Consider the following 72,089-nt stretch of genomic DNA (forward strand, 5'->3'; position numbering starts at 1 on the left):
CTTACATGTGCACAATGGTACTAGTGATCAGGTGTTTCCCTCAGGTGCAAAAAAAAAAAAAAAAAAAAAAAAAAAAAAAAATTATTTTTTAAAATCCCTAACGTTTAGGGTGGACTATCCTGATCTATTTATTAATGTATAATGCTGTATAATTTATATTCTATTATATATCCCAATTGACAATTAGTATTTTATCAACATATATTTCAATCATAACTAAAACATTCCGGTGATGGTTCATTACCAGTTTATAAGTATAAATATAAATAAAATTATGGGGGGGGGGGGGAAGAGGAAAAAAAAAAAAAAAAGAAGAACCACAATAAAGGTGCATACAGTTCATACAGTCAGTCCATATTTCCCTTTCTCCTCGTATCCCCCTATATAAATTGCTTCTGGGGAATGTTTAAAGTGTGGTGGTGGAGGGGGGACTTCCACATTAAAGGGAAACAACAAAAGAAAAGGGGGCAGGGGGATGGCCTAGAAGATAGGCATATAAAAGAAAAAAAAAAGAAGAAAGGCCAACCATCTAGTCAATTTAGTACCGGGGGGAGCCATAATAGTCCTGTATATTCATCTATTTTGTCTTGGAGAAGGATAAAAGAGAAAAGAAAGAAAAAAAAAAAAAAAAAAAAAAAGATTCACAGTTTTCAGTATCCCCTGCCCAGTCCCTATGATTTATTCCGATTTTCTTCTGTTCCTCTGCGTTGTGATTCTCGATCCTTTGTTGTTTGTAGGCCACCTTTCCGACGTGGTCTGTCCATTGGCCGTAGCCAATCTGGGACCTCCAACTTTTCTATTCCCAAAAATTTGAACATCTCTGGAAGCTCTAACGGTTCAGATAGTAAAAATGAAAGTGGCCCTTTCTTAACAAATAATGCGATCGGGTATCCCCAGCTATAGGTCCCACCTACTGATTTAATTTTTTCCAGGAGTGGGCGTAATTGTGCTCGCCGTTGTAACGTGGCCCATGAAAGGTCTGGAAGAATCTTTATTGCCATTTCTTCAAACTTTATTATCTTTGCCTCCCATGCCTTGCGACTAATTATTTCTTTATGTGCATAATGATGGAAACGACCTATCACATCTCTGGGTCTTGCCGGATCGCTGGGCCGTGGCCCCAGGGCCCTATGTAGTCGATCAAATTCAATCTGTTTCTGTTCCTTTATTAATTCAGCCCCTAGCTGCTGGCATATTGTTTGAACAACTCTATGTAGAGATTCTCCCTCAATTTCTTCCGGTATCCCTCTAAACCGAAGATTTAATCTCCGACTTCTGTCTTCGATCTCTTCGAATTTCAAATGTATAGCCGAGCTCTGTGGTCTATAAGGGGGTTCTTTTTTCCTTATCTCCTCTAGCTCAGTTACCCGATCTTCCAACTTCACCACCCGTATCCCTTCTTCTGAAATTTTATCTGAGAGTGCTTGCATCTCAGATCTAATTAATTGCAATTCTTTCCGATGTCCCTCCTCAAGTCGGGTCACCAATGTTTCCATCTCATCCCTTGTCGGGAGGGCCTGAAGGATCGCCATCTCATCCCTGGTTGGTAATGCCTGTAAAATCGCCATTAAATCTATTCCACCTATATTATTTTCCGCCATGTTCTTATGTTCCCAGCTATTTATCTCCTCCTGCTCTTGCCCCCCTTCCGTGGCCTGTGGTGTAGTAAGGCTCATCCGGGGTGCTGCTCTCGAGATCTCCGGATATTCTGTCCCCCTTGTCTCTAGCACTGAGGCTCTTGCTGTGGCAGTTGCTGCTCTTGTACGTAAGAAATAGTCTTTGATCTCTGGCTGTGTCAGAGGGGTCAGTATTGTTTTTGTTGAATTTTGTTGCTGCTTTTGCTGTGGGATTGCTTCCTTTTTTTTTCTTTGCTACATTCATCCCGCTGCTGCCAGCAAGATAAATACTGCTTAGTCCCACCGGTTTTTAAGTCTCTTTTTTAAACTTTATTTAGTCAGTAAAAAAAAAAGTCCTGATGTGATCACCCGTATATTCCAGAACATATACCAGCCCGTATACCAGCCTCTTACTGGCAGCTTAGGAATGTACAGCTTAGGAATGAATTCCCACCTCCAGCCCTTTCAAGCCCGTCTTCTTTTACTTAGATTTATAAGTTCAAAAGTTCAAAGGTTCATAGACTCCTCTACTCCTCTTCACATTTCACATTTCCTTGTAACTTCTTTTTTTTTTTTTTTACCTGGCCTCTTACTGGCAGCTTAGGAATGTACAGCCACTTTGTACTCACCGCACTCTTCCCGTCTCTCTCCCAAGCCTCGAGGTCCCTTGTTCAACCCTGTGGTGCTAACTCACAGCCACAGTCACATCAATAGTCTTGGGGGGGTCCGCTTCCCCCCCCCCGCTTCTCACACGCAGCACACAGCTGACTTCTCCCTCTCCTCACAGCGCAGCGGTGTGTGTGTATCGGCTCCCTGTCTTCTGTTCTCAGGTTCACTCCCACCTTCTCACACACATCACACGCTGGACGCCGCACGCTCAGCTGTTGAACTGTCTCTACTCACCGGTTGTGAGGAACCAACCAAAACGAGTCAGAAAAAAAAATGATAACCAGGTGAAATTATCTCAGGGCTTCTCAGGACTTTTCAGGGCTTTCAGGCTGCCAGAGATTTCCAATAGTTTTCCGGGCTTCCAGGGCTAAGAAAAGCCTACGAATTTCACTGCTTCAGGTTCAAGTTCTCATTACAGCTCTGCATTAGATCAAGTAAAAAACTTCCAGGTTTGTATAACATTCAATCTATTTAGTATTTAGTGAGGAGAGGTGAGGTATAGCTCAGCTCAGCGTGTGTCTCCTCACTCCACCATTGTTAGGCCACTCCTCCTCAAACATTCCACTGTGATGGACTTTTTACCTATATGCTTCAGTTTAATCCTCCCTGCTTGTTTAAGGCTGTTAATTGTATTTACTCTTCTGCAGCTAGCCCTGTTTCAAATGTTAATTGTTCTAGCCCTGTGTTTACTGGTTACTGTGATTAGATAAGTGGCTCATGTTAATTATGCTGATTGCTTCCTTGTGATAATTATCTCTCTATATGCGGTGCCGAACCGGCTAGATACTGAGTAGTTCAAAGAAATATCTTTATTTCAAAGGAGCTGTATTGAAGACCCCCCACTGTGTGAGGGGGGGCGGAGATTTGTCATTGTAACAGTTGTAACCACATATAAGCTCTGGTTTCTTACGATTAAAACTCTGTGTTGTTCAAGCAGTAAGCTGGTCTCATGTGTGGCTTTCTGGGCGATTCCAGGGATATCCCTCCTCGTGGAATATTGGGGTGATTTTCGTTATGGGAAGAAGGGAACGTTGACGGGGATATCATACCGATACCGTCACAAATTGGTTGGCAGCAGCGGGATCTTCCCTTCTACTCTCCTTTACACCCGGATTCCAAGCAGACACTGGGAACAGTGAATGGAAGGCTGCTACACCCTGCTTAAAAGAAATACACTGAAAGAACTACTGGAAGTTCGTGGAAGGATTGCTAGCAACAAAACCAAGCGGGTCATCATAGCAGAATTAATGGAGCTAGACCAGGAGAACGGGATTGCAGCAACGCCAGCAGTACAAGAGATGGAGACACCAGGGATTCAGGAGGAGGAATCGCCAGCCAACAAGCTAATGAGAGAGAAGCTAGCGTGGTTCGGCCCGAACCCAACGCCGGATGTGGTGCTGAAAGTGATGGACCTGTTAGCGGAGGAGGCCAAACAAATAAGAGACGCAGAGCTACAGGAGGCTAAAGAAATAAGGGACGCAGAACTACAGGAGGCTAAAGAAATAAGAGACGCAGGGCTACAGGAGGCTAAAGAAATAAGGGACGCAGAACTACAGAAGGATAAACAAATAAGGGACGCAGAGCTACAGTTAAAACTGGCAGCAGTCCAACAAGCAGCCGCACCTTCTACGAACAGTGAGTACAGCACAGCAGACGCAAGGAAGATTCCGTCTAGCGCTTTTAAAGCTTTTGATGAAAAGGACTGTGAGATTGATAACTACCTGGCGGATTTTGAGCGACAATGTAACCTGCACCGAATAGCTAGAAGAGAGTGGGTTGCAATATTGTCAGGCAAACTGTCAGGCAAAGCTTCTGATGCTTTCCGGACCGTGCCAGATCAGGATATCCATAGCTACGCCAGGGTTAAAGAAGCGCTCCTGGCTCGTTATGCAGTAACCCCAGAGTCCCACCGACAGAAGTTCAGGGACTCACGCAAAACCACGAAAGACTCTTACGCAGAATGGGCATGCCAGTTGTCCCGGTCGGCCTCTAACTGGGTTAACAGCAGCCAGGCCACCACCGCAGAGGACATTTTGCAACTAATGCTCCTGGAGCAATTTTACAATCACATCCAGACGGATGTCAAAGATTGGGTGAGAGATCGCAGGCCCATGACTCTACCAGAGGCCGCGAAGTTGGCGGATGAATATGCGGATACTCGCAAGACAAACCAGGTCACACCACGGGTACAACCTCCACAACCAACGGCGCCCTCACACCCACCAGCCGCTAGATACCAACCGCCTAACAGACCGAGGACATCGAGCCCTCGCTATCCACGCCAGGAGGACAACGAACAACGCTGCTTCCGGTGCAAACAGTTGGGTCACTTCAAGCAGAATTGCCCCATGAATGACAACACCAGGTCAAATTGGTCTCAACCTGGGTACCGCCCACCAGCAGCAGCCCATTGTGTAGACTCGGCTTGGGATCCCCAGGAGCTGGGTCAGGAAGAACCATTGGGCACCCCTTACGAAGCCCTCATGGTACAATCTGTTATTACGGACAACAGGGAACACCATTGTCAGCTGGTCATGGGCGACCGCCATGAGCCGGAGGGGCCTTGGAGGGAGCTGGGCAGAAAGAGGCACCGCCAGCTACCCTCCAAGAAGAAGAGGTCCTGGAAGTCATATAACCAGCGGACCTGGGAGGAGAAGAAGCGACTGGAGGAGATGGAATCGCAGCGGGCGCCCCAGATGCGGGCCGAGATGTTCGCCAAGGGCCCACCGGTGGCCCCTTACACCACCACCCAGTTCCTGATGATGAAGGACCACGTGGAGAGCCTGCAGGACATGAGCAAGCAGGATCTGATCCGTGAGTACATAGAGCTGGAGGAGTGCATAAGCCGCATGGAGGAGGAGAACAACCACCTGAGGTCACAGCGGGCTGACCCCCCCAGGCTCCATGAACTGGAGATGGAGCTGGAGAAGCTCAAAGAGGAGAACCGGCGGCTGCGGAGGGAGCAGGGGGTGGCTGACCTTATGGGGCTCTGAGTCCCCCTCTCCCCCCCCCCCCGGACTCTGAGCACCAGTGCTACAGCATTTCAACAAATATAACTTTTTCTTTTTATGAATCTCCTGTGACTGTCACTTCAGAGCCATAACCTGCCCCTCCCATAGCGGGACACCTAGATGGCGGCGCACAGACCCATTCGCCGTCTTCACACTGACTGCTGGTGACTCTGCAGATCGCACAAAGACTTGGGGACTGACCGGCGTGTGATCTGACGACCCGGTGGCATACCTGAGTCGGGAGCAGTTGTCAAGGGAGGTCAGTCATGCCAAACGGAGTTAACCTCGGACTAAAAGCTCTGAACCCGTCAACCCTACTGGACCAGGAAAGGTCCAACCGGCTTTCCGGAGCAGGGAGAAAAAGGGGGGCCATTGTGATGGACTTTTTACCTATATGCTTCAGTTTAATCCTCCCTGCTTGTTTAAGGCTGTTAATTGTATTTACTCTTCTGCAGCTAGCCCTGTTTCAAATGTTAATTGTTCTAGCCCTGTGTTTACTGGTTACTGTGATTAGATAAGTGGCTCATGTTAATTATGCTGATTGCTTCCTTGTGATAATTATCTCTCTATATGCGGTGCCGAACCGGCTAGATACTGAGTAGTTCAAAGAAATATCTTTATTTCAAAGGAGCTGTATTGAAGACCCACTGTGTGAGGGGGGGCGGAGATTTGTCATTGTAACAGTTGTAACCACATATAAGCTCTGGTTTCTTACGATTAAAACACTAGAGGTGACCCACTATGTGTGTATATAGAGGTGAGCCCACTATGTGTATATATAGAGGTGACCCCACTATGTGTGTATATAGAGGTGACCCCACTATGTGTGTATATAGAGGTGAGCCCACTATGTGTATATAGAGGTGACCCCACTATGTGTATATAGAGGTGACCCCACTATGTGTGTATATAGAGGTGAGCCCACTATGTGTATATATAGAGGTGACCCCACTATGTGTATATAGAGGTGAGCCCACTATGTGTGTATATAGAGGTGACCCCACTATGTGTATATAGAGGTGATCCCACTATGTGTATATAGAGGTGACCCCACTATGTGTATATAGAGGTGAGCCCACTATGTGTATATATAGAGGTGACCCCACTATGTGTGTATATAGAGGTGAGCCCACTATGTGTATATATAGACGTGACCCCACTATGTGTATATAGAGGTGACCCCACTATGTGTGTATATAGAGGTGACCCCACTATGTGTATATAGAGGTGATCCCACTATGTGTATATAGAGGTGACCCCACTATGTGTATATAGAGGTGATCCCACTATGTGTATATAGAGGTGACCCCACTATGTGTGTATATAGAGGTGACCCCACTATGTGTGTTTATAGAGGTGACCCCACTATGTGTGTATATAGAGGTGACCCCACTATGTGTGTATATAGAGGTGATCCCACTATGTGTATATAGAGGTGACCCCACTATGTGTATATAGAGGTGATCCCACTATGTGTATATAGAGGTGACCCCACTATGTGTATATAGAGGTGACCCCACTATGTGTATATAGAGGTGACCCCACTATGTGTATATAGAGGTGACCCCACTATGTGTGTATATAGAGGTGAGCCCACTATGTGTATATATAGAGGTGACCCCACTATGTGTATATAGAGGTGAGCCCACTATGTGTGTATATAGAGGTGACCCCACTATGTGTATATAGAGGTGATCCCACTATGTGTATATAGAGGTGACCCCACTATGTGTATATAGAGGTGAGCCCACTATGTGTATATATAGAGGTGACCCCACTATGTGTGTATATAGAGGTGAGCCCACTATGTGTATATATAGACGTGACCCCACTATGTGTATATAGAGGTGACCCCACTATGTGTGTATATAGAGGTGACCCCACTATGTGTATATAGAGGTGATCCCACTATGTGTATATAGAGGTGACCCCACTATGTGTATATAGAGGTGATCCCACTATGTGTATATAGAGGTGACCCCACTATGTGTGTATATAGAGGTGACCCCACTATGTGTGTTTATAGAGGTGACCCCACTATGTGTGTATATAGAGGTGACCCCACTATGTGTGTATATAGAGGTGATCCCACTATGTGTATATAGAGGTGACCCCACTATGTGTATATAGAGGTGATCCCACTATGTGTATATAGAGGTGACCCCACTATGTGTATATAGAGGTGACCCCACTATGTGTATATAGAGGTGATCCCACTATGTGTATATAGAGGTGACCCCACTATGTGTATATAGAGGTGAGCCCACTATGTGTATATATAGAGGTGATCCCACTATGTGTATATAGAGGTGAGCCCACTATGTGTATATAGAGGTGAGCCCACTATGTGTGTATATAGAGGTGAGCCCACTATGTGTATATAGAGGTGACCCCACTATGTGTATATATAGAGGTGAGCCCACTATGTGTGTATATAGAGGTGACCCCACTATGTGTATATATAGAGGTGAGCCCACTATGTGTATATATAGAGATGACCCCACTATGTGTATATATAGAGGTGAGCCCACTATGTGTGTATATAGAGGTGACCCCACTATGTGTATATAGAGGTGATCCCACTATGTGTATATATAGGTGACCCCACTATGTGTATATAGAGGTGACCCCACTATGTGTATATAGAGGTGACCCCACTATGTGTATATAGAGGTGACCCCACTATGTGTATATAGAGGTGAGCCCACTATGTGTATATATAGAGGTGAGCCCACTATGTGTATATAGAGGTGATCCCACTATGTGTGTATATAGAGGTGACCCCACTATGTGTATATAGAGGTGATCCCACTATGTGTGTATATAGAGGTGACCCCACTATGTGTATATAGAGGTGACCCCACTATGTGTATATAGAGGTGACCCCACTATGTGTGTATATAGAGGTGACCCCACTATGTGTATATAGAGGTGAGCCCACTATGTGTGTATATAGAGGTGACCCCACTATGTGTATATAGAGGTGATCCCACTATGTGTATATAGAGGTGACCCCACTATGTGTATATAGAGGTGAGCCCACTATGTGTATATATAGAGGTGACCCCACTATGTGTGTATATAGAGGTGAGCCCACTATGTGTATATATAGACGTGACCCCACTATGTGTATATAGAGGTGACCCCACTATGTGTGTATATAGAGGTGACCCCACTATGTGTATATAGAGGTGAGCCCACTATGTGTATATAGAGGTGACCCCACTATGTGTGTATATAGAGGTGAGCCCACTATGTGTATATATAGAGGTGACCCCACTATGTGTATATATAGAGGTGACCCCACTATGTGTATATAGAGGTGACCCCACTATGTGTATATAGAGGTGAGCCCACTATGTGTATATATAGAGGTGAGCCCACTATATGTATATATAGAGGTGACCCCACTATGTGTGTATATAGAGGTGACCCCACTATGTGTATATAGAGGTGACCCCACTATGTGTATATAGAGGTGACCCCACTATGTGTGTATATAGAGGTGACCCCACTATGTGTATATAGAGGTGAGCCCACTATGTGTATATATAGAGGTGACCCCACTATGTGTATATAGAGGTGAGCCCACTATGTGTATATATAGAGGTGACCCCACTATGTGTATATAGAGGTGATCCCACTATGTGTATATAGAGGTGACCCCACTATGTGTGTATATAGAGGTGAGCCCACTATGTGTATATATAGAGGTGACCCCACTATGTGTATATAGAGGTGATCCCACTATGTGTATATAGAGGTGACCCCACTATGTGTATATAGAGGTGACCCCACTATGTGTATATATAGAGGTGACCCCACTATGTGTATATAGAGGTGACCCCACTATGTGTATATATAGAGGTGACCCCACTATGTGTATATATAGAGGTGATCCCACTATGTGTGTATATAGAGGTGACCCCACTATGTGTATATAGAGGTGAGCCCACTATGTGTATATATAGAGGTGACCCCACTATGTGTGTATATAGAGGTGAGCCCACTATGTGTATATATAGAGGTCACCCCACTATGTGTATATAGAGATGATCCCACTATGTGTATATAGAGGTGAGCCCACTATGTGTGTATATAGAGGTGACCCCACTATGTGTATATAGAGGTGATCCCACTATGTGTATATAGAGGTGAGCCCACTATGTGTGTATATAGAGGTGACCCCACTATGTGTATATAGAGGTGAGCCCACTATGTGTATATATAGAGGTGAGCCCACTATGTGTATATATAGAGGTGACCCCACTATGTGTGTATATAGAGGTGAGCCCACTATGTGTATATATAGAGGTGACCCCACTATGTGTATATAGAGGTGAGCCCACTATGTGTATATATAGAGGTGACCCCACTATGTGTATATAGAGGTGACCCCACTATGTGTATATATAGAGGTGACCCCACTATGTGTGTATATAGAGGTGAGCCCACTATGTGTGTATATAGAGGTGACCCCACTATGTGTATATAGAGGTGACCCCACTATGTGTGTATATAGAGGTGAGCCCACTATGTGTATATATAGAGGTGAGCCCACTATGTGTATATATAGAGGTGAGCCCACTATGTGTATATAGAGGTGACCCCACTATGTGTATATAGAGGTGACCCCACTATGTGTATATATAGAGGTGATCCCACTATGTGTATATAGAGGTGACCCCACTATGTGTATATAGAGGTGATCCCACTATGTGTATATAGAGGTGACCCCACTATGTGTATATAGAGGTGATCCCACTATGTGTATATAGAGGTGATCCCACTATGTGTATATAGAGGTGACCCCACTATGTGTATATAGAGGTGACCCCACTATGTGTGTATATAGAGGTGAGCCCACTATGTGTATATAGAGGTGAGCCCACTATGTGTATATATAGAGGTGACCCCACTATGTGTATATAGAGGTGACCCCACTATGTGTATATATAGAGGTGACCCCACTATGTGTGTATATAGAGGTGAGCCCACTATGTGTATATATAGAGGTGACCCCACTATGTGTATATATAGAGGTGACCCCACTATGTGTATATATAGAGGTGACCCCACTATGTGTATATAGAGGTGACCCCACTATGTGTATATAGAGGTGACCCCACTATGTGTATATATAGAGGTGACCCCACTATGTGTATATATAGAGGTGACCCCACTATGTGTATATAGAGCTGACCCCACTATGTGTATATAGAGGTGAGCCCACTGTAACGGACACATGCATGCTGCCGAGACAGTTATAATCTTCATGCAGGGAGGACTACAAGGAACTGCATGGCTTGTCACAAGTGATGTACCACAGTGTATTCTGAGCTCAAAGGGTTAATTGGACAAGTTTCTTTTCATTGTTGAATGCTAATGTTCCCTTCGCATAGATAATGAACTCTTCTTTTGTGTGCAGGTTAACAGCCCCCTGTGAGGTGTATGCTGATGGGGATTATGTGTGAGTGATAATTGTTTTAAAGGTTAATTGAATTCTATGTGCCTGGCCAGGAAATGTTAAGTGGGGTGAGGTGCCGAAGCGTCTAGAAACTGGCCAAGTGATTAATTCAAGGAGATGTCATTGTTTCAGGGGGTCTGTGTTGAAGCCCCCTACTGGGAAAAGGGGAGGGCGGAAACTGTCATTGTTCTTGTAACAGTTGTAACCAGATATAAGCAGGTGAAATATGCCAAATAAAGTCAGTCTGCTTGACCCTCCAAACGTAGCACGTCTCGTTTCTTGGAAGGGCGTTCGATGGGATATACCGGCGGTACCTGCATATCATAACTTGTCAGCAAAAAGGACGTCTCCAACGGCCGATACCCCTCACTACCAGTGGGTAGCCGTTACATTGGTTGGCAGTAGTGGGATGGTCCTTTTATCCAAAGAGCAAGTTCTGAATGGAGTCGCAGTACGCCAGGCTGAAAAGATCCACACTGAAAGATCTATTGGAGATTCGTGGTAGGAGCGCCAGCAACAGACCACGGAGGGAGCTGATAGCTGACCTGCTGGAGCTGGACGAAATGGATGGATCCATGGAAGGAACGGAGCCCCTTGCACCGGTCAGCGAGGAAGATGTAATTACTGGGATTGTACAGCGGAGATTATCCTTGTATCCAGAAACGTCCGTGGAACTAATCAACCAGCTGTTCCGGGAAGCAAGGGAAGAAATACAAACGAAGAGGGGACAAGAACTGGAACTGGTAAGAGCGAGACAGCCCATTACACCTGCAGTTCCTACCCCCCCACCCGCTGCTACAGGAAAGAAAATACCGTTCACTGCATTTAAAGCTTTTGTAGAAAGTGAGGAGGAAATCGATGGATATTTGGCGGACTTTGAGAGGCAGTGCTCACTACACCAGGTACCACCAGAACAATGGGTCACTATTTTGTCGGGGAAATTGTCGGGCAAAGCCAATGAAGCTTTTCGGGCTCTCGCCCCAGAGGATATTTTACAATACCAGCAAGTTAAAAAGGCGCTGCTAACCCGATACGCCGTAACGCCAGAAGCCTACCGCCGGCGCTTCCGGGAGTCCAAGAAGATGGCTGTGGACTCCCACATGGAATGGGCAAACCAGTTACAAAGGGTGGCATCCCTTTGGGTCCAAGGGTGCAAGGCCAACACCGGGGAGGAAGTATTACAGCTGTTCCTAATGGAACATTTCTTCCAAGACCTGGCCGCAGACATACAAGACTGGGTACGAGATCGCCGTCCCGCTAACTTAAACGAGGCGGCTCGGCTAGCAGATGAGTACGCGGAGACAAGGAAAGTAAGCCAGGGTACTATGCGGCTGGCTCAGAAGGTGGTACCGCGTACTCCAACCGTCACCCCACGCCCAGAGTTTCGGGCTCCAGTCCCACCAGGACCACCACGTCCTCAGGGGCCTAACAACTACCCCCGGGATTCGTCTAGGGTGACGTGCCATCACTGCAGCAACACGGGACATATTGCTTGTTATTGCCCTCTAAGAGCTACAAATAACAATTGGAGACGCACAACACCCAACACAGAGGTCACTCCATCACGTCCCTCTGCGGCCCACTGCCTGGAGACCGAGGGGGGCCCGGAGGAATGTCTGGGGATTTTGTATGAGGCAGACCCAATACAAGCTGCCTCCCCAGATAACCGTCAGCATCACCGTCAGGAGGTACGGGTGAATGGACAAGTAGCACAAGGCTTAAGAGATACCGGGGCCACTGTCACTCTGGTTCAAAAACATCTGGTAAAGCCAGAGAACCTCTCCACTCGTACAATTGCCGTCCGGGTCGCAGGGGGCACTGTATTCCGCTTACCCACCGCCCGGGTGCACTTAGACTGGGGAGTAGGGTCAGGAAAGACCACCGTTGGTATCATGGACAACCTACCGGCCGAGGTTGTGCTGGGCAACGACATTGGCCCTCTGACTTCGGCGTATCTACCTACACCTGATGCAGCTTGCCCCGTGACCACCTGCTCACAGACCCGTATCACAGATGATCCTACAACAGGCCAGGAGACCCAGGTAAGCCAAGAACCGACATGTAACCCCACTACGGTAGAGAGACCCATAGCTTGGGACACCCCAGAGGAATTTGGGAGGGAAACTAGGGAGGACTCCACCCTTCAAAAGTATCGAGAATTAGCAGACAGTAGAGGGGATGAGCGGGAACGTTTTATATGGGAGGGTGACAGGTTATACAGATTGACTGAAGGCAGAAAGAGAGGCGGTGTCCCTTCGCAAAAGCGCCAACTAGTGGTACCCAGAAAGTACCGGTTGGAACTTCTCCGAATCGGCCACGACATTCCGTTGGCAGGGCACCTAGGGGGTAACCGCACCACCTACAGGATCACCCAGACTTTCTTTTGGCCAGGGATCTCGAAGGATGTGCGACGTTACTGCAGCACCTGTGACGTATGCCAACGGGTAGGAAAAAGAGGGGACCACCCTAAGGCTCGACTGTCACCTATGCCCGTGATCGAGGAACCGTTTAGCAGGGTAGCAGTCGACCTAGTGGGACCTCTACCTAACCCCAGTCCCTCAGGTAAGAAATACATTCTTACCGTAGTAGACTATGCTACCCGCTACCCGGAGGCCGTCGCTCTGACGAATATTCAGGCGGACACTGTTGCCAGTGCGCTCGTCGGGATATTCACCCGAGTGGGGTTCCCTCAGGAAATCCTGTCCGACCGAGGGACCCAGTTTACTGCAGATCTAACCCAACAGTTATGGAAGGTCTGCGGTATTAAGACCCTGCTTAGTTCACCGTACCACCCTCAGACCAACGGTCTCTGTGAACGCTTTAATGGTACCCTCAAGCAATTGCTGCGGACCTTTACGGCGGAATACAGAGACTGGGAGCGATTTTTGCCGCACCTCTTGTTTGCCTATCGAGAGGTACCGCAGGAATCCACAGGGTTCTCTCCCTTCGAGCTGCTCTATGGACGGAGAGTGCGAGGCCCCCTCGACCTCATCCGGGAGCACTGGGAGGGCGAGACAGAACATGAAGGTGTCCCCATTGTGCCATATGTGCTGGAAATGCGGGACCGCATGGAACATTTAGCTCGGATGGCACGGGACCATCTCCAAACGGCCCAGGGACGACAGAAACACTGGTACGACCGGGGCGCCCGTCAGAGAACGTTTCAAGTGGGCCAGAAGGTGCTGGTGCTTAGGCCTGTCAAAGGGAATAAGCTCCAGACTTCATGGCAGGGCCCTTACAAAGTGGTAGCGCAAGTCTGCGATACTACATATGTAATCGCCAGCAGCCAAGATGAAAGGGTCCAGAAATCCTTTCATGTAAACTTATTAAAAGAGTATCAGGAAAGACCAGAGGATGTAGCAGCCATATGTATCCCAGCCACTGAAGACCCCGACAGCTTACCCATCCCAGATCTATTAGCAGATTCGGAACCTAAGACTCTGCTCAATACGATACAGCTAGGGGAGCGGTTACCTCCCGCAGAAAAGGGACAGATGCGACAATTGATAACTGAGAAAGGACTGACATTTTCCCAGGAGCCCGGGTACACTCTCTTAGCGACTCACTACGTAGAGACCCCAGGACAAAACCCGCTCAGACAGACTCCCTACAGAATCCCTGAGGCAGTAAAAGAGGAGATGAGGAAGGAAATACAAGAAATGTTAAGACTGGGGATCATAGAACCATCTGACAGCCCCTGGGCCTCGCCCGTTGTCCTAGTACCCAAAAAGGACGGAACAACCCGATTCTGTGTCGATTACCGACGCCTCAATGACAAAACCGTGACAGATGCCTACCCCATGCCCCGAGTAGACGAGCTATTAGATCGTATTGCCAGGGGACGTTATCTGACCACAATCGATCTGTGCAAAGGGTATTGGCAGATTCCCCTGTCCAAAGAGGCTATCCCTAAGTCGGCATTTGTCACCCCATTTGGCTTATTCCAGTTCAAGGTCATGCCATTTGGGATGAAGAACGCCCCAGCCACATTTCAGCGCTTAGTGGACCGCCTCCTTGATGGCTTCCAGGATTTTGCTTGCGCATACCTGGATGACATTGCGATCTATAGTGAGACTTGGGGGGAACACTTGAGGCATGTTGAGGCTGTACTGGATCAGATTAGGGCCGCCGGCCTAACCCTGAAGCCAGAAAAATGTAATTTCGGGATGGCAGAAGTCCAGTACTTGGGACACAGAGTGGGGTGTGGGAAACAACGACCAGAACCCGCTAAGGTTGAGGCTGTAGCCAATTGGCCAACTCCCCACACTAAGACCCAGGTACTGGCATTTCTAGGGACAGCGGGGTATTACAGAAAATTTGTCCCTGACTATAGTACCATTGCCAAACCCCTGACGGATTTGACCAAAAAGAATTTGCCTAGAGTAGTCCTGTGGTCTCCCGCCTGTGAAACAGCATTCCAAACCTTGAAACAAGCATTGATCAACGCACCTGTTCCATCTGCCCCCGTCCCTAACAAAAGATTTGTCGTTCATACAGATGCATCCATGTATGGACTGGGGGCAGTTCTAAGCCAGATCGGGGAGGATGGAGGAGAACACCCTGTCGCGTACCTGAGTAGAAAACTATTACCCAGGGAAGTGAGCTACGCGGCCGTGGAAAAGGAATGTTTAGCCCTGGTTTGGGCCTTAAAGAAGCTCACACCCTACCTGTATGGTCAGGAATTCACCCTGATCACGGACCATAACCCACTAGTATGGCTGAACCGAGTAGCCGGAGATAATGGGCGCTTGCTAAGATGGAGCTTGGCCCTACAACCCTACAATTTTTCTATCCAATACCGCCCTGGCAGATTCAATGGGAATGCCGACGGACTGTCCAGGCAAACTGAACTTTTACCCTAACAGCAGACCGGACATCCCCAAGTTGATCCGAAAAGGATCAATCCGGGTCTGCCGGAGTGTTCCACAAAGGGGGAGTAGTGTAACGGACACATGCATGCTGCCGAGACAGTTATAATCTTCATGCAGGGAGGACTACAAGGAACTGCATGGCTTGTCACAAGTGGATGTACCACAGTGTATTCTGAGCTCAAAGGGTTAATTGGACAAGTTTCTTTTCATTGTTGAATGCTAATGTTCCCTTCGCATAGATAATGAACTCTTCTTTTGTGTGCAGGTAAACAGCCCCCTGTGAGGTGTATGCTGATGGGGATTATGTGTGAGTGATAATTGTTTTAAAGGTTAATTGAATTCTATGTGCCTGGCCAGGAAATGTTAAGTGGGGTGAGGTGCCGAAGCGTCTAGAAACTGGCCAAGTGATTAATTCAAGGAGATGTCATTGTTTCAGGGGGTCTGTGTTGAAGCCCCCTACTGGGAAAAGGGGAGGGCGGAAACTGTCATTGTTCTTGTAACAGTTGTAACCAGATATAAGCAGGTGAAATATGCCAAATAAAGTCAGTCTGCTTGACCCTCCAAACGTAGCACATCTCGTTTCTTGGAAGGGCGTTCGATGGGATATACCGGCGGTACCTGCATATCATAACTTGTCAGCAAAAAGGACGTCTCCAACGGCCGATACCCCTCACTACCAGTGGGTAGCCGTTACACCCACTATGTGTGTATATAGAGGTGACCCCACTATGTGTATATAGAGGTGATCCCACTATGTGTATATATAGGTGAGCCCACTATGTGTGTATATAGAGGTGAGCCCACTATGTGTATATAGAGGTGACCCCACTATGTGTATATAGAGGTGACCCCACTATGTGTGTATATAGAGGTGACCCCACTATGTGTGTATATAGAGGTGAGCCCACTATGTGTATATATAGAGGTGACCCCACTATGTGTATATATAGAGGTGACCCCACTATGTGTATATAGAGGTGACCCCACTATGTGTGTATATAGAGGTGACCCCACTATGTGTATATAGAGGTGATCCCACTATGTGTGTATATAGAGGTGACCCCACTATGTGTGTATATAGAGGTGACCCCACTATGTGTGTATATAGAGGTGACCCCACTATGTGTGTATATAGAGGTGAGCCCACTATGTGTGTATATAGAGGTGAGCCCACTATGTGTGTATAGAGGTGACCCCACTATGTGTGTATAGAGGTGAGCCCACTATGTGTGTATAGAGGTGAGCCCACTATGTGTATATATAGAGGTGAGCCCACTATGTGTATATATAGAGGTGACCCCACTATGTGTGTATATAGAGGTGAGCCCACTATGTGTATATATAGAGGTGACCCCACTATGTGTATATAGAGGTGACCCCACTATGTGTGTATATAGAGGTGACCCCACTATGTGTGTATATAGAGGTGATCCCACTATGTGTATATAGAGGTGACCCCACTATGTGTATATAGAGGTGACCCCACTATGTGTATATAGAGGTGACCCACTATGTGTATATAGAGGTGACTCCACTATGTGTATATAGAGGTGATCCCACTATGTGTATATAGAGGTGACCCCACTATGTGTATATATAGAGGTGACCCCACTATGTGTATATAGAGGTGATCCCACTATGTGTGTATATAGAGGTGACCCCACTATGTGTGTATATAGAGGTGACCCCACTATGTGTATATAGAGGTGAACCCACTATGTAGAGGTGACCCCACTATGTGTATATAGAGGTGATCCCACTATGTGTATACATAGGTGACCCCACTATGTGTGTATATAGAGGTGAGCCCACTATGTGTATATATAGAGGTGACCCCACTATGTGTATATAGAGGTGACCACACTATGTGTATATAGAGGTGATCCCACTATGTGTATATAGAGGTGATCCCACTATGTGTATATAGAGGTGACCCCACTATGTGTATATAGAGGTGACCCCACTATGTGTGTATATAGAGGTGAGCCCACTATGTGTATATATATAGAGGTGACCCCACTATGTGTATATAGAGGTGATCCCACTATGTGTGTATATAGAGGTGACCCCACTATGTGTGTATATAGAGGTGAGCCCACTATGTGTATATATAGAGGTGACCCCACTATGTGTGTATATAGAGGTGAGCCCACTATGTGTATATATAGAGGTGACCCCACTATGTGTATATAGAGGTGAGCCCACTATGTGTATATATAGAGGTGAGCCCACTATATGTATATATAGAGGTGACCCCACTATGTGTGTATATAGAGGTGACCCCACTATGTGTATATAGAGGTGACCCCACTATGTGTATATAGAGGTGAGCCCACTATGTGTATATATAGAGGTGACCCCACTATGTGTATATAGAGGTGAGCCCACTATGTGTATATATAGAGGTGACCCCACTATGTGTATATAGAGGTGATCCCACTATGTGTATATAGAGGTGACCCCACTATGTGTGTATATAGAGGTGAGCCCACTATGTGTATATATAGAGGTGACCCCACTATGTGTATATAGAGGTGATCCCACTATGTGTGTATATAGAGGTGACTCCACTATGTGTATATAGAGGTGAGCCCACTATGTGTATATATAGAGGTGACCCCACTATGTGTGTATATAGAGGTGAGCCCACTATGTGTATATATAGAGGTGACCCCACTATGTGTATATAGAGGTGATCCCACTATGTGTATATAGAGGTGAGCCCACTATGTGTGTATATAGAGGTGACCCCACTATGTGTATATAGAGGTGATCCCACTATGTGTATATAGAGGTGACCCCACTATGTGTGTATATAGAGGTGACCCCACTATGTGTATATAGAGGTGAGCCCACTATGTGTATATATAGAGGTGAGCCCACTATGTGTATATATAGAGGTGACCCCACTATGTGTATATTGAGGTGACCCCACTATGTGTGTATATAGAGGTGACCCCACTATGTGTGTATATAGAGGTGATCCCACTATGTGTATATAGAGGTGACCCCACTATGTGTATATAGAGGTGACCCCACTATGTGTATATAGAGGTGACCCCACTATGTGTATATAGAGGTGACTCCACTATGTGTGTATATAGAGGTGAGCCCACTATGTGTATATATAGAGGTGACCCCACTATGTGTATATATAGAGGTGAGCCCACTATGTGTATATATAGAAGTGACCCCACTATGTGTATATAGAGGTGACCCCACTATGTGTGTATATAGAGGTGACCCAACTATGTGTATATAGAGGTGATCCCACTATGTGTATATAGAGGTGATCCCACTATGTGTATATAGAGGTGACCCCACTATGTGTATATAGAGGTGACCCCACTATGTGTGTATATAGAGGTGAGCCCACTATGTGTATATATAGAGGTGACCCCACTATGTGTATATAGAGGTGAGCCCACTATGTGTATATATAGAGGTGACCCCACTATGTGTATATAGAGGTGACCCCACTATGTGTGTATATAGAGGTGAGCCCACTATGTGTATATATAGAGGTGAGCCCACTATGTGTATATAGAGGTGACCCCACTATGTGTGTATATAGAGGTGACCCCACTATGTGTATATAGAGGTGACCCCACTATGTGTGTATATAGAGGTGACCCCACTATGTGTATATATAGAGGTGATCCCACTATGTGTATATAGAGGTGATCCCACTATGTGTATATAGAGGTGACCCCACTATGTGTATATAGAGGTGATCCCACTATGTGTATATAGAGGTGACCCCACTATGTGTATATAGAGGTGATCCCACTATGTGTATATAGAGGTGACCCCACTATGTGTATATAGAGGTGACCCCACTATGTGTATATAGAGGTGACCCCACTCTGTGTGTATATAGAGGTGACCCCACTATGTGTATATAGAGGTGATCCCACTATGTGTATATAGAGGTGACCCCACTATGTGTGTATATAGAGGTGAGCCCACTATGTGTATATATAGAGGTGACCCCACTATGTGTGTATATAGAGGTGACCCCACTATGTGTGTATATAGAGGTGACCCCACTATGTGTGTATATAGAGGTGATCCCACTATGTGTATATAGAGGTGACCCCACTATGTGTGTATATAGAGGTGAGCCCACTATGTGTATATATAGAGGTGACCCCACTATGTGTATATAGAGGTGACCCCACTATGTGTGTATATAGAGGTGACCCCACTATGTGTGTATATAGAGGTGATCCCACTATGTGTATATATAGAGGTGACCCCACTATGTGTATATAGAGGTGACCCCACTATGTGTATATAGAGGTGACCCCACTATGTGTGTATATAGAGGTGACCCCACTATGTGTGTATATAGAGGTGATCCCACTATGTGTATATATAGAGGTGACCCCACTATGTATATATAGAGGTGACCCCACTATGTGTATATATAGAGGTGACCCCACTATGTGTATATAGAGGTGACCCCACTATGTGTATATAGAGGTGACCCCACTATGTGTATATAGAGGTGACTCCACTATGTGTATATAGAGGTGATCCCACTATGTGTATATAGAGGTGACCCCACTATGTGTATATATAGAGGTGACCCCACTATGTGTATATAGAGGTGATCCCACTATGTGTGTATATAGAGGTGACCCCACTATGTGTGTATATAGAGGTGAGCCCACTATGTGTATATATAGAGGTGACCCCACTATGTGTATATAGAGGTGATCCCACTATGTGTATACATAGGTGACCCCACTATGTGTGTATATAGAGGTGAGCCCACTATGTGTATATATAGAGGTGACCCCACTATGTGTATATAGAGGTGACCCCACTATGTGTATATAGAGGTGACCACACTATGTGTATATAGAGGTGATCCCACTATGTGTATATAGAGGTGATCCCACTATGTGTATATAGAGGTGACCCCACTATGTGTATATAGAGGTGACCCCACTATGTGTGTATATAGAGGTGAGCCCACTATGTGTATATATAGAGGTGACCCCACTATGTGTATATAGAGGTGATCCCACTATGTGTGTATATAGAGGTGATCCCACTATGTGTATATATAGAGGTGACCCCACTATGTGTGTATATAGAGGTGAGCCCACTATGTGTATATATAGAGGTGACCCCACTATGTGTATATAGAGGTGACCACACTATGTGTATATAGAGGTGATCCCACTATGTGTATATAGAGGTGATCCCACTATGTGTATATAGAGGTGACCCCACTATGTGTATATAGAGGTGACTTCACTATGTGTGTATATAGAGGTGAGCCCACTATGTGTATATATAGAGGTGACCCCACTATGTGTATATAGAGGTGATCCCACTATGTGTGTATATAGAGGTGACCCCACTATGTGTGTATATAGAGGTGATCCCACTATGTGTATATATAGAGGTGACCCCACTATGTGTATATAGAGGTGACCCCACTATGTGTGTATATAGAGGTGAGCCCACTATGTGTATATATAGAGGTGACCCCACTATGTGTATATAGAGGTGATCCCACTATGTGTGTATATAGAGGTGAGCCCACTATGTGTATATATAGAGGTGACCCCACTATGTGTGTATATAGAGGTGAGCCCACTATGTGTATATATAGAGGTGACCCCACTATGTGTATATAGAGGTGACCACACTATGTGTATATAGAGGTGATCCCACTATGTGTATATAGAGGTGATCCCACTATGTGTATATAGAGGTGACCCCACTATGTGTATATAGAGGTGACCCCACTATGTGTGTATATAGAGGTGAGCCCACTATGTGTATATATAGAGGTGACCCCACTATGTGTATATAGAGGTGATCCCACTATGTGTGTATATAGAGGTGACCCCACTATGTGTGTATATAGAGGTGAGCCCACTATGTGTATATATAGAGGTGACCCCACTATGTGTGTATATAGAGGTGAGCCCACTATGTGTATATATAGAGGTGACCCCACTATGTGTATATAGAGGTGACCCCACTATGTGTATATAGAGGTGACCCCACTATGTGTATATAGAGGTGACCCCACTATGTGTGTATATAGAGGTGACCCCACTATGTGTATATAGAGGTGAGCCCACTATGTGTATATATAGAGGTGACCCCACTATGTGTGTATATAGAGGTGAGCCCACTATGTGTATATATAGAGGTGACCCCACTATGTGTATATAGAGGTGATCCCACTATGTGTATATAGAGGTGACCCCACTATGTGTGTATATAGAGGTGAGCCCACTATGTGTATATATAGAGGTGACCCCACTATGTGTATATAGAGGTGATCCCACTATGTGTGTATATAGAGGTGACCCCACTATGTGTATATAGAGGTGAGCCCACTATGTGTATATATAGAGGTGACCCCACTATGTGTGTATATAGAGGTGAGCCCACTATGTGTATATATAGAGGTGACCCCACTATGTGTATATAGAGGTGATCCCACTATGTGTATATAGAGGTGAGCCCACTATGTGTGTATATAGAGGTGACCCCACTATGTGTATATAGAGGTGACCCCACTATGTGTATATAGAGGTGACCCCACTATGTGTATATAGAGGTGACCCCACTATGTGTGTATATAGAGGTGAGCCCACTATGTGTATATATAGAGGTGACCCCACTATGTGTATATAGAGGTGAGCCCACTATGTGTATATAGAGGTGACCCCACTATGTGTGTATATAGAGGTGAGCCCACTATGTGTATATAGAGGTGACCCCACTATGTGTGTATATAGAGGTGAGCCCACTATGTGTATATATAGAGGTGACCCCACTATGTGTATATAGAGGTGAGCCCACTATGTGTATATATAGAGGTGATCCCACTATGTGTATATAGAGGTGAGCCCACTATTTGTATATATAGAGGTGACCCCACTATGTGTATATATAGAGGTGACCCCACTATGTGTATATATAGAGGTGATCCCACTATGTGTATATAGAGGTGATCCCACTATGTGTATATAGAGGTGACCCCACTATGTGTGTATATAGAGGTGAGCCCACTATGTGTATATATAGAGGTGACCCCACTATGTGTATATTGAGGTGACCCCACTATGTGTATATAGAGGTGACCCCACTATGTGTATATATAGAGGTGAGCCCACTATGTGTATATAGAGGTGAGCCCACTATGTGTATATATAGAGGTGACCCCACTATGTGTATATTGAGGTGACCCCACTATGTGTGTATATAGAGGTGACCCCACTGTGTGTGTATATAGAGGTGATCCCACTATGTGTATATAGAGGTGACCCCACTATGTGTATATAGAGGTGACCCCACTATGTGTATATAGAGGTGACCCCACTATGTGTGTATATAGAGGTGATCCCACTATGTGTATATAGAGGTGACCCCACTATGTGTATATAGAGGTGACCCCACTATGTGTATATATAAAGGTGAGCCCACTATGTGTGTATATAGAGGTGACTCCACTATGTGTATATAGAGGTGAGCCCACTATGTGTATATATAGAGGTGACCCCACTATGTGTATATAGAGGTGATCCCACTATGTGTATATATAGGTGACCCCACTATGTGTGTATATAGAGGTGAGCCCACTATGTGTATATATAGAGGTGACCCCACTATGTGTATATAGAGGTGACCACACTATGTGTATATAGAGGTGACCCCACTATGTGTGTATATAGAGGTGAGCCCACTATATGTATATATAGAGGTGACCCCACTATGTGTGTATATAGAGGTGACCCCACTATGTGTGTATATAGAGGTGACCCCACTATGTGTATATAGAGGTGACCCCACTATGTGTATATAGAGGTGATCCCACTATGTGTATATATAGAGGTGAGCCCACTATGTGTATATATAGAGGTGACCCCACTATGTGTGTATATAGAGGTGACCCCACTATGTGTATATAGAGCTGAGCCCACTATGTGTATATATAGAGGTGAGCCCACTATGTGTATATATAGAGGTGACCCCACTATGTGTATATAGAGGTGACCCCACTATGTGTATATAGAGGTGAGCCCACTATGTGTATATATAGAGGTGACCCCACTATGTGTATATAGAGGTGATCCCACTATGTGTATATAGAGGTAACCCCACTATGTGTATATAGAGGTGAGCCCACTATGTGTATATATAGAGGTGACCCCACTATGTGTATATAGAGGTGATCCCACTATGTGTATATATAGGTGACCCCACTATGTGTGTATATAGAGGTGAGCCCACTATGTGTATATATAGAGGTGACCCCACTATGTGTATATAGAGGTGATCCCACTATGTGTGTATATAGAGGTGACCCCACTATGTGTATATAGAGGTGATCCCACTATGTGTGTATATAGAGGTGACCCCACTATGTGTATATAGAGGTGACCCCACTATGTGTGTATATAGAGGTGACCCCACTATGTGTATATAGAGGTGATCCCACTATGTGTGTATATAGAGGTGACCCCACTATGTGTATATAGAAGTGACCCCACTATGTGTATATAGAGGTGACCCCACTATGTGTGTATATAGAGGTGACCCCACTATGTGTATATAGAGGTGATCCCACTATGTGTATATAGAGGTGACCCCACTATGTGTATATAGAGGTGACCCCACTATGTGTGTATATAGAGGTGAGCCCACTATGTGTATATATAGAGGTGACCCCACTATGTGTATATATAGGTGACCCCACTATGTGTATATATAGAGGTGATCCCACTATGTGTATATATAGGTGACCCCACTATGTGTATATATAGAGGTGAGCCCACTATGTGTATATAGAGGTGACCCCACTATGTGTATATATAGAAGTGACCCCACTATGTGTATATAGAGGTGACCCCACTATGTGTATATAGAGGTGAGCCCACTATGTGTGTATATAGAGGTGAGCCCACTATGTGTATATAGAGGTGACCCCACTATGTGTGTATATAGAGGTGAGGCCACTATGTGTATATAGAGGTGACCCCACTATGTGTATATAGAGGTGACCCCACTATGTGTATATATAGAGGTGAGCCCATATATATTTTTTTATATCTATATATAAATATATACATATGTGTGTGTTTGTGTTAAATAATTAATTACATCAATTGATAAAAAATATATAAGTAAGTATGTAATATATATATATATATATATATATATATATATTAAAATGTTATATTTATATATATTATATATATTAAAATATAATATAAAATATATATTTTTTTATATCTATATATATTTATATAAATGTATACATACATATGTGTGTGTGTTTGTGTTAAATAATTAATTACATAATATATATATTAAAATGTTATATATATCTAGTTTTGGATCTTTTATTTTGGATTCGAAGTTTTATTTTTATATATATATATATATATATATATATATATATATATATATATATATATATATATATATATATATATATATATATATATATATATATAAATAAATATAACATTATAATATATATATATATATATATATATATATATATATATATATATATATAAATGTGTGTGTGTGTATATATATATATATATATATATATATAAATGTGTGTGTGTGTATATATATATATATATATATATATATATATATAAATGTGTGTGTGTGTATATATATATATATATATATATATATATATATATAACATCGAATCCAAAATAAAAAATCCAAAATGTTACACAGATTACATAATGTGCTCTTTGAAGGGCAGATTTCTCTTATTTCTATATATCTCCTATGGGAAGGATTGATTGCTTTGCACTGCGGCTTATTTCTGCACCTCGCATTATAATTCTCTAATATATTACTTACCATAAAAGTCATCTTTTAGGATTTCGAAGTCTAGGCAGGGACAGATTCTACCTATGGCAGCCCTGACCTTCTGCCCAATAGTCCTGGCTCCACCCTTTTTAGGGGCGGTAGTTTGGGGCGGTGGGTTTGCCTGGTGCTCCTCGGATAAAGGGCGCACACTTGGCAATACACCAGATTCTTTCTTGTTGTTCTTCAGAAGATTCTTCGCTTTGTAACAGTTCTTTCTCATAAATCGTGTCATTGTTCTCATGGAACTCGCAACACTGCAGAGAGCGAGAAAACACATCCTGCTCGGTCAGATACACGCAGCAAGTGAGCTGCAGTCCCCTGCGTGTTCCTTAAATTGGCAAAAGTGGAAGAGCCACAGTGACATCACAAAGTCCCATATGCATATCAGTGTTCCATAAGGGGAGGAGCCAGTGACATCATCATGTTCCGTAGCGAATCAGTGTTCAGTATGCAAATGAGCCTTCCTTTCTGTAGACTGAATTCACACAGCTGCACCAGATGGATGAGGTGTTCTATTTTTAGAACCAACCGACAAAAATTCAAATCTACAGCCAGTCTGGTGCACTGTACAAACAACTGTTTAACCCCTTCACTGCCGGGGACTTTTTCTTAATATGTTTTTGTTCATTAAAATGAGCAGAAATTACTGTAAAAAGTATATATTTTCTGAAAGCGGAGGCTCTGCAGAATCAAATGGCGGCATTTGTAATTTTTTATGTCACAAGATATTTACACAGTTGTTTATCAATCGCATATTATTAGGAAACAAATTCGCTAAAATGACTTTTAAAGCAAACAAAAGCAATATTATAACCAATTTGTGAAGGTTTGTGCGATTTGCTGCATTTGTTGTCCGACAAAACGTGTCTCTTCTAGGCAGTTTCTTTGTACCTTTAACAATTAATTAAAGACATTTGCACGGCCGAAAAATTCATTTTTTTTTTTTTTTTTTTTTTTAGGATCATTCGCAAATTCAGAAAAATTCTAATTCAGTACATTCTAATTGTATAGATGCGGTAATCGTTTTTTTTTTTTTTTTTTGTATTTCTTACGTTCACTAGCAAACAAATTTAAAAGGAAATATATTTATTAGTTTATAACTTTTATAGTTTTTATTATTATAATATATTATTTATAAATAATAATATTAATAATAATAATAATAATACAACTATAATAATGGTTAATAATTCATTACCTTCACTAACAGACAAATTAGAAAGGAAATTCCAAGACCTATAATTAAATAGTTTATAACTATTATTATAGTTTTTTATTAATTATTACTTATTAATAATAAAGAATAATAATATTTTATTATATATAATAATTGTTAATAATTTGTTATGTTCACTAACTGCCAGGTTTGAAACAAAAAACAATTCCTAAAATGTATTCATTTATAACTATTATTATAGTTTTCATTATTATTAGCAATTGTATTAATAATAATAATAATAATAATAATAATAATAATAATAATAATAATATAAACTATAATATTGGTTAATAATTCATTACCTTCACTGACAGACAAATTTGAAAGGAAATTCCAAGACCTATAATTTAATAGTTTTTAACTATTATTATAGTTTTTATTAATATATTATTACTTATTGATAATAAATAATAATAATAATAATGATAATAATAATAATAATAATAATAATAATAATAAAACAAATCTATAATAATTGTTAATAATTTGTTATGTTCACTAACTGCCAAGTTTGAAAGAAAAAACAATACCTATAATTTATTCATTTATAACTATTATTATAGTTTTTATAACTATTTATAATAAATAATAATAATAATAATAATAATAATAATAAAATACACTATAATATTGGTTAATAATTCATTACCTTCACTAACAGCCAAATTTGAAAGGACATTCCAAGACCTATAATTTAATAGTTTATAACTATTATTATAGTTTTTTTATTTTTATTATTATGAATACAAAATAATAATAATTAAAAAAACTATAATAATGGTTAATAATTCGTTATGTTCCCTCATGCCCTTTTCACACTGGGGCGGGAGGTGCGGTGGCAGAAAGCGCCGCCAATTTTGCGGCGGTATTAGGTATTTTTGCGGTTGAATTACGGCGGTATTCGGCTGCTAGCGGTGCGGTTTTACCCCCGCTAGCGGCTGAAAAAGTGTTAATTTTGCCTGCAATGCGCCTCTGCAGAGGCGTATTGCCGGTGGTATAGCTGCAGTTTCCCATTGCTTTTAATGGGAATGAGCGGTGGAGGAGCGGTAAACACACTGCTCCTTTACCGCTCCAAAGATGCGGCTAGCAGGACTGTTGGAGCGGTCCTGCTAGCGCACCGCTCCAGTGTGAAAGCCCCCTCCATGCTGCGGTCTCCCTCTGTGTAAATAAAATAAGAAGATTGCAAAAAGCGTATATTGATTGGTTTGCGCAAAAGTTATCGCATCTAAAAAATAAGGGATAGCATTATGACATATATATATATATATATATATATTTATTTATTTATTTATTTATTTTTTTTCGCAAGTTTATTTTTTATTTTTTTTTATTTTTTTTACCAGTTTATTTTTTATTATTTTTTATTTTTTTTACCAGTTTATTTTTTATTATTTATTTATTTTTTACCAGTAATGGTGGCAATCAGTGACTTATAGCGGGACTGCGACATTGCGGACAAATTGGACACTACGACTCGGTTTCCACTTGTGCGACTTGTCCTGCGACTTGGGTCTGCAAAGTTGCATGACAAGTCGTATGCCCCCATGATTTCCAATGAGTACCGATCATATCTCTGCGACTTCAAGTCCCAGCGAGTTGAAAGTGGTCCCGGCACCATTTTGGCCCGCTTTAATGCGATTTGAGGTCCATAGACCTCAAGAATACACAGGCATTGCTTCAAATCGCGGCAAAAATTGCAGCAAAATCGCGCGACTTTCAGGTCACAATAGTGGAAACCTAGGCTAAGGGGTTTATGTACTAAAGCTAGAGAGGGCAAAATTTGTCACGTTTCTGCATAGAAACCAATCAGCTTCTAACTTCGGCTCGTTCAATGAAGCTTTGGCAATAAAACCTGGAAGCTGATTGGGTACTATACAGAAATGTGACTAATTTTTCCCTCTCTAGCTTTAGTAAATAAACCCCAATGTGACACCTTTTTTGGGGACCAGTGACGCCAATACATTGATCAGTGCTAAAAATATGCACTGTCACTGTATTAATGACACTGGCAGGGAAGGGGTTGACTTCAGGGGAGATGAACGGGTTATATGTGTTCCCTGGGAGTGATTACTAACTGTGGGGGAGGGGCTTGTTCGGTGGGAACACAGAGATCCGTGTTCCTGTTTAGCGGGATCTTTACCTTCCCTTGTCACAGAACGGCGATCGGCTTTGTTTACATCGACAGACCGCCGTTCTGTGTCTCTCGGGAACAATCGTCGGGTCCGTCGGACCCGCTGATTGGCTCCCGCTGTATCCAATCATGGCTGGAGCGGGTCGCCGGCAGCAGTGCACGTGCACGCCCCAGACCCGGAAGCGCAGACTCACATACAGGTATGTAGGGAGTCGCCTTGCTGCCATGGATATATATATATATAGTATACGTCGGCAAGAGGAGAAACATTTTTTATTACATTTATTTTATAATAATATCAATTTTTTATTTTAAATTTTATTCCTATCACCACGGAGATTATTGATCTACAGACGATAACAATCTCACTGACCTGGGACACGTCTGGTGATGGAGACAACAGAAGGGAGACGTCCCACTACAGACAATGAGGGAGAGAGGGGAGAATTGAAAAGTGTCTCAGCCAATCAGAGATGATTGGTTGCTATGGGCAATGGCACCAGGTTGGATATAGAACTTGTGTTGGACATATTTTATGTGTCTGGTGCCTGCTTGTATGTACTAATGATGTATGGGAGGAGGGGAGACTCTCTGCACAGTCCATGGACAATAGGGTGCCCACGTGTCCCGGATTGCCCGGGACAGTCCCGCAATTAGCAGGTCTGTCCTGGGTCCCGGGCACCTTCATTCCGGGACAATAGAGAGTCCCGGAATGGAATTGACAGAGTGAGCAAACCCTGCAGTAGCGCTGGCGCTCGTTCTGTCTCCAGCTCCACCTGAGACTCTGGTCACTTGTTGCTAGGGCCGCCTGGCATCTAACAACCAGTGACCTCACAGCTGCGACTCTCCCCAGCATGCAAAGCGGAGGAGGAGTTTGTTAACTTTCCTCCTCCGTGCCTAACGCTCTCCAGACTCTGCCATGCTGGATGAGGCTGTCTGTCAGGACTCTGCAGGGGAAGCCCCACAGACAATAATCCACTGGCTCAGACACTCTGGATTACTGTCTGCCGAGGAGTGGATGTGGCAACTCCAGTGGAGAGCGGGGGCGGGGCTGTGTCTCTGACAGGATGGACACGGCTGCCTGGGCTTTGCAGTGAGGACCAGGGCCTCATAGGCTTGCCCTTCCTCCTCGGTGACTGCTGTCCCTGGACTGGAAATGACAGGGAGTGCAGCGATGCTGTGCAGGAGGACACTGCAATCACTTCCTTGACAAAGTTGGCTGGCAGCTCACAGTGTGCCTGTGTAGAGGAATCGGGAGTGACTGATGGAACAGCACAAGAGGGAGATCTCCTGTCACAGCTTCTGCTTGAGCCCTTCATCCAGATTACAATGCTGTACAGGCATACCCCACTTTTAAGTACACAATGGGACCAGAGCATGTATGTAAAACGAAAATGTACTTAAAGTGAAACAATACATTTCTTCACTTCTAGGGTGTAGTGGGGGGTCAGGGGGCTGTAGTGGGGGTGTCAGAAGCTGTAGTTGAGGTCTTAGGGGCTGTAGTGGGGGTGTCAGGGGCACACTGGAACAGGGTGGGGTATGCTCTCTGAGCTTCAGCTCCTTCTACCAAGGCTGCAAAAACGGAAAATTGTATACTCACCTTTCCGTAATTTTCCTTTCCTGACGCATCTTCATGGCAGCACACACACTGGGTTGTGACTCCGCCTCCACAACCTGACAGGATTGGTTAGCTATAAATTTGAAGGGGAGACGCCCTGCACCATTCTCTGTATATATCATCACTAAACAAAACAGTTGGGTGGGCATCTGTGTGCTGCCATGAAGATGCGTCAGGAAAGGAAAATTACGGAAAGGTGAGTATACAATTTTCCGTTTTCCTGACGCATTTATGGCAGCACACACACTGGGAAATAACTCGCCAGTCGGGAGGGTGCAAGAAAACAGTAATATTTATTCTTTATAGCGCTGAGAAATTGGTTCCAACAACAGATCTGCCGAAGTCGGCAGTATCCAGGTGAGCAGAATTCACTCTGTAGTGAGAAATGAAGGTGTGTCGGGAAGACCAAGTTGTTGCTCTGCATATGGTCTTTGGTGAAATCCGCAATATGCTGCCCATGAAGTGGCCACTGCCTCTATCAAATGAGCCCTAATGCCCTCCGGAGCCGTAAGTTTCTGGATGGAATAGGTCTCCCTGATAGCTTTAACTAAGCCAGAGGAAATGGTATGGGAGGTAGCTGCCTGACCTAGTCTGTTCCCATGTGGGATAATCAGGAGAGAATCCTTCCTCCTCAGGTGAGATGTAGCTGTGAGGTAGCTGGAGATGGTAGACTTGACATTCAAGGCATGGGTCTCACCCCTCCCATTAGAAAAAGATGGAAGAACGATGTCCTGGATATGATGAAAGGAGGAAGCTACCTCTGGACTAAATTGGTCTGAAGGCTTCAGTACCACTTTGCCAGGAAGAACATTAAATAGGGATCCGTAGCCGAAGGGTTTGATTCTCCGACACCCCTTTAGCTGAGGTAAGGAAAGCCATCTTCAGAGTCGGGTTCCACCGTGAGATTAAGTTGAACGGAAAAGGGTGGATTGGACAGGGCCTCGAGTACCTCTGGTAGGTCCCATGTTGGAAAGACTGTCCTCTCAGGTGCCTGATCTTTACGTAGGCTCTGAGGAATTGAGTGACCAGAGGATGAAGAACCCAACTAGCACCCGTTTTGGCTGAACGGGCGGATAATTGCACCCTCAGGGTACCCGAGCTCAGCCCTTGTTAAGTCCTGACTGGAGAAATTCAAGAATCTGAGATGGTTCTGTGAGATAGGATTCCAATCTCTTCCTGCGACATCGACATGAACCTCTCCCCGATCCTAGTGTAGGTGACATTAGTGGAGTTCTCTTGAGCTTGCATTAGGGCCGATCTTATTCCCCGAGAGCATCCTTGCCCCCTTAACCTATCCTCCTCAACTTCCAGGCTGTCAGATGCAGCTTCTCTGGACTAGATGGAGGAATTGCCCTTGATATAGGAGATCCCTGGTTACTGGAAGATGAATTGGCGGCTGCGTACTGAGTTGTAGCAGGGTCGTAACCCATGGCCTCCTTGGCCGGAACGGAATTACTGCAAAACCATTGCTGAGGACCTCCGAAGTCGGGACAGGGGTCTCGTGATTAGAGGAGCTGGAGGGAAAATGTACCCCAGCTCGAAGTTCCATGGGTGGACTAGGCATTCTGCTCCTTCCACTAGTGGAAAGTGGGCTCTGGACAGGAACCCCTGGCACTTGAAGTCTTCTGGCGTGGTCGCTAGGTCGATTTCTGGTACTCCCCAACTTTCATAATGATGGAGAGTACCTGTTGGTTCAGGGACCACTCAATGCTTAAAGTGCCTCTCAGCTTAGGTAGTCGGCCAACAAATTCTGTGCTGCCGAGACATACACTGCCCTCAGATCTAGCAGGTGCACTTGTGCCCACTACAACATGGGGCGAACTTCCTCCAGAAGCGTCCGACTCCTGGTGCCTCCCTGTCTCTAGATATATGGCACCGTCACCTTGTTGTCCATCCTGATAAGGGCACTCCTCTCCTCTTAGAAGAGTCGCAAAGGTCCTGAGGACTTGAGAGGCTGCCCTGAGCTCTAAAATATTTGACCCTATGCCCTGGGTTCGAAAGTGCCACTGGCCTTGAGCTACCTGGTCCGGATAATGTGCTCTCCATTCCTGCTGGCTGGCATTCGATGCTGCTGCTTCTGGACTTGGGGGAACTATCCGTCTGAACATTCCGAGGTTGGACAGATGCGTCCGCTGCCACACTGATTGCTTTGAATGTGAATGGTCTGGAGCATTGACGTTTCACTCCACTGCCTTAAAAAGGAGTCTTGTAAGACCCGCATGCCAATGGGACCACTGTACTACGGGTATGGTCACAAACATGGACCCCAAAATACTGAGGAAGGTTCTGGCCTGTAGGCGTCTGGATGATAGCAGATTCTGCATCTTCTGTCCTAAGGGCTTCAGCCTCTCTTGAGGGAGTTGTACCTGGTTCAGCCTGGTAGTCAATTCTGCTCCTAGAAAACCATGGTTTACACTGGGCTGGGGACTGCCCCCCTTTTCTTTCCAAGTTGACTAGCCAACCGAAGTCTTGCAGGACCGTGAGCAATATCTTCCGATGATGACTTAGTCAGTGTCCCTTGATTTTCCGCCAGGAGCAGGATGTCATCCAAATAATGATGCACCCGCAACCCCTTCTCCCTGAGAAGTGCAATCAGGGGTAAGAGAACTTTGGGGAATGTTCTGAGTGCCGAGGAGATGCCGAATGGGAGGCACCGAAAATGGAAATGAGACTGATTAATAGAGAACCAAAGGAACTCCTGGAAGGCGGGATGAATCGGGATGTGAAGGCTTTCCACCTTCCATTTTGATCTTCTTGTTGAGCCTACCTAGGTCCAGGACTGGACGCAGGTCCCCTGTTTCCTTTTTTTTTTTTTTTTTTTTTTTTTTAAATAAGGAGGAATAAAACTCCCTCCCCTTTGGTGCGGAGGTACTTCTATTATTGCCCGCTTTGTGACAGTTCTGTTACATATTGTAGAGGTAACCTTCTTTTGTCTGGGGAAGACGGTACTCTGGTAGGCTGGAATGTGTTCTCCGGCAATGTGCCCCTGAACCTCTGTGACCGGTCTTGGTAGTGGACAGTGTCCATGGGTCTATTATATGACTTGATCATGATTAGGTGGGCGGGCGAACCCTCAAAGGGACTTCTGCTGTTCCCCAGATGTGATGGCCTTGGCTTTCTGTACCCTCGAGAAGGAGGGTCGAGTATTCCTCCGGTCCCTCTAGAGCTTTCTGTCGGGACGGTAGGATCCTACATCCCTGTACTTGTCAGGAAGATTACACCTGTAAACGGGGCCCCTCTGGGGCTTCGGTCTCCTATCGGAGGGAATTAGCCCAAATGTTCCTCCGGTACTTGGAGATGGCTGAGCCCAGCTTTGCGCCAAAAGATCTGAGCCGACATATGGAATTTGCACCAGTTCGATCCTGATGCTGCGTCCCGACTGAGGCTCCTGTCATGAAGTCACCTGCCAACTTTATTTTCTGCAGGGAAAAAATTACTTTCTCCTGGTCGGCCCCTTCTGGAATGGACTTCTCAACGTTAGCCGCCCCTGTAGTGATGGCTTTAGCTACTACAGCCGTGGTGATAGCCGGCCTACAAACACCTCCTGCTGTGGAGTAAGCTTCCCTCAGCTCTAGATCGATTTTACGACCGAGTACGTGCCGGAAGGTAACTGCATCCTCAATCGGTAGGATAATGTGCCTAGCGAGTTGCATTAAAAATGAATCGGCCGTAGGCGCGTTGTGACAGAAGAGGGAGCTGGACGCCGGCTGGCGCCCCTCTATCTCCTAGAGGGTCTCTGAAGCCTGAGCGTAATGGCCGGTGAAGCCCCTCTGGCATCCCATTCCTTCTCCTTGGTTGCTTTGTTGAAGCAAAGGCGTTAAGCCGATTATCTGGCAAGACTGGAGCCCCGCATACTCAGCAAGCGTTTGCCATGGGGCGGGTATAATAGCTCCGTTCATGGTGGGATGAAGGTGATCGTCTGCGGTGAAACCGACTATGACGGGAGCGGCTGTGACGCGAACGGCTATGCTATGAGTGATGATAGCGAGAGGCGACCTTGAGCGACTTCTGCGTGACCTGCCGGAAGCATGGCTTGATCCCGTCTGCCGTAAAGTTGCGTCTTGTGACCCGATGGGGCTACCAAAAAGTAGCGTTGGTGGTCAGGCTCTCTTTTGTCTCTTCTCTACTTACCACCTACTGGACGGCCTCTATACCTAGTAGTTAATGGTGGTCTGCGAGGGCAGTGACCCCCATGAGAAGATAGAAGAGACAGCCCAGAAAAAATAGGGAAAGGAGAGAAAGGGCGAGACGTTAAATATGTCCCCCCCCCCCAATGAATTTTATTTATTCATTAAGTATTTAGAAAGTTATATTTTTTATTATTCTTTATATTTTTTTTTTTTTTTTTTAATAATTAATTATATATATTTTTTCCCCTTCATACATTTAAACTTCCCTTTATTTATTTATTTAGGCTGTAAAATACATTTGGGCCAGCTGGGCTGGGACATCAGTGTACCAACCTTTATTATTCTTCACTCTGGCAAGGCAGAGCAGCAAAACGACAGCTTCCAGTCACCGCCGTAGGACTACGTTTTTTTTTTTTTTTTTAAATTCGCCGCTGCCGTCGCGGCGCGGATGACGCGGCGCGGCGTCATCGGCGTCATCGTTGTGCTGCGCGCATGCGCAGACCGGCGTGGAGGACGCGGTGGTGATGACACAATATGGGGGTGCCAGAGGAACCACAAGACTCAGCGAGAGCTGATGCAAAAAGGTACCGGATATAAAAACAAACACTGTATGGCAGAAGTAAACATAAGTGGTGGTGACCCAGACAGTATGGGGGTGCCACAGCACACCGCCGAGAGAGCTGATCCAACACAAAGATACCAATATAAATAACCTTGATGGTAAATGCTTTACAAGGCTCGGCGAGAGCTGATGTAAAAAGGTACCAGATATAAATACAGACACTGCATGGCAGAAGTAAACATAGTGGGGGTGACCCAGACAGTATGGGGTGCCATAGCACACTGCCGCAATATGAATTGATGGTAAATGCTTTAGAAAACAATACATTCATGACAGTACATAATGGAGAGGAAGAGGAGGAAAGTGGGGGTCACTGCGAGAATTGAAGCTTCTTTAAAGCTTGCTACAAATGTGCCAGATATTTCCATGAGCCCCTGAGACCACCAGAGCGGGGTTCCCACCATAAAGCTCATTTAGAGACTGTACAGGAGGGACTTCCAAACAGGAGAGGCATGAACCTGCTGGGGCGATGTGCGGTAAGAGGCATTACTTGCGTGTCCGTCCAATCCGTCAGGTGAGGATAAAAAAGAGAATGGTGCAGGGCGTCTCCCCTTCAAATTTATAGCTAACCAATCCTGTCAGGTTGTGGAGGCGGAGTCACAACCCAGTGTGTGTGCTGCCATGAATGCGTCAGGAAATGTCTGTACAATACTTGTAAGGCACTTTACATACACTCGCAGGTATGTCCTTACTCGCGAGTGTATGTAAAGTGAGTGTACTTAAAGCGGGGTATGCCTGTATGAAGTTCCCCAGGTGAGTGTCTCTGCTACAGACTGTACACATCTGATGTACAAGGTCCAGAGGATTGCACATTTAAAGCGGTTCTCCACCCTAAAGTGGAGTCCCGCTGATCGGAACCCTCCCCCCCTCCGGTGTCACATTTAACACCTTTCAGGGGGGAGGGGGGTGCAGACACCTGTCTAAAGACAGGTATTTGCACCCACTTCCGGCCACACGCTACGGGCGAAAGACGGGCATTCCGTCACATCCCGTCTGTCGCCCGTTGTGTGCTGGGAACACTCGGCTCCCAGCACACAGCGTGTGAGCCAATCGGCGGGCGCAGCGCGACTCGCGCATGCGCCGTAGGGAACCGGGCAGTGAAGCCGCAGCGCTTCACTTCCTGGTTCCCTGAGCGTGGATGGCGGGGGGAGCAGCAGAGAGACGAGCGATCGCTCGTGCTCTGCTGCGATCATCGCTGGACTCCAGGACAGGTAAGTGTCCTTATATTAAAAGTCAGCAGCTGCAGTATTTGTAGCTGGTTTTTAATATTATTTTCCCCGTGGCACATCCGCTTTAAGCCATACAGTACACTTGTATTAGATTGCTTTGTGAGTGTCAGGATTTTTTACTTAATCAAGTAGCCATGTGCCAACTAGTGTTGTTCCTTGTTATCCATAGCAGCCAATCAAACTGTACCTTACATTGTCATCAGCTACATCTGATAGGCTTCTGTACTTGTGCATATAATCATTGCTTATTACTGTATATTCTGCATTGCTGTCTATTAAATGAGGCCTTTTGGTGTTTGTAACTTTGCCAGGTGATGTAACTGAATACATTCTAAATGCCTACAATTGTTGTAATATGCTTGCTGCTAAGCAGAATGAGGGGAGCAGCTGTGTAAAGTAACCAGTCAGCTTCTAGCCTCAGCTTGTTTGGTTAAGCTTTGGAAATGAAAGCTAGAAGCTGATTGGTTGTCATGCACAGCTGCTCCAGTCTTAGTAAACTCCCTTTAATGTATGTAACCAGTGGCGGTGCGTCCATAAAGAGCGCACGGGCGCCACCCCCTCTCTCCTGCCATCCCTCTATCACCAATAGATAGATTCATGCATTGCATGAATCTAGCTATTGTCACCACTGCCACCCCCTATTCAGGCGCCTGGCCCCTTTTGGGGCACCGGGAGCCAGAATTACCATGGCAGGGTATTTTTTTGAAGCACCTGATTAGAGCCATAGGCTCTAATAGGCATAAAAAAAGTGACATGCGAGCACCATGCGCCTACGTTTGATGGGCACAGTGGCTGGCAATTGATGGGCACAGTGGCTGACGTTTGATGGGCACAGTGGCTGCAGTTTGATGGGCACAGTGGCAGCAATTGATGCTTTTTTTTTAGTTTTCTGAAGGGGGAAGTCTGTACTGAGGGAGGGGAGTCTATACTTGGTGGGGGGGGGGGGTCTTTACTGAGGGGGTATATACTTTAGTGGAGGGGGGTCCGTACTGAGGGAGGGGGGTCTATAGTTAGTAGAGGGGGGTCCGTACCGAGGGAGGGGGGTCCGTGCTGAGGGAAGGGGGTCTATAGTTAGTAGAGGGGGGTCCGTACTGAGGGAAGGGGGTCTATAATGAGGGAAGGGGGTCTATAGTTAGTAGAGGGGGCTCCGTACTGAGGGAGGGGGGTCTATAATGAGGGAAGGGGGTCTATAGTTAGTAGAGGGGGCTCCGTACTGAGGGAGGGGGGTCTATAATGAGGGAAGGGGGTCTATAGTTAGTAGAGGGGGCTCCGTACTGAGGGAGGGGGGTCTATAATGAGGGAAGGGGGTCTATAGTTAGTAGAGGGGGCTCCGTACTGAGGGAGGGGGGTCTATAATGAGGGAAGGGGGTCTATAGTTAGTAGAGGGGGTCCGTACTGAGGGAAGGGGGTCTATAGTTTGTAGAAGGGGCCGCCATACTGAGGGAGTCTATTATTACAATGTAATAATAAAAATACATTCCAAGCATTGTATTGGGATGATATAAGTGCCAAAAACACCAATTCCAACCCGACAAATCGCTCGCCATCAAAATCCCGTCAACCCCGAAACTACATTCAACCCCCCCCGAAGCCCTGACAAAATTGTCCCTGAATGGCAGTTTGGAAATGTGGTCACCCTATTCCAGATGATCATTATATTGATTTCTGCTATTGATTCTGGGCATCCCCATTATTCCCTTTAACTCCATCCAAGTTTAATCCCTCAATAAATGACAAAGACAAAGCTGATGGACTGTTCATTGTCTGGAGAGTGACTGGAAGGAAATGCCAGGCTTGGAAGGGTGACTGGTGGAACTACTACATTTTGAAGCCCCTATGGGGGTACCGCTACATGTGCTTGTTCTCAGTCAGTGAATTCTTAAGCCTCGTACACGCGATCGGATTTCCATCGGACAAATCCGTGTAATTTTGTCCAAAAGTCGTTGGCCGTGAACTTCTTCCGCATACAGACGGCAAAACGTTCTCAGCCAACAAATACGTGACAGCTGATCATATGATGTAAACAAAGGATCGGTAATCTTTTTCTTTCTCCTCACGCTGACAGCGCAAGGAGAAAAAAAAGCCGATCATCGGCTTGTGTACAAGGGACATCGGTCCCAAAGAGGAAGAGGCAATTCTGCCTCATCTGTGCCCACCTGCCAGTGCCACCTGCCATTGCCATCTGCCAGTGCCACCTATCAATGCCCACCAGTGGTGCCAATAAGTGCCTCATCAGTGCCACTTAGTAATGCTTCCTATCAGTGTAACCTACCAGTGCCGATCAGTGCCCATTATTGCCACCCATCAGTGCTTATCACTGCCACCCATCAGTGCCCATCACTGCCACCTATCAGTGCCACCTATCAATGCCACCTATTAGTGCCACTTCTCAGTGCCAACTATCAATGCCACCCATCAGTGCCACCTCTCAGTGCCCACTAGTGCCGCCTATCAGTATCCACCAGTGCTGCCTTATCTGTGCACATCAATGCAGCCCATTGGTGCAGCCCATCAGTGCAGCCTCATCAGCGTACATTAATGAAGGAGAAAAATTACCTGTCTGCAAAATTGTATAGCAAAATATATATTTTGTGGGAAAAAAATTATAAAAATTTCATTTGGGTACAGTGTTGTATGACCGTGCAATTGTCATTCAAAGTGCGACAGCGCTGAAAGCTGAAAATTGGTCTGGGCAGGAGGGGGGTTTAAGTACCCTTTAAGCAAGTGGTTAAGCTAGTGCATTGTTGGTTCACTTACCTTTTCCTTCGATTCCCCTTCTAATTTTTTTTTCTTTGTCTGAATTTCTCACTTCCTGTTTCTCCTCAGTAAGCTTGCCCCCATCATCCATGGGGGTTAGTCAGCCAGAACAGCTTACTGAGGAGGAACAGGAAGTGAGAAATTCAGACAAAGAAAAAAAAACATTTAGAAGGGAAATCGAAGGAAACGGTAGTGAACCAACAATGCACTAGCTTAAAGGAACCTATTTAGAAAATAAAAAATGAACCTTTATTTTTTGCTAAATAAACAAAAAAGACTGAAAATTTAGGGGAAAAAAATGTTTTTCATAGTTTGTCATCAAATTTTGGTAATTTTTCTCCTTCATTGATGTACGCTATTGAGGCTGCACTGATGTGTGCGCTGATAGGCTGCACTAATGGGTATTGATAGGTTGCACTGATGTGCGATGCTGAGGCTGCACTGATGTGCACTAATAGGTTGCACTGATGTGCACACATAGGTAGCACTGATGGGCAGCAATGTAGTGCAGTGGTCATCAACCCTGTCCTCAGGGCCCACTAACAGGCCACGTTTGAAAGATAACATCACATGTGATCTCATTTTCTGCCCAATGATTAAAGTATTCTAGTCTGCATCTCCCCAAGGTAATGCATAAAACCTGGCATGTTAGTGGGCCCCATGGACAGGGTTGATGACCACAGATGTAGGGCACTGAGAGGTGGCACTGAAGGGCATTGATAGGCAACACTGATAGGTGGCACTGATGAGCACTGGCAGATGGCATTGATGGGCACTGATTGGCAGCACTGGTGGGCACTGTTGCGACTGCACTGATAATCAGGTTACTAATATTATTATTAATAATCAGTTCCCCGATTACCACTGTTGATGTCCCTTTTACATAAGCCAGTTATCAGATAACTGGCTTGTGTTTACATTGTGATTAGCTGTTATTGGACACAGCTGATCATGTGGTAAAGAGCTGCTGTGATTGGCTCTTTACCCCGATCTGCTGGAAGGAGCCATCAGAAGATGGGTACACTGTAGTCATAAAGGGATGGACATGGTCAGCAACAATACTCAGGTAGGACATGGTGTTTATACAATGATAAATTGGTACTAAGGGACCCAAAGTGTGCCAAGAAATTAGGGGCTAGATTCAGGTACAGCGGAGTACCTTTTGGCCGGAGATGCGCTACGCCAACGTAAAACAGTGAGCCCAGAACCGTATTCTCAAAGATCCCGCGCCGTACGTTGCGCCGGCGTAGTGTAAATAGGCCGGCGTAAGGCTGCCTAATTCAAAATAGTCAGGTAGGGGGCGTGCCTCGTTTTAATTAGCCGTGACTAGGGTGACCACATTTCCAAACTGCCATTCAGGGACACCCCCCCCCCCCCATTTTTTGCAGATTTTTGGGGCAGGGGCGTATGAAATCAGCGGGCCCATGTGCGAGATCAAAAGTGGGCCCTAGGCATCAAGAAAAACAACTGAGTGGTCGGGGCACAGAGTAGTCAGAGGGGCAGTGGGATGGATAGAGGCACACCTCCCAACTTTCTGAGATGGGAATTAAGGACACCTATTAGCAAAAATATGTAGGAGAATTATAAACAAAGAAAAACTGGTTAAACCCACAGGTGCTTTTTTACCACTACTATTCTCTTATATTGGCTCCTTGAGGGACACACAAGGAGGAAAGAGGAACAGAGGGGCAGAGGGACAATGCTCTAAATGAGGGACAGTTCCTCCAAATCAGGAACAGCACAGGAGGGGGGGGGGGGTGAAGAACAGCACAGGGTGGGACCAGAGGACAGCACAGGAGGGGGGGACTGAAGAACAGCACAGGTGGGGGACTGAAGAACAGCACAGGTGGGGGACTGGAGAACAGCACAGGTGGGGGACTGGAGAACAGCACAGGTGGGGGACTGGAGAACAGCACGGGTGGGGGACTGGAGAACAGCACAGGTGGGGGACTGGAGAACAGCACAGGTGGGGGACTGGAGAACAGCACGGGTGGGGGACTGGAGAACAGCACAGGTGGGGGACTGGAGAACAGCACAGGTGGGGGACTGGAGAACAGCACAGGTGGGGGACTGGAGAACAGCACGGGTGGGGGACTGGAGAACAGCACAGGTGGGGGACTGGAGAACAGCACGGGTGGGGGACTGGAGAACAGCACAGGTGGGGGACTGGAGAACAGCACAGGTGGGGGACTGGAGAACAGCACAGGTGGGGGACTGGAGAACAGCACGGGGGGGGGACTGGAGAACAGCACGGGGGGGGGACTGGAGAACAGCACGGGTGGGGGACTGGAGAACAGCCCGGGTGGGGGACTGGAGAACAGCACGGGTGGGGGACTGGAGAACAGCACGGGTGGGGGACTGGAGAACAGCACGGGTGGGGGACTGGAGAACAGCACAGGTGGGGGACTGGAGAACAGCACAGGTGGGGGACTGGAGAACAGCACGGGTGGGGGACTGGAGAACAGCACGGGTGGGGGGCTGGAGAACAGCACGGGTGGGGGACTGGAGAACAGCACGGGGGGGGGACTGGAGAACAGCACGGGTGGGGGACTGGAGAACAGCACGGGTGGGGGACTGGAGAACAGCACAGGTGGGGGACTGGAGAACAGCACAGGTGGGGGACTGGAGAACAGCACAGGTGGGGGACTGAAGAACAGCACAGGAGGGGGGGGGCTGAAGAACAGCACAGGTGGGACCAGAGGACAGCACAGGAGGGGGGACTGAAGAACAGCACATGATGGGGGACTGGAGAACAGCACAGGGTGGGAGCAGAGGACAGCACAGGAGGGGGGGGGACTGATGAACAGCACAGGAGGAGGGGGGACTGAAGAACAGCACAGGGTGGGACCAGAGGACAGCAGGGGGTTGGTGAATGGGGGGTGAGGTGGGAGAGAGCAGAGAAGTTACTGGGGAAGATCAGCCAGGAGAGTGTTGAGGGACCTGTGGGCAGCAGAAGGAAACTGGATAAGAGGGGCAGCATATAGAGAAACTGATGCCCCCCCCCCATGTTCTTCTTGCAGCCACTGAATGCCCGCTTTTCCTCCTTTACCTCCTGCAGGCATTCAGTGGCTGCAAGAAGAACATGGGGGGCATCAGTTCCTCTATATGCCGCCCCTCCTATCCAGGTTTAGAGGGAAGCTGCATGGACCATCCTGGAGTATGAGGCTGGGTTGCAATGGCGCCCCCTGTAGTTACACCGCTGCAGCGGAGTAACTAAAACATTTCTGGCAGTTTGTAGGAGCAATGAATGGAATGCTGGCAGGATTCTGAGGTTGTGATAGTCGCTGATGAGCCACTCCTGAGAGGATTGCTTGGTATACAGAGGGGGTAACAAGACTAGAAGGTGAAAAGGTGGCAGAACATGAAAGGCTGAGGGTGAAGGAGGAGGGGGGGGGGCTGCTGCAGTGAGAGGCAAACAAGTAGTGGGAGAGAAGAGACAGGGAGCAGCCGGACAGGACTGGGTGTGAGGAGTTATCATGTGTGCAGGAAACATCTTCAGCTCTGAGGGGTTCATGCTGGGACCTGTAGTTCTTCACTTTTGGGGGGGGGGGGGGGTCACATCCCCAAAAGTGAAGGATTACAAGTCCCAGCATGAACCCTGCCCTGATATCTAAGGAAGTTTCCTCCTTCCATCCAGGGTGTCATGTGTCAGTGTCCTCCCCTGCCGACCCTTATCTGCCTTATCTTATCTCTCAGCCTGGAGCAAGCCTCTGCGTGTCCTGTGCAGACACACACTCCACTTTCTTACTGAACTCTGACTGCTGGGGGAGAGCTGACAGGATTATTACACCGATGGATCTGCTGGTCAGTGCTTTGCAATGTCACTTGCCTTAGTTTCTACACTGCAGTCTGTCTCACAGTCCGATGTTTCTTCTGCATGCCTCTGCCTGGCTGGACTCCAGAGCATACACGAGGAGGTGGGTGGAGCTTAACAGAAGGCGCGGAGGAGGAAGTTAAACTCTCCTCCGCTGTGATAGGTCTCTGCATCTCTCCTGCTCTGACGTCACTGGTTGCTACACGCCAAGCGGGAGGCAGCCAGGTAGCAACCAGTTTGGGCACTGAGCCAGTGGTGAATAGGGGTCTCACTCTCTGTCAGCTAGGGGTCCACCACAGGCTGAGACAGAGATGATGTATACAAAGGCTATTTTAGGGGGCATTAGATCTGCCCAGGCCAATTCCGGGACTCTGTATTGTCCCGTAATGAGTGTGTCCGGGACACGGGACACAAGCATTAATTAAGGGACAGTCCCGGGCAATCCGGGACACGTGGTCACCCTAGCCGTGACCCCATGTAAATGAATGTCCGTTCTTACGGTGCATGCGCGCGCATGCTCAGAATCACGTCGCAAATACTCCCTAAGACACGTCGGCTCAATGCTTTCGACGTGAACGTAACCTACGCACAGTCCCATTCACGTACCACTTACGTAAACAACGTAAAAATCGATGGCTGTTCCGACGTCCATACCTTAACATTGACAGCGCCTCATATAGTAGGGATAACTTTATGCCGGACGTAAGCCTTCCGTAAACGGCATAGCGAGCGCAAGTACGTTCGTGAATCGGCGTATCTAGGTCATTTACATATTCTATGCGTAAATCTACGGAAGTGCCCCTAGCGGCCAGCGTAAATATGCACCCCAGATACAACGGTGTACTAACACTTAGGTCAGTCAGAGGAAGCTAAAATTCAGGCATATCTAGCTCCCAGAATAGCACGCATATATACGACGGCGCATCTTCTAACGTACGCGGCGTATCAACAGATACGCCAACGTAAAGGCTACGTGAATCTAGCCATAGGTGTTTATTTGAGTTATTATTGCCTTATTATGATCTCAAACCAGTCTGCCCATTCTCCTCTGACATCAATAAGGCATTTTCCTCCACTCACTGGATATTTTCTCTTTTTCGGACCATTCTCTGTAAACCCGAGAGATGGTTGTGAAAATCCCAGTAGATCAGCAGCTTTTGCAATATTTAGATCAGCCTGTCTGGCACCAACAACCATGCCACGTTCAAAATCACTTTAAAATCCCCTTTCTTCCCCATTCTGATGCTCAGTTTGAATTTCAGCAAGTCATCTTTACCACGTCAAGATGCCTAAATGCATTGAGATGTTGCCATGTGATTGGCTGATTAGCAATTCGTGTTACCAGGCAATTGAACAGGTGTACCTAATAAAGTGGCCGGTGAGTGTAGATGCAAGCATTGAACAGTAGTTACTCACTGCTCCCATCTTAACCCTTGTATGTCAACCCCAATCTGACTACTCAATCTTTGTACGCTCTCCTTTAAGCCCCTTTCACATTGAGGAGTTTTTCAGGCGGTACAGCGCTAAAAATAGCGCTGCTATCGCGCCTGAAAAACTCCTTCACTGCAGACTCAATGTGAAAGCCCGAGGGCTTTCACACTGAGGCGATGCGCTGGCGGGAGACAAAAAAATCTCCTGTCAGCAGCATCTTTGGAGCGGTGAGAGGAGCGGCATGTATACCGCTCCTTCACCGCTCCTTCCCATTGAAAACAATGGGAAACCGCGGCAATACCGCCCGCAATGCGCCTCTATAGAGGCGCATTGCGGGCGGTATTAACACTTTATCGGCCGCTAGCGGGGGTTAATACCGCACCGCTAGCGGCTGATACCCGCGGCAATTCCGGCGGTATAGCGCCGCTATTTTTAGCGGTGTTATACCGCCACCGCAGCTCCCGCCCCAGTCTGAAAGGGGCCTTAGATACTAAGGCACTGAGCCTCCACCCAAACCATCCATTCAATGTATTCTTTATGTAACCTTGTACAGTTGTACGGTCAGATTGTAAAGTGTGTGGTGGCTTTTGCACAGCAGAATGATTCTACAGTAGGTGACAGCTCACCCCTGGCCAAGTCTCCCCGTGCCCTCCGTCATCTCAGCCCAGGCCAGATGGGACCTTTTAGGTCGAGCTGTCACTGTGCCCGAGCGCAAGACACTTTCAGACAGAGCTGGCTAAATGTCAAGCGGGAGGTTGGCAGCGATTTCCAGTGCCAGTCACCCCGCCGGCAGCGCACAGCTGCCTATACATCCACACAGCCGTCCATCAGTGAGTGAAGTCAACCGTTCGTCTTGAATACGCTCCGAATTCCACATCAGAATGTGTCATCGGCAGAGCAAGATGGGCTGACACAAGCCAGATATATTGTGGCCCCGGGGGGCCCTTGCGCTTGGAGGCGTTTACACCCCGTTTCAGCACTTTCACCCCTTTTTTTTCTTTGTGTGTCATCTGTTTAGTTATATTTCATATAATACCATATCTGGATCACTCTGCAGTCTGCATTTATACATTTATCCAGCAGATACATAAAGTGCAGAAAGTAACTACAAATGATAAACAAAATCTGCAGCACCTAGATCATCATACCCCGTCTAGGGTGACCACGTGTCCCGGATTGCCCGGGACAGTCCCGCATTTTGCAGGTTTGTCCCGGGCACCTTCATTCCAGGACAATACAGTGTCCCAGAATGAAACTTATACAGACACCCCCCCGGGCCAATCTGACGCCCCCAAAAAAGGACACCACATCACCGCTTTACTCACTGACAGTACTTGTCCTGGCCGGGAACGCCTGGAGGAGCACAATCCCCGCCCCCTGCTTGTGATTGGAGAAATCATAAATCCCGCCTCTTGTGTCCAATCACTGTGCTGTGATTCGTTACAGCACAAGCTGATTTTTGTGAAGGGAGGGTGTCCCTGAATGGTAGTTTGGAAATATGGTCACCCTAATGGACAACTATCACACCATGGATTATCATTACACGATTCATGAAAGAGAAAGTAAACACAGAGTGGCTACAAGAAAATGGCCGCCTCTTTATAAACACAGAGTGGCTCCAAGAACATGGCTGCTGCTGTTTCAGGAGTGTGCTGATTGTTGTTTCTATGGTAACCTGGGGATGTGTTTACTCGTGGAAGGAGAGGCGTGTACTTCCCGCAGGTAGGGCCCGCCCATTCCTCGCCAATCACTACGCCCACCACACTGACAGCGGACAATTTGTAAAGAAACCGGGGGATGTCCAGGGTGTACACTCAGCAACACCAGGCTCCTCCCACCGGTACTGTCATTGTTATTGGTTAGTGACATATGCCCAGACCCCGATATAAGGGGGGGTGGGGCTGTGGGCACCCTGATATAAGGGGGGACTGTGGGGCCCCTTTTATAAGGGGGGGCTGTGGGGACCCTGATATAAGGCAGGACTGTGGGGACCCTGACAGGCCCGTCGCTACAGGACAGGCAAAACAAACACTTGGGGCCCCCAAATTCCTTCAAATGGCCCTGGACCCTGATATAAGGGGGGGGGGGGACTGTGGGGACCCTGATATAAGATAGGGACTGTGGGTACCTTGATATAAGTTGGGGGGCTGTGGGGACCCTGATATAAGGGGGTCTGTGAGGACCCTGATATAAGGAGGGATCCTGATAAAAGGCGGGACTGTGAGCACCCTGATATAAGGGGGGGACTGTGGGGACCCTGATATAAGGGGGGGCTGTGGAGACCCTGATATAAGGGGGGGACTGTGGGGATGCTGATATAAGGGGGGACTGTGGAGACCCTGATATATAGGGGGGCCTGTGGGGACCCTGATATAAGGGGGGGACTGTGGGGACCCTGAAAAAAGGGGGAGGGACTGTGGGGACCCTGATATAAGGGGGGACTGTGGGGACCTTGATATAAGGGGGTTCTGTATTGTAGGAAGGGGGGTTCTTACTGTAGGGGGGGGTCTGCACTGTAAGGGGGCATGTACTGTAGCGGGGGCCTGTACTGTAGGGGGGTCTTCACTGCAGGTGGGCCTGCACTGTAGGGGGGCCTGTACTGTAGCGGGACCTGTACTGTAGGGAGGGGGTCTGCACGGTAGGGGGGTCTGTGTAACATGCAGGGGGCCCAGAACTGTTAAGGGGGTGTCTGTGTAACATACAGGCATCTAGAGGTGCAGGATACTGTGTAATGTAAAGGGGTCCAGAGCTGTGGGGGGCTGTGTAATGTAAAGAGTCCAGAGGTGCAAGGGCTGTGTAATGTAAAGGGGTGCAGGGTTCTGTGTAATGTAAACGGTTCCAGAGGTACAGGGTGCTGTGTAATGTAAAGGGGCCCAGAGGTGTAGGGTGCTGTGTAATGTAAAGGGGTACAGAGATGCAGGGTGCTGTGTAATGTAAAGGGGTCCAGAGGTGAAGGGTGCTGTGTAATGTAAAGGGGTCCAGAGGTGCAGGGTGCTGTGTAATGAGGGGTCCAGAGGTGCAGGGTGCAGTGTAATGTAAAGGGGTCCAGAGGTGCAGGGTGCTGTGTAATGTAAAGGGGTCCAGAGGTGCAAGGGCTGTGTAATGTAAAGGGGTCCAGAGGTACAAGGGCTGTGTAATGTAAAGGGGTCCAGAGGTACAGGGTGCTGTGTAATGTAAAGGGGTCCAGAGTGCTGTGTAATGTAAAGGGGTCCAGAGTGCTGTGTAATGTAAAGGGGTCCAGAGGTGCAGGGGCTGTGTAATGCAAAGGGGTCCAGAGGTGCAGGGTGCTGTGTAATGTAAAGGGGTCCAGAGGTGCAAGGGGCAGTGTAATGCAAAGGGGTCCAGAGGTGAAGGGTGCTGTGTAATGCAAAGGGGTCCAGAGGTGCAGGTGCTGTGTAATGCAAAGGGGTCCAGAGGTGCAGGGGCTGTGTAATGCAAAGGGGTCCAGAGGTGCAAGGGCTGTGTAATGTAAGGGGCCCAGTGGTGCAGGGGGCTGTGTAATGCAAAGGGGTCCAGAGGTGCAGGGTGCTGTGTAATGTAAAGGGGTCCAGAGGTGCAAGGGGCTGTGTAATGCAAAGGGGTCCAGAGGTGAAGGGTGCTGTGTAATGCAAAGGGGTCCAGAGGTGCAAGGGGCTGTGTAATGTAAAGGGTTCCAGAGGTACAGGGTGCTGTGTAATGTAAAGGGGTCCAGAGATGCAGGGTGCAGTGTAATGCAAAGGGGTACAGAGGTGCAGGGTGCTGTGTAATGTAAAGGGGTCCAGAGGTACAAGGGCTGTGTAATGTAAAGGGGTCCCTAGGTACATGGTGCTGTGTAATGTAAAGGGGTCCAGAGGTGCAGGGTGCTGTGTAATGTAAAGGGGTCCAGCGGTGCAAGGGGCTGTGTAATGTAAAGGGGTCCAGAGGTGCAGGGTGCTGTGTAATGAGGGGTCCAGAGGTGCAGGGTGTTGTGTAATGTAAAGGGGTCCAGAGTGCTGTGTAATGTAAAGGGGTCCAGAGGTGCAGGGTGCTGTGTAATGTAAAGGGGTCCAGAGGTGCAGGGGCTGTGTAATGTAAGGGGCCCAGTGATGCAGGGGGCTGTGTAATGTAAAGGGGTCCAGAGGTGCAAGGGGCTGTGTAATGCAAAGGGGTCCAGAGGTGCAAGGGCTGTGTAATGTAAAGGGGTCCAGAGGTGCAGGGGCTGTGTAATGCAAAGGGGTCCAGAGGTGCAGGGTGCTGTGTAATGTAAAGGGGTCCAGAGGTGCAAGGGGCAGTGTAATGCAAAGGGGTCCAGAGGTGAAGGGTGCTGTGTAATGCAAAGGGGTCCAGAGGTGCAGGTGCTGTGTAATGCAAAGGGGTCCAGAGGTGCAGGGGCTGTGTAATGCAAAGGGGTCCAGAGGTGCAAGGGCTGTGTAATGTAAGGGGCCCAGTGGTGCAGGGGGCTGTGTAATGCAAAGGGGTCCAGAGGTGCAGGGTGCTGTGTAATGTAAAGGGGTCCAGAGGTGCAAGGGGCTGTGTAATGCAAAGGGGTCCAGAGGTGAAGGGTGCTGTGTAATGCAAAGGGGTCCAGAGGTGCAAGGGGCTGTGTAATGTAAAGGGTTCCAGAGGTACAGGGTGCTGTGTAATGTAAAGGGGTCCAGAGATGCAGGGTGCAGTGTAATGCAAAGGGGTACAGAGGTGCAGGGTGCTGTGTAATGTAAAGGGGTCCAGAGGTACAAGGGCTGTGTAATGTAAAGGGGTCCCTAGGTACATGGTGCTGTGTAATGTAAAGGGGTCCAGAGGTGCAGGGTGCTGTGTAATGTAAAGGGGTCCAGCGGTGCAAGGGGCTGTGTAATGTAAAGGGGTCCAGAGGTGCAGGGTGCTGTGTAATGAGGGGTCCAGAGGTGCAGGGTGTTGTGTAATGTAAAGGGGTCCAGAGTGCTGTGTAATGTAAAGGGGTCCAGAGGTGCAGGGTGCTGTGTAATGTAAAGGGGTCCAGAGGTGCAGGGGCTGTGTAATGTAAGGGGCCCAGTGATGCAGGGGGCTGTGTAATGTAAAGGGGTCCAGAGGTGCAAGGGGCTGTGTAATGCAAAGGGGTCCAGAGGTGCAAGGGCTGTGTAATGTAAAGGGGTCCAGAGGTGCAAGGGGCTGTGTAATGCAAAGGGGTCCAGAGGTGCAAGGGGCTGTGTAATGCAAAGGGGTCCAGAGGTGAAGGGTGCTGTGTAATGCAAAGGGGTCCAGAGGTGCAGGGGCTGTGTAATGCAAAGGGGTCCAGAGGTGCAGGGGCTGTGTAATGCAAAGGGGTCCAGAGGTGCAGGGGCTGTGTAATGCAAAGGGGTCCAGAGGTGCAGGGTGCTGTGTAATGTAAAGGGGTCCAGAGGTGCAAGGGCTGTGTAATGTGAAGGGGTCCAGAGGTGCAAGGTGCTGTGTAATGTGAAGGGGTCCAGAGGTGCAGTTGTGGAGAGGGGTACACAGTAGTGACAAAGAGATATTGAAGGATGTAGAGGTATGCAGGGGGCACAGTGGGGTGTTTTTACATATTGGACCCCTTTCACACTGAAGTGTTTTTACATTGTTTTAGCGTTAAAAATAGCGCCAATAAAACGCTCATAAAACGCTCTCCATGCATCTCAATGGACCCTTTCACACTGAGTCCTGCAAGCAGCATCATTGGAGCAGCTTTTGGGCGCTAAAAAAAAAAACGCTCCAAAAACACCCCTCTCCATTGAAATGAATTGAAAGCGCTGTAAAAACGCCTTACCCTTTCACACTGAGGCGTTGCAAAAACGGCCGCCCCAAAACTTTAGGGTCTTAGCAGTGCTTTACCAGCACATTGGGATTGCAGATGAGGCTTCGCTCGAATAACGCTCAAATAACGCTTGAAAAACGCCCCAGTGTGAAAGGGGCCTTAAGGTGGGGGAGGTGCCAGATATAGGATCCGCCCCGGGTGCCAAATGCTCTAGGTACGTCCTTGGCATGATATACATATGAATGCCACCGGCCTCAACTATTCACATATGAATGACGGTTATTTACATGTAAACACAGGGTCTGCAGGTGAGTCATCTGTACACAACAATAGGGAAGAGCTGGGCAGCATTAGTAGCTGCACTTCACACTGAGATATCAGGACACATCACAGGACTAAAACTTCAAGGGACAAGGGAATTTAAACTGGGATAGTTGGTGAGTAAGGATGAGCTCCGGCGTGTTCACATAGAACATGTGCAGAGCCCGCCAGGAAGTGAGCACAGCGCTGCGCTAATAGCAGCCAGGGAGACATTTCATGATCCCTGCAGCCGAGCATCGGGACAATGTCTCCCTGGCTGTGATTAGCGCAGCGCTGTGCTCACTTCCTGGCGGGCTCTGCACATGTTCTATGCGAACACGCCGGAGCAAGTATAAGGCAGCTGCTTTGGGCCCCACAACAATGACAGGGCCCAGGGCAGCTGCCCCTTTTGCCCTGCCTTAAAGATGCCCCTGACCCAGACAGACGTCCAGGTGGCACAGAACAGCGATCACCTGACTCCACCCAAATATATAGGCTCTCTTGCGGGCAGCTGTTTTGGGTCAAGGTCGGCATCACTGGGTGGCAGGGTGATGATGTCAGAAAGATCAATTTGGCCACACCCACTGTTCGCAGCGGCACGCTATGCACACCACAATACTACTCTCCTTGGGGGCACCCAAAGGTCTCATATGCCGCTAAAATGTTGGGGTTTGGCTTGAAGAAAAGGTGGTGACCCTACACTCGTATGTCTCCTGCCACCATCAATTACCAAATAACACCGCCGTTACCACCGCTGCTGCGACCAACCGGCATCCACTGAACCTGAAATAAAAGAAAACAGACAAAAAGAATCAAAAATACAGGGAGGGGGAGGGAAGCCCCTCCCAAAGCCCCTCCCAAAGCCCCTCCCTGTTACCTTTTCAGTTACCAATATTATTAACCCTTTAGTTTAAGGTGACCAGATTTTTTTTATTAAATCCGGGGACATATTTTTTTTAATTGGCAAATGGTAAACTATTTTCTACATATATTTCTCTCAAATGATATCTGCAGTCAGTGGTGTAGTGTGGGGTTGTCAGCATCCGGGACAAGGCAAGAAATTTGCACCCCTCCCCCCGCCAGACTTTTGGCACTCCCTGAGTCCCTTCCACTAGTACAGTAGTACTGACCTACCTGATTCCTACACTGACCACTACACTGACCTACCTGATTCCCACACTGACCTACCTGATTCCTACACCGACCTACCTGATTCCTACACTGACCACTACACTGACCTACCTGATTCCTACACTGACCTACCTGATTCCTACACTGACCTACCTGATTCCTGATTCCTACACTGACCTACCTGATTCCTACACTGACCTACCTGATTCCTGATTCCTACACTGACCTACCTGATTCCTGATTCCTACACTGACCTACCTGATTCCTACGCTGACCACTACACTGACCTACCTGATTCCTACACTGACCTACCTGATTCCTGATTCCTACGCTGACCTACCTGATTCCTGATTCCTACACTGACCTACCTGATTCCTGATTCCTACGCTGACCTACCTGATTCCTGATTCCTACACTGACCTACCTGATTCCTACACTGACCTACCTGATTCCTACACTGACCACTACACTGACCTACCTGATTCCTACACTGACCACTACACTGACCTACCTGATTCCTACACTGACCACTACACTGACCTACCTGATTCCTACACTGACCACTACACTGACCTACCTGATTCCTACGCTGACCTACCTGATTCCTGATTCCTACACTGACCTACCTGATTCCTACACTGACCACTACACTGACCTACCTGATTCCTACGCTGACCTACCTGATTCCTGATTCCTACACTGACCTACCTGATTCCTGATTCCTACACTGACCTACCTGATTCCTACACTGACCTACCTGATTCCTGATTCCTACACTGACCTACCTGATTCCTACACTGACCACTACACTGACCTACCTGATTCCCACACTGACCTACCTGATTCCTACACCGACCTACCTGATTCCTACACTGACCACTACACTGACCTACCTGATTCCTACACTGACCTACCTGATTCCTACACTGACCTACCTGATTCCTGATTCCTACACTGACCTACCTGATTCCTACACTGACCTACCTGATTCCTGATTCCTACACTGACCTACCTGATTCCTACGCTGACCACTACACTGACCTACCTGATTCCTACACTGACCTACCTGATTCCTGATTCCTACGCTGACCTACCTGATTCCTGATTCCTACACTGACCTACCTGATTCCTACACTGACCTACCTGATTCCTACACTGACCACTACACTGACCTACCTGATTCCTACACTGACCACTACACTGACCTACCTGATTCCTACACTGACCACTACACTGACCTACCTGATTCCTACACTGACCACTACACTGACCTACCTGATTCCTACGCTGACCTACCTGATTCCTGATTCCTACACTGACCTACCTGATTCCTACACTGACCACTACACTGACCTACCTGATTCCTACGCTGACCTACCTGATTCCTGATTCCTACACTGACCTACCTGATTCCTACACTGACCTACCTGATTCCTACACTGACCTACCTGATTCCTACACTGACCACTACACTGACCTACCTGATTCCTACACTGACCACTACACTGACCTACCTGATTCCTACACTGACCTACCTGATTCCTACACTGACCACTACACTGACCTACCTGATTCCTACACTGACCACTACACTGACCTACCTGATTCCTACACTGACCTACCTGATTCCTACACTGACCACTACACTGACCTACCTGATTCCTACACTGACCTACCTGATTCCTACACTTACCACTACACTGACCTACCTGATTCCTACACTGACCTACCTGATTCCTACACTGACAACTACACTGACCTACCTGATTCCTACACTGACAACTACACTGACCTACCTGATTCCTACACTGACCACTACACTGACCTACCTGATTCCTACACTGACCACTACACTGACCTACCTGATTCCTGCACTGACCACTACACTGACCTACCTGATTCCTACACTGACCTACCTGATTCCTACACTGACCTACCTGATTCCTACACTTACCACTACACTGACCTACCTGATTCCTACACTGACCTACCTGATTCCTACACTGACAACTACACTGACCTACCTGATTCCTACACTGACAACTACACTGACCTACCTGATTCCTACACTGACCACTAACACTGACCTACCTGATTCCTACACTGACCTACCTGATTCCTACACTGACCACTACACTAACCTAGCTGATTCCTACACTGATCTACATGATTGCTATACTGACCACTGCACTGACCTACCTGATTCCTACACTGACCACTGCACTGACCTACCTGATTCCTATACTGACCACTACACTGACCTACCTGATTCCTGCACTATTCCCCCCCCCCCCCCCATATGAACAGTGTAGATTGGTTGATTTTGCTGGCCTCCATGATAATCCATCAGAGCAGGGCTGCCCTGCCAAGAGCTTCTCCAATAGCCGCCTTATGCTGCACCGACCCTCCACTGTTCTCACACACGGACTACCCGCACCAGAGGGATTATGGGGGACAGGCTGGACAACAGAAGTCACTGGGGGGGGGGGGGGGGGGGTAACACAGCACACTTAGGAGGGCACAGTAATGATTTTGCACCCCCTAAATGTTGCACCCGGGGGCGAGAGTACCAGATGCCCTTCCCATGCCACTGCAATCTGGGGACAAATCCAGGGACAGACTGGCTCTGGGGACAGGGTTCTCAATTCGGGGACTGTCCCTGGAAACTGGGGATGTCTGGTCACCCTACTTTAGTTGTCTCCCCTTCCATCAGTGTTGCCAACCTACCAGATTGAAATTTACTGGCACGACACCCACATTTTTACTGGCATTTCACAAAAGTTACTAAATTACATTTCAGTATTTAGGCTACAAACAAGTACGCCAGGCAAATAGCAATGTGATTTAAGGTAGATATTAAGGTAAAAAAACATATTTTTGTCATTTTCAATATAATAAGGGCAAATTATTTAGTCACATCACCCCCTGCCTCCATCCCCCTCTGCGGTGCCACATTCCCCCTGCCCCCAATCTCCCCCTGCCTCCAATCACCCCCTGCCTCCATCGTCCCCTGCCTTCATCCCCCTCTGCGGTGCCACCAACAACCCCTGTCTCCATCCCCCACCCTCTGGGGTGCCACCAACACCCCCTGCCTCCAATCACCCCCTGCCACTAACACCCCCTGCCTCCATCCCCCTCTGCGGTGCCACCGCAGCCACCGTCACCCCCTGCCTCCAATCACCCCCTGCCTCCATCGTCCCCTGCCTTCATCCCCCTCTGCGGTGCCACATTCCCCCTGCCTCCAATCTCCCCCTGCCTCCAATCACCCCCTGCCTCCATCGTCCCCTGCCTTCATCCCCCTCTGCGGTGCCACCAACAACCCCTGTCTCCATCCCCCACCCTCTGGGGTGCCACCAACACCCCCTGCCACTAACACCCCCTGCCTCCATCCCCCTCTGCGGTGCCACATTCCCCCTGCCCCCAATCTCCCCCTGCCTCCAATCACCCCCTGCCTCCATCGTCCCCTGCCTTCATCCCCCTCTGCGGTGCCACCAACAACCCCTGTCTCCATCCCCCACCCTCTGGGGTGCCACCAACACCCCCTGCCTCCAATCACCCCCTGCCACTAACACCCCCTGCCTCCATCCCCCTCTGCGGTGCCACATTCCCCCTGCCCCCAATCTCCCCCTGCCTCCAATCACCCCCTGCCTCCATCGTCCCCTGCCTTCATCCCCCTCTGCGGTGCCACCAACAACCCCTGTCTCCATCCCCCACCCTCTGGGGTGCCACCAACACCCCCTGCCTCCAATCCCCCCCTGCCACTAACACCCCCTGCCTCCATCCCCCTCTGCGGTGCCACCGCAGCCACCGTCACCCCCTGCCTCCAATCACCCCCTGCCTCCATCGTCCCCTGCCTTCATCCCCCTCTGCGGTGCCACCAACAACCCCTGTCTCCATCCCCCACCCTCTGGGGTGCCACCAACACCCCCTGCCTAGGGTGCCCACGTGTCCCGGATTGCCCGGGACTGTCCCTTAATTGGCATCTGTGTCCCTGTTCCCGGATGCCTTCATTCCGGGACAATACAATGTCCCGGAATGAAGCACTGGGTAAAGTCATGATAAATTCAGCAGAGTCTGAGCCGCGGTAGCGCTGTCTGCGGCATGCAGAACCACCTCCCCATGACTTTCATTGTGCTCACTGGTTGCTACAGCCGCTTGGCTTGTAGCAACCAGTGACATCACGGCTGCAGTGCACCCCCTCTGTTCAGAACTGAAAGCGCGGGAGGATTTCACTTCCTCCTCCGCGCTTCTGCTCTGTCTGCCTCCTGGGACCCAAAGCAGCTGAGCTCCGAGGCTGCCCCCTGACATACCAGAGAGGGACACAGCTTCTGATCTGAGATGGAGAGAGCAGCATCATCTGAGAAGAACAGAGAGTGGTGGCCCCGGGGAGAAGCAGGAGGCTGACTGGAAGGAACAGCACGAGAGGGAGTGAGAGAAGACCTGAGCAGCAGTGACATCCTCCCAGAGCCTGCACACCTTCTCCCAACCTCTGCTCCAGCTGTGCCTGTCATCAAGGCTGACAGAGAGGACAAGGATGGTCTGGAGGTAGGTGCATACATCACACACACCTACCCACAGACAGGGGCTGGGACAGGGGGTACAGGAAGGACTGCAGGCCAGCTTAGGGGTTCAATTTCACTCACCACCCTTTCTCTCTCTCTCTTCCATCACCCTCTCTCTCCCATCCCCCTCTCTCTCTCACCCCTTCTCTCTCTCTCTCTCTCTCTCTCTCTCTCTCCCACCCCTTCTCTCTCTCCCTCACCCCTTCTCTCTCCCCTTCTCTCTCTCTCTCCCACCCCTTCTCTCTCTCTCTCTCTCTCCCTCACCCCTTCTCTCTCCCCTTCTCTCTCTCTCTCCCCCCCTTCTCTCTCTCTCTCCCTCACCCCTTCTCTCTCCCCTTCTCTCTCTCTCTCCCTCACCCCTTCTCTCTCCCCTTCTCTCTCCCCTTCTCTCTCTCTCCCACCCCTTCTCTCTCTCTCTCTCTCTCCCTCACCCCTTCTCTCTCCCCTTCTCTCTCTCTCTCCCACCCCTTCTCTCTCTCTCTCCCTCACCCCTTCTCTCTCCCCTTCTCTCTCTCCCTCCCACCCCTTCTCTCTCTCTCTCCCACCCCTTCTCTCTCTCTCTCTCTCTCTCCCCCACCCCCTCTCTCTCCCACCCCTTCTCTCTCTCTCTCCCTCACCCCTTCTCTCTCCCCTTCTCTCTCTCTCTCTCTCTCTCTCCCACCCCTTCTCTCTCTCTCTCTCTCTCTCTCCCTCACCCCTTCTCTCTCTCTCTCCCACCCCTTCTCTCTCTCTCTCCCACCCCTTCTCTCTCTCTCCCCCACCCCCTCTCTCTCCCTCACCCCTTCTCTCTCTCTCTCCCACCCCTTCTCTCTCTCTCTCCCACCCCTTCTCTCTCTCTCCCCCACCCCCTCTCTCTCCCACCCCTTCTTTCTCTCTCTCCCTCACCCCTTCTCTCTCCCCTTCTCTCTCTCTCTCTCTCTCTCTCTCCCACCCCTTCTCTCTCTCTCTCTCTCTCTCCCTCACCCCTTCTCTCTCTCTCTCTCTCTCTCCCCTTCTCTCTCTCCCACCCCTTCTCTCTCTCTCTCTCCCACCCCTTCTCTCTCTCTCCCTCACCCCTTCTCTCTCTCTCTCTCTCTCTCCCCTTCTCTCTCTCCCACCCCTTCTCTCTCTCTCTCTCCCACCTCTTCTCTCTCTCTCTCTCTCTCTCTCTCTCCCTCACCCCTTCTCTCTCTCTCTCTCTCCCCCTTCTCTCTCTCTCTCTCTCCCCTTCTCTCTCGCTCTCTCCCACCCCTTCTCTCTCTCTCCCACCCCTTCTCTCTCTCTCTCTCCCTCACCCCTTCTCTCTCTCTCTCCCCTTCTCTCTCTCTCTCTCTCTCTCTCTCCCACCCCTTCTCTCTCTCTCTCTCCCGCACCCCTTCTCTCTCTCTCTCTCTCTCCCCCCCTTCTCTCTCTCCCTCACCCCTTCTCTCTCTCTCTCTCCCCTTCTCTCTCTCTCCCACCCCTTCTCTCTCTCCCACCCCTTCTCTCTCTCTCTCTCTCCCACCCCTTCTCTCTCTCTCTCTCTCTCTCTCCCACCCCTTCTCTCTATCTCTCTCCCACCCCTTCTCTATATCTCTCTCCCACCCCTTCTCTCTATCTCTCTCCCACCCCTTCTCTCTATCTCTCTCTCTCTCTCTCTCTCTCTCACCCCTTCTCTCTCTCTCTCTCACCCCTTCTCTCTCTCTCTCTCTCTCTCTCTCTCTCTCACCCCTTCTCTCTCTCTCTCCCTCACCCCTTCTCTCTCTCTCTCCATCACCCCTTCTCTCTCTCTCCCTCACCCCTTCTCTCTCTCTCCCCCACCCCTTCTCTCTCTCCCACCCCTTCTCTCTCTCTCTCCCACCCCTTCTCTCTCTCTCTCTCTCCCCCTTCTCTCTCTCTCTCTCTCCCCTTCTCTCTCGCTCTCTCCCACCCCTTCTCTCTCTCTCCCACCCCTTCTCTCTCTCTCTCTCTCCCTCACCCCTTCTCTCTCTCTCTCCCCTTCTCTCTCTCTCTCTCTCTCTCTCTCCCACCCCTTCTCTCTCTCTCTCTCCCGCACCCCTTCTCTCTCTCTCTCTCTCTCTCCCCCCCCTTCTCTCTCTCCCTCACCCCTTCTCTCTCTCTCTCTCCCCTTCTCTCTCTCTCCCACCCCTTCTCTCTCTCCCACCCCTTCTCTCTCTCTCCCACCCCTTCTCTCTCTCTCTCTCTCTCTCTCTCCCACCCCTTCTCTCTATCTCTCTCCCACCCCTTCTCTATATCTCTCTCCCACCCCTTCTCTCTATCTCTCTCCCACCCCTTCTCTCTATCTCTCTCTCTCTCTCTCACCCCTTCTCTCTCTCTCTCTCACCCCTTCTCTCTCTCTCTCTCTCTCTCTCTCTCTCTCACCCCTTCTCTCTCTCTCTCCCTCACCCCTTCTCTCTCTCTCTCCATCACCCCTTCTCTCTCTCTCCCTCACCCCTTCTCTCTCTCTCCCCCACCCCTTCTCTCTCTCCCACCCCTTCTCTCTCTCTCTCCCACCCCTTCTCTCTCTCTCTCCCACCCCTTCTCTCTCTCTCCCACCCCTTCTCTCTCTCTCGCTCCCACCCCTTCTCTCTCTCTCTCTCTCTCTCTCCCACCCCTTCTCTCTCTCTCGCTCCCACCCCTTCTCTCTCTCTCTCTCTCCCACCCCTTCTCTCTCTCTCCGACCCCTTCTCTCTCTCTCTCTCTCTCTCTCTCTCCCACCCCTTCTCTCTCTCTCCCACCCCTTCTCTCTCCCACCCCTTCTCTCTCTCCCACCCCTTCTCTCTCTCTCTCCCACCCCTTCTCCCACCCTCACCAAGCCCCTCTCCCCTCCCAAATGGACACTAACAGGTGACAGCAAGTGAGAGTTAGTGATCCCATCCCTTCCCAAGCACTGCCACTTAACCCATGCCCCCAGCACTGCCAGTCTGCCACTGGCCTCATCCTCCTAATGAAGGACTACAGGTCCCAGCATTAGTCCCTTAGAGCTGAGGATCTGACATGCTCCCCCAATGGACGGGGTAGGAATCGGGTAGGTCAGTGTAATGATCAGGTAGGTCAGTGTAGGAATCAGGTTAGTGTAGTGGTCAGGTATTTCAATGCAGCAATCAATTAGGTCAGTGTAGGGATCAGGAAGGTCAGTGTAGTGGTCAGGTAGGTCAGTGTAGGGATCAGGTACAGTAGGTCAGTGTAGTAGTCGGGTAGGTCAGTGTATGTGCAGTTTTTACCCCAGATCCCTTGTGTCATTTGTATTTCTTTTGTGGTATAAAGTACAGGGTTTTATATACAACTTTAGTGCCTTAGATATAAACAGCATTTGTTTCATGTATGTTAGCCCAACATCGCAAGAACAATTACACTCTGTGAATCTAAGCAGCTGCAGTGTTGGGCTTCCATACATGAAACAAATGCTTAAAAAGGTAAGGGGCGGGGCCTCTCGGCCACGTCATATGGCGGCACTGCCTCCTTGTGATGTCACCGACCGCTGCTTGCGGGGGGGGGGGGGGTGTCCCTGAATGGCTGTATGGAAATGTGGTCACCCTACCCCTGCCTCCAATCACCCCCTGCCACTAACACCCCCTGCCTTCATCCCCCTCTGCGGTGCCACCGCAGCCACCGTCACCCCCTGCCTCCAATCACCCCCTGCCTTCAATCTCCATGCGCAGTTCCAAGCCGAGCCGATCTCAGCTATTTTTACTGGCACATTTTCGCAACCACAGACATTTACGAAAGGGGGAAAAAAGTGCCCGTTTTTACGAACTGTCCGTAAAAATACGGACGGTTGGCAACACTGCCTTCCACAATGTCGAGCCCGGCCCTGCACTATTCTCTTCTTTCCTTTTCCGTTCCGGGCCTCACTCCTAAAACGTCAAGGAACTGCTGTGCATCCACTGAATAAAATGATCACGTTGTTTCCAAAACAACCCACCCAACTCCCTCAATCCATTGCCTTAAGGCAGGGGTGTCCAAACTTTTTTCAAAGAGGGCCAGATTTGATGAAGTGAAGATGCGTGAGGACCGACCATTTTAAAATTCGGTCTAAGTGTGTTTGCCGAGCACTAATACACGGCCCAACATGAATTCTCTTGCCTTTGTGGCTGTGTGTGGTGAAGAGATGAGCTTGGGGGTGTTATTTGGATATCCTGGGCCATATTCTCTCTAAATATCCGCCTGCTTCGCTTAGGGCACTTACACTCCGCTGTCCCAACTTACTGGAGCAGGTGTTGTATTCCCCAAACACTTGCTCCATAAGTTGGGACAGCGGAGTGTAAGTGTCCCGGCGTAGCCTGGCGGATCTCCAAGGGGGCGGCTTCTATTCAAATGAAACGTGCCCCCGATGCGAAAGAACTGGGCATGCGCCGGGCTGCAAAAAGCTCAGTGCGCATGCTCCAGTTCTCGGCGGAAAACGTCAATGACGCCGACGTGTGCGTCATTGACGTAAAGTCGTATTCAAGAACGACTTACGTAAACGACGTACCCGACGAAAAAACACGACGGGGACCCAACGCCATCCGTAACATGGCCTACGCGAGACTTGCGGAAATTTAATCCTCCATATAGCAGGACTAAATTTCCGCTTACGCAAACAACGTTAGCAAGGGTTACGCGACGCGAACTCGTTCGGGAATCGGCGTAGAAGGATCATTTGCATATGCAAATGACTCCTTCATGTAAATGCCATCTAGCGGCGACCGGCGTCATTGCATTTAAGATCCGCCAGTGTAAGTGACTTACAGATGGCGGATCTTAAGTGTATCTATGCAAAAATGATTCTGAGAATCAGGAGCATAGATACACGGGTCAAAAAAGGGAGTTACGATGGAGTATCCTGACTTACTCCATCGTAACTTCTATGAGAATATGGCCCACTGTATTTATCGGCGTATTACACGCACCTTCCCTTTAGGAGGGAAGTTTCAGGAAAATAAATGTAAATATAGAACTCTGTAGCAAAATAAGAGCCACTGCCCATCAATGCAGCCCAATCAGTGCCCATATGTAGCCTCGCCATTGCCATGAATGCAGCCTCACCATTGCCAAATGCAGCCTCTCCATTCCCATGAATAAAGCCTCTCCATTGCCATAGGAAAATAGTTGGAAACAACTGCGCTAAGGTAAGAGATCGGGATTAATAAGCAGCAATTAGGTTGTGTATAAACAAAAGATAACAAATAGGAAAGAAAATAATTGCGCTAAACCCAAATACACACTCGTATTAAACAGGTGTATATGAAGACCATTGTGTCTATAAGTGAATGATCCAATGGAATCAGGAAGTCAGGGTTACCTACCCTGCTGATAATGGTATATATAAACCCAGTGATCAACAACATGAGCAGTGATAAACCATAACTTCAAAATAATTAAGGTAAAAATTAATAACAATAATTAGTGTTAGAAAGTCCATAAAGTCCAAGACTAATTTTTAAATTAGATAGTAAGTCCATATGATGGATAAAGACACCCGTGAAGATTCCAGAAATATTGTAATTAATACACCAGACGTGAATCCTCCACCGATCATGCAGCTGCTTACCAGAAATCTGGGTCCTGCCGGACCACTATCCACATATCTCTCAACCAGAGATTTTGTAAGGCAGTAGTAACTCCTTCACTTGCACTAAACCACTCCGTGCTCAACGAGGGATATAGAAGACAACAAGACAGAGCTCCACATAGCATAAATCCGGGTAATTTATTTAAAAAAACAGTAGTAAGCATATATACATACAACTCACATTTAGGTTGAATAAACCAGCATTTGGCCTGTAACGCCGGCCGGACGTGTCCAGGAACAAAAAGAGGCCACTCGTTTGGAGGAATGAAGGGGATGGCGTCCACACGTCACTCAATCCACCCGACGCGTTTCGTGACAAGATCACTTCGTCTCGGGGTACCCGGCCGGCGTTACAGGCGTTACAGGCCAAATGCTGGTTTATTCAACCTAAATGTGAGTTGTATGTATATATGCTTACTACTGTTTTTTTAAATAAATTACCCGGATTTATGCTATGTGGAGCTCTGTCTTGTTGTCTTCTATATCCCTCGTTGAGCACGGAGTGGTTTAGTGCAAGTGAAGGAGTTACTACTGCCTTACAAAATCTCTGGTTGAGAGATATGTGGATAGTGGTCCGGCAGGACCCAGATTTCTGGTAAGCAGCTGCATGATCGGTGGAGGATTCACGTCTGGTGTATTAATTACAATATTTCTGGAATCTTCACGGGTGTCTTTATCCATCATATGGACTTACTATCTAATTTAAAAATTAGTCTTGGACTTTATGGACTTTCTAACACTAATTATTGTTATTAATTTTTACCTTAATTATTTTGAAGTTATGGTTTATCACTGCTCATGTTGTTGATCACTGGGTTTATATATACCATTATCAGCAGGGTAGGTAACCCTGACTTCCTGATTCCATTGGATCACTCTCCATTGCCATGAATGCATTCTGATCGATGCCCATCTGCAGCCTCGGAGGGGGGGGGGGGCGGGACGAGCACCAACAGATTACATACAGGAAAATCTCCTGTTTACACAGCAGCCTCTATAATTCCTATAATAGACAGAGGAGTCGTCCAATGGCATTCCAGGAGACAAGACTTCCTATTACAGATGCCGCCGGGTAAACAGGAGATTCTCCAGTATGTAATTGGACAGCACTCGTTCCCCACCCCCCACCTGTCCCCTCCGAGACAGCACCGATAAATACAGTTGTAGCGCTACCCCCGCAGGAGCCGCTGTTTGATTCAGGATCGGCTTTCTAAGTTACCTTGGTGACTTGGTCTAGGGGTGACTTCTGTGAGTGTGGGAGAAAAGCTAATGTCCAGACACAAATTCAGTTTCAAAGCTTTATTCCAAGGCCCAAACTGGCCAACATCAAAAGGCACAGGAAAAAAAGCTGATGAGCGTAGAGGAACTTTAGTATCAGGCCTCCGGATGTTAGGAGAGAGCAAGCCTGCTCTCAGCAATGATGCAAAACAATTCGTCGCCACCCAATCAGGGTGGGTAAAGTGCCCCCCGGACAGGCAGTTATCTCAGGCCTGGCAACCAAAGCGCCACTTGCAAAAAGTCACTGGGAGGACACAGGCCTCTGCCACAGGCTGAACAATTTAGGATCTAGAAAGGTCAGGTTGAGTAGATCCTCCCAGTTAGTTCAATCAATGTCACCCACTGACAGTCTGAGCATACCTGTCATACGGTGCGGTGACCGGATCCCCGGTGGTTCGTCTAGGCCAGGGGTGTCCAAACTTTTTTCAAAGAGAGCCAGATTTGATTAAGTGAACATGCGTGAGGGCCGACTATTTTGCCTGACATTCTTTGAACCATTTAAATTCTGTCTAAGTGTGTTGGTCTGAGCACTAATACCCGGCCCAACAAGAATTCTCTTACCTTTGTGGCTGTGTGTGGTGAAGAGATGAGCTTGGGCGTGTTATTTGGATATACTGTATATATTTTATCTGTGGCCCCAACAAATCCCAGAGCGCTGCTTAGGACTAAGGATGAGCTTGGGCGTGTTATTTGGATATACCGTATTTATCGGCGTATAACACGCTGTCACGTACCTGGGTGAAGTCTGAAGTGACGAGGTCAGCCTCTCTTGAATCTCCGGCCCCGGTCCCACTGAGAGTGGAGACAGGGGAAACCAAGGGCCAGGGGAGACACGAGTGCCTGTAGATGTAATTCCCGAAGGCCACAGCAGGTGATGCGAATCTTGAGAAGCAGACAGTCGCAGCAGGTTGCAGAGACCAAGTCGCAGGTACCCGGGAAGTGCAGCGGAACAAGACAGGAGACAGGTGCGTAGTCACATGGAAAGCCGGGTTCAGCAACGAGCGGGCAGCAAGGCACAAAGTCATCAGGCAGGTAGCAGGGTCACGAGGAAAGCCGAGATCAGGAATCAGGAATCAGAGAATAAGAAAATCCAAAGCAAGGTCAGGGAAGCCGAGGTTCAGGAACAGACACAGGAAACAGGAACCGGAATAGCTGAGATCCGTCAGCACTGGGCTGGAGTCAGTGCATCCTTTAACCACTTCCCGCCCGGCCTATGGCCGATTTACGTCCGGGAAGTGGTTATGAAATCCTGACAGGACGTTCTAGAACGTCCTGCAGGATTTCATGCCGCGCGCGCCCGTGGGGGCGCGCATCGCGGCGATCGGTGATGCGGGGTGTCAGTCTGACACCCTGCATCTCCGATCTCGGTAAAGAGCCTCCGGCGGAGACTCTTTACCACGTGATCAGCCGTGTCCAACCACGGCTGATCACGATGTAAACAGGAAGAGCCGCCGATGGCTCTTCCTCACTCGCGTCTGACAGACGCGAGTAGAGGATAGCCGATCTGCGGCTCTCCTGACAGGGGGGGTTAGCGCTGATTGTTTATCAGCGCAGCCCCCCCTCGGATCGCCACACTGGACCACCAGGGATGCCCACCCTGGAGCACCAGGGTGGGCAAAAAAAAAAAAAAACCAAAAAAAAAAAAAAAGTGTAAAAAAAAAAAAAAAAAAAACCATAAAGAAAAAAGATGCCAGTCAGTGCCCACAAATGGGCACTGACTGGCAACAATCAGTGCTGCCACCCCAGTGTCCATCAGCGCCACCCCAGTGTCCATCAGCGCCACCCCAGTGTCCATCAGCGCCACCCCAGTGTCCATCAGTGCCACCCCACAGTGCCCATCCATGCCCAGTGCCCACCTAGCAGTGCCCATCTGTGCCACCCATAAGTGCCCATCTGTGCCGCCCATGAGTGCCCATCTGTGCCGCCTATGAGTGCCCAGTGCCGCCCATGAGTGCCCATCAGTGCCGCCTATGTGTGCCCATCAGTGCCGCCTACGTGTGCCCATCAGTGCCGCCTACGTGTGCCCATCAGTGCCGCCTATGTGTGCCCATCAGTGCCGCCTATGTGTGCCCATCAGTGTCGCATACCAGCGCCGCCAATCAGTGCCACCTCATCTGTGCCCGTCAGTACTACCTCATCGATGTCCATCAGTGCCATCTCATCGGTGCCCATTAGTGCCGCCATATCAGTGCCCGTAATTGAAAGAGAAAACTTATTTACAAAAAAATTAACAGAAAAAAATAAAAACGTAATTTTTTTTCCAAATTTTCAGCCTTTTTTTAGTTGTTGCGCAAAAATAAAAAATCGCAGAGGTGATCAAATACCACCAAAAGAAAGCTCTATTTGTGGGGAAAAAAGGACGCCAATTTTGTTTGGGTACAGTGTAGCATGACCGCGCAATTGCCATTCAAAGTGCGACAGTGCTGAAAGCTGAAAATTGGCTTGGGCGGGAAGCTGCGTAAGTACCTGGTATGGAAGTGGTTAAATAGTAAGAAATAGTAAGAAAAAAATATTGCGCTTGTTAACAGTGAAAAAGAAAAAAAGGGGGAAAGCAGCGATCAAAAAGTGTTATACTACACTATCAAATATGCAAAAAAAAAGGAAGAGATCGCGCTAAGTAAGTGATAAGTGAACAAAAAAGTGACATAAAGTTTAATGAATAAATGTCCCGCCACAGAGGCAAGTAAAATTCTCCCAGGTGATAAACTCAATCCACAAGGAAAAGTGCTGGACAGAAAGATCCTCCACCAACGATATAAAAGCCTCTTACCGAATAGAATTGATCTCTGGTTTAAGAGAGATCAAACTGCGCATAAGAGGCATGAATGGATATCCCATAGGCAGCAATGGACAGCAACAGCGGTGAAATCCTAGTGAGTAATCTTTACAGATGCATCTCTCGATGGGTCATCCAGGGATATAAGAAAGCAAAAAGACTCCACATAGCGTAATAACGTCTTGGTTTAATGTCGAAATCAGTAAAATAACACTTACATGTCAATGTAGACAAACGAATAAAATTTGAGCCGGCCCGCTCGATACACAGCCTGTATCAGGTAAACAGTACGCGGTGACGTCAGCACGCCGCCTCCCAACGTTTCGTCGCAATCGGACTTGGTCGCGGGATACAGGCGGTGCTCTGAATCACCGCATAAATACAATAGACAACGGATGTAGCCTCGATGTGGTGAAGCATCTGAAGATCCATCGGACATCTTAACTCAGGGAAAGCCCAGCTAAAGTTAGAGCAAAAGCAAGGTCGAAAAGGGAACTGCAGTAGAATAACTAGCACATTTGCCAGCACTCACAAGCAGATGGAGATGAATGACGCTGACTTAAAGCCGAACGCCACACCCACAGTACTATAAACTAAGATCTCAAAGATCAAAGATAGATCAAAGATCATATTAATATAAAAAAAAAATAACATGACATTAATCACAGAAAATTATAAATATAAATATAAATTGGAACCATTAATTTCAAGATTATTTCATTAAGTGACCTATACGGAACACCCACCGATAGCTAACGCTAAATTTAAATTCATGTTAAAAACAAATCATCCAATGTATAGAATGTCTTTGTTTCTATAACTTAAACTTCCTATGAGGGCTTAGCCAAGCAAGTCAGGTGTACAGTCACCAGAGAATGGTAATTGGGAAACAAAACGACCCGCCCATGTTTTTTGTGATGATGGATGCCTGGCTAGTATGGTGCCGTCCTTATGGGGCATTTATTAAACTTCAGATATTAATACCTTTACGATTATGGATTAACTGTTCATGGTATATTGGATACTTTGGCTTCTTGATGCGTGCCTTGTGGGGCACGTTTAATATGTAGATAGCCGATTGCCATGAATGGTCTGTTTGTCTAAGGGCCAGGGGAGACACGAGTGCCTGTAGATGTAATTCCCGAAGGCCACAGCAGGTGATGCGAATCTTGAGAAGCAGACAGTCGCAGCAGGTTGCAGAGACCAAGTCGCAGGTACCCGGGAAGTGCAGCGGAACAAGACAGGAGACAGGTGCGTAGTCACATGGAAAGCCGGGTTCAGCAACGAGCGGGCAGCAAGGCACAAAGTCATCAGGCAGGTAGCAGGGTCACGAGGAAAGCCGAGATCAGGAATCAGGAATCAGAGAATAAGAAAATCCAAAGCAAGGTCAGGGAAGCCGAGGTTCAGGAACAGACACAGGAAACAGGAACCGGAATAGCTGAGATCCGTCAGCACTGGGCTGGAGTCAGTGCATCCTTTAACCACTTCCCGCCCGGCCTATGGCCGATTTACGTCCGGGAAGTGGTTATGAAATCCTGACAGGACGTTCTAGAACGTCCTGCAGGATTTCATGCCGCGCGCGCCCGTGGGGGCGCGCATCGCGGCGATCGGTGATGCGGGGTGTCAGTCTGACACCCTGCATCTCCGATCTCGGTAAAGAGCCTCCGGCGGAGACTCTTTACCACGTGATCAGCCGTGTCCAACCACGGCTGATCACGATGTAAACAGGAAGAGCCGCCGATGGCTCTTCCTCACTCGCGTCTGACAGACGCGAGTAGAGGATAGCCGATCTGCGGCTCTCCTGACAGGGGGGGTTAGCGCTGATTGTTTATCAGCGCAGCCCCCCCTCGGATCGCCACACTGGACCACCAGGGATGCCCACCCTGGAGCACCAGGGTGGGCAAAAAAAAAAAAAAAACCCAGAAAAAAAAAAAAAAAAAAAAGCTAAAAAAAAAAAAAAAAAAAAAAAAAAAAAAAAAGATGCCAGTCAGTGCCCACAAATGGGCACTGACTGGCAACAATCAGTGCTGCCACCCCAGTGTCCATCAGCGCCACCCCAGTGTCCATCAGCGCCACCCCAGTGTCCATCAGCGCCACCCCAGTGTCCATCAGTGCCACCCCACAGTGCCCATCCATGCCCAGTGCCCACCTAGCAGTGCCCATCTGTGCCACCCATGAGTGCCCATCTGTGCCGCCCATGAGTGCCCATCTGTGCCGCCTATGAGTGCCCAGTGCCGCCCATGAGTGCCCATCAGTGCCGCCTATGTGTGCCCATCAGTGCCGCCTACGTGTGCCCATCAGTGCCGCCTACGTGTGCCCATCAGTGCCGCCTATGTGTGCCCATCAGTGCCGCCTATGTGTGCCCATCAGTGTCGCATACCAGCGCCGCCAATCAGTGCCACCTCATCTGTGCCCGTCAGTACTACCTCATCGATGTCCATCAGTGCCATCTCATCGGTGCCCATTAGTGCCGCCATATCAGTGCCCGTAATTGAAAGAGAAAACTTATTTACAAAAAAATTAACAGAAAAAAATAAAAACGTAATTTTTTTTCCAAATTTTCAGCCTTTTTTTAGTTGTTGCGCAAAAATAAAAAATCGCAGAGGTGATCAAATACCACCAAAAGAAAGCTCTATTTGTGGGGAAAAAAGGACGCCAATTTTGTTTGGGTACAGTGTAGCATGACCGCGCAATTGCCATTCAAAGTGCGACAGTGCTGAAAGCTGAAAATTGGCTTGGGCGGGAAGCTGCGTAAGTACCTGGTATGGAAGTGGTTAAATAGTAAGAAATAGTAAGAAAAAAATATTGCGCTTGTTAACAGTGAAAAAGAAAAAAAGGGGGAAAGCAGCGATCAAAAAGTGTTATACTACACTATCAAATATGCAAAAAAAAAGGAAGAGATCGCGCTAAGTAAGTGATAAGTGAACAAAAAAGTGACATAAAGTTTAATGAATAAATGTCCCGCCACAGAGGCAAGTAAAATTCTCCCAGGTGATAAACTCAATCCACAAGGAAAAGTGCTGGACAGAAAGATCCTCCACCAACGATATAAAAGCCTCTTACCGAATAGAATTGATCTCTGGTTTAAGAGAGATCAAACTGCGCATAAGAGGCATGAATGGATATCCCATAGGCAGCAATGGACAGCAACAGCGGTGAAATCCTAGTGAGTAATCTTTACAGATGCATCTCTCGATGGGTCATCCAGGGATATAAGAAAGCAAAAAGACTCCACATAGCGTAATAACGTCTTGGTTTAATGTCGAAATCAGTAAAATAACACTTACATGTCAATGTAGACAAACGAATAAAATTTGAGCCGGCCCGCTCGATACACAGCCTGTATCAGGTAAACAGTACGCGGTGACGTCAGCACGCCGCCTCCCAACGTTTCGTCGCAATCGGACTTGGTCGCGGGATACAGGCGGTGCTCTGAATCACCGCATAAATACAATAGACAACGGATGTAGCCTCGATGTGGTGAAGCATCTGAAGATCCATCGGACATCTTAACTCAGGGAAAGCCCAGCTAAAGTTAGAGCAAAAGCAAGGTCGAAAAGGGAACTGCAGTAGAATAACTAGCACATTTGCCAGCACTCACAAGCAGATGGAGATGAATGACGCTGACTTAAAGCCGAACGCCACACCCACAGTACTATAAACTAAGATCTCAAAGATCAAAGATAGATCAAAGATCATATTAATATAAAAAAAAAATAACATGACATTAATCACAGAAAATTATAAATATAAATATAAATTGGAACCATTAATTTCAAGATTATTTCATTAAGTGACCTATACGGAACACCCACCGATAGCTAACGCTAAATTTAAATTCATGTTAAAAACAAATCATCCAATGTATAGAATGTCTTTGTTTCTATAACTTAAACTTCCTATGAGGGCTTAGCCAAGCAAGTCAGGTGTACAGTCACCAGAGAATGGTAATTGGGAAACAAAACGACCCGCCCATGTTTTTTGTGATGATGGATGCCTGGCTAGTATGGTGCCGTCCTTATGGGGCATTTATTAAACTTCAGATATTAATACCTTTACGATTATGGATTAACTGTTCATGGTATATTGGATACTTTGGCTTCTTGATGCGTGCCTTGTGGGGCACGTTTAATATGTAGATAGCCGATTGCCATGAATGGTCTGTTTGTCTATGGGATATGACCATTTTCCCTATTATGACTGCCGATGTAATTTTTTAATTTTTAAGATAATTTTAATTTGTTAAGAAATTAATGGTTCCAATTTATATTTATATTTATAATTTTCTGTGATTAATGTCATGGTTTTTTATATTAATATGATCTTTGATCTATCTTTGATCTTTGAGATCTTAGTTTATAGTACTGTGGGTGTGGCGTTCGGCTTTAAGTCAGCGTCATTCATCTCCATCTGCTTGTGAGTGCTGGCAAATGTGCTAGTTATTCTACTGCAGTTCCCTTTTCGACCTTGCTTTTGCTCTAACTTTAGCTGGGCTTTCCCTGAGTTAAGATGTCCGATGGATCTTCAGATGCTTCACCACATCGAGGCTACATCCGTTGTCTATTGTATTTATGCGGTGATTCAGAGCGCCGCCTGTATCCCGTGACCAAGTCCGATTGCGACGAAACGTTGGGAGGCGGCTGTGATACATTTGCCTATATGTCTTAGTTTACTGCTCCCTGCTAGCCAGGTTATTGATGTGCTAATGTCCCCTCACTATTTCTAAAGGTTAATTGATCTATTGTGTTGTGTGAAGGAGAGCTGGGTTTAAGTGGCTTGTGTTAATTATTCTGATTGCTTCATTGTGGTAATTATCTCTCTATATGCGGGGTCGAGCGGTCTGGTTGATGTATTCAGTACAGCTAGTGCTCAGCGTCATTGATGTCATTGTCTAAAGAAAATGTGTTTCAGCATCGGCCCCGTCGTGTCTACCTAGTCATCTGTATGGAAGCCCCAGTGTGAGGGGGGCGGAGATTTGTCATTGTAACAGTTTTGGAAATGACATATAAGCTGTGTGTTATAACATTAAAGTCTGTGTTGTTCAAGCAGTAAGCTGGTCTCATGTGTGGCTTTCTGGGCGATTCCAGGGATATCCCTCCTCGTGGAATATTGGGGTGATTTTCGTTATGGGAAGAAGGGAACGTTGACGGGGATATCATACCGATACCGTCACAATTGGTTGGTAGCAGTGGGATTTTTCCCTTCTATTCCCCTTCACACCCGGATTCCAAGCAGACACTGGAAGAACTACTGGAAGTTCGTGGAAGGATTGCTAGCAACAAAACCAAGCGGGTCATCATAGCAGAATCAATGGAGCTAGACCAGGAGGACGGGATTGCAGCAACGCCAGCAGTACAAGAGATGGAGACACCAGTGATTCAGGAGGAGGAATCGCCAGCCAACAAGCTAATGAGAGAGAAGCTAGTGTGGTTCGGCCCGAACCCAACGCCAGATGTGGTACTGAAAGTGATGGACCTGTTAGCGAAGGAGGCTAAAGAAATAAGAGACGCGGAGCTACAGAAGGATAAACAAATAAGAGACGCAGAGCTACAGGAGGCTAAAGAAATAAGAGACGCAGAACTACAGAAGGATAAACAAATAAGAGACGCAGAGCTACAGGAGGCTAAAGAAATAAGGGACGCAGAACTACAGAAGGATAAACAAATAAGAGACGCAGAGCTACAGGAGGCTAAAGAAATAAGGGACGCAGAACTACAGAAGGATAAACAAATAAGGGACGCAGAACTACAGAAGGATAAACAAATAAGGGACGCAGAACTACAGAAGGATAAACAAATAAGAGACGCAGAACTACAGTTAAAACTGGCAGCAGTCCAACAAGCAGCCGCACATTCTCCAAACAGTGAGTACAGCACAGCAGACGCAAGGAAGATTCCGTTTAGCGCTTTTAAAGCTTTTGATGAAAAGGACTGTGAGATTGATAACTTCCTGGCGGATTTTGAGCGACAATGTAACCTGCACCGAATAGCTAGAGGAGACTGGGTTGCAATATTGTCAGGCAAACTGTCAGGCAAAGCTTCTGATGCTTTCCGGACCGTGCCAGATCAGGATATTCATAGCTACGCCCGGGTTAAAGAAGTGCTCCTGGCTCGTTATGCAGTAACCCCAGAGTCCCACCGACAGAAGTTCAGGGACTCACGCAAAACCACGAAAGACTCTTATGCGGAATGGGCATGCCAATTGTCCCGGTCGGCCTCTAACTGGGCTAACAGCAGCCAGGCCACCACCGCAGAGGACATTTTGCAACTAATGCTCCTGGAGCAATTTTACAATCACATCCAGACGGACGTCAAAGATTGGGTGAGAGATCGCAGGCCCATGACTCTACCAGAGGCCGCGAAGTT

Source organism: Rana temporaria, chromosome 5, assembly GCF_905171775.1.
Source record: "Rana temporaria chromosome 5, aRanTem1.1, whole genome shotgun sequence".
In the NCBI taxonomy this organism is placed as follows: domain Eukaryota; kingdom Metazoa; phylum Chordata; class Amphibia; order Anura; family Ranidae; genus Rana; species Rana temporaria.